The sequence below is a fragment of the Humulus lupulus genome, chromosome 8 (assembly GCF_963169125.1).
Source record: "Humulus lupulus chromosome 8, drHumLupu1.1, whole genome shotgun sequence".
Classification (NCBI taxonomy): domain Eukaryota; kingdom Viridiplantae; phylum Streptophyta; class Magnoliopsida; order Rosales; family Cannabaceae; genus Humulus; species Humulus lupulus.
The window spans coordinates 108,613,401-108,685,489 of NC_084800.1; the positions used below are offsets into that span (position 1 = coordinate 108,613,401).

A 72,089-nucleotide genomic window follows, 5' to 3' on the forward strand; every position below is an offset into this window, starting at 1 on the left:
AATTATTTAAATTCAACTAAATTAAAAAGATGACAAAAATATTTATTTAATTAAAAATTAGTTTTAATTAAATAAATTAATTAGAAAATTTAATTCTAATTAATAAGTTGGACAAAACAAAGTTCCTAAAGATTAGCAAGAAAGCCTAAAGGAGAGGGGGAGCATTATTGGAGAGTCTTGAAAGCTACATAGGCTTAGATTGCAATTTTATTTCTAATTTTTTTTCAAAGGGTTGTAAATCTTAGAAATACCCATTAGTACTCGGTTCATCATTTATTGTTTATTTATTTATTGTATTTATTTAAATAAATGTTCATTGATGTTTGATTGATAACATGATCATGCATTAGTCAATTACATGTCATTCATAAAACCACACACAGTTTCTCATTAATCTTGCATCTTTTAGAAACATGATTATCTAGGATTGTCCCATATGTTTATATGAATTGTTTTTGGTGAAATCAATTGCATGTAAACTACTAAGTATTAAATTAGTTAAAACTTGGTAACTCACACTATAATAAATGCAATAGTTTTTTATAAGCATTTAAGATAACAAACTTTATGTGAAAAGCATTTTAGTAAAGTTAGATGAATGTAATTGGTAATTATTTAGATCACATTAATTATAGAAACAGACTCTTTTATAATTATATTTTTGGTAATTAATTACATTCATAGGGTTATTAATAAACTAGTAATTAATTTGGAATTAATTGATTAGTTTAATAAAACAATTTTAATCTTAAATAGTAAGTGGGAGAAGGTGAACATCTCAATGTGATATATGGTCTCCATTATTAGTACAACAGCGTGAGATATGAATAGGACCTCAAGGCGGCTTTGTTTCCGTCCCCCTAAGGAAGGTTTCTAGACATATCAATACCAAGGTTGGCTTCTTACGAAGATAGGAGGAAGTGATGTATTTTAGGCTTGACTGACCCTAAGGCAACACTCTCTAAGATAAGTTATGAAATCCGAAATAATGAGTTACACTTACAAAGATGTAATTAAGCTTTTATGGTGGATAATGAAATCTTGACCAAACCAGCGGTACTTTATTTAAAAGAGAAAATAAAGAGTTGTTTTAAGTTTTAAGTTATAAAGATAAGATTGTCCTATAAGCTATCTGAATTTAACTTGACCGACCCTAAGGAGGCACTTTATTTGTTGGGTAGTTTTATCGTGGAAAAGTAAATCTTAATTTATGTGTTTTAATTGTTGCATTCATGCATCATGTTTACTTTCCAAAACATTGATTTTTTTTTTCAAATGATAATATTATTGTGTTTTATTTTCAGTCAAAAAATGTTGCCACCCAATTATTTTTCTATAACATGCCCGGTAATGCATAAAAAGATTGATGATCATATAAAGAAAGTAAAAATGACTGAAAAGGATAAAGATGGATGGGAAAATTAAACTTTGTTCATTTTTCTGGCCAAAAATCTTAAACATATCTATAATGATAAGTGACCTTCTCCTGTACCATCATGGGATGCAAGCAAAGAGGAACATGAGAAATATGCTGATTGGATGAGATCAAATCACATGACAAGATTTTACTATCTTAGTACCATGGAAGAGAAGCTAAGGAAAAAGTTTGAACACATTGAATATGCTCGTGATTTGTTGGATGCTGCCTTTGGGGATTTACAAACAAGACCACAATCACGAAAAGGTAGATATGATTTACCTTTACCTTTACCTTAGGCTTAATAGTGGATTATGATACATAAAGTTCTAAATCTTTGATTTAGAAACCACTAATCATATTTTTTGTTATTTGTTCGTCTTTACAGACACTTGAGCGATCAATAGGAACTTGCAGATGGAGACAAAAAGTTGAAGAGGTTAAGGAGAAAAGTGTCTAGTTCAAGAAAGCGTTAAAGAAAGTCCATTTATTTAAAATTATATAGTTTTATTAAAAGAAAAGTTTATTGTTGTTTGAACAATGTTTAGTTCATTTTTTAATTAATTTGGAATTTCATTGCATGTAATGACTTTAGAATATTTTATTTATAATTTGATTATTCTTAAATTTTTTTCTTTAGACATGCAATTGAATATTTGGACTTTATTGCTTTCATTAAAATGAACGAACGCTCAATAATTCAGAATTATTTAAAGTAGCAAAACCGCAAGGTAACAAAAGACAAAAAGTTTCAAACGAGGATGACACATATCTTTGACATCTTAGACTTGGTCATATAGGTCTAAATAGGATCAACCAGTTACCAAAAGATGGACCTTTGAGAGAACTAAGAGTAGGAACTCTTCCAGTTTGTGAATCTTGTCTAGAAGGTAAAATGACCAAACATCATTTCTCACCGAAAGGAAATAGAGCTTAAGAACTTTTGGAGCTTGTACACAACGATCTCTGTGGTCCAATAAATGTACAAGAAAGAGGTGGGTATGAGTATTTCAACACTTTTATTAGCGATTACTCCAGATATGGTCATACTTACCTAATGCTTAGGAAATATGAAACCTTCGGTAAGTATCAAGAATTCAAAGCTGAGGCTGAGAAGTAGTTAGGTAAGACTCTAAAGACACTTCGATTTGATCGAGGTGGAGAATATTTGGATTTAGAATTCAAAGATTTCTTGCTGGAGCATGGTATTTTATCCCAACTCACAGCACCAGGAACGCCACAGCAAAATGGTGTTTCTGAAAGAAGAAACAGGACCTTCTTGGACATGGTTAGATCTATGTTAAGCTACTCTTTACTTTCTCTCTCATGTTGGGGATATGCACTTCAAACGACGATGTACATTTTGAATGTAGTCCCATCTAAGACCATTAGCAAAACGCCACTGGAACTATGGAATGGAAACAAACCTAGTTTGTACCATTTCCGCATTTGGGGTTGTCCTGCTCATGTTCTTAGACATAAATTAGGGAAACTTGAATCAAGGTCAGAAGTGTGCATTTTTGTTGGCTACGCTCCAGAAACAAGAGGTGGTTATTTCTATAGTCCCAATGATCAAAAGGTATTTGTTTCCACAAATGCAACCTTCCTTGAACATGACTATATGAATAACTAAAAATCTCGTAGCAAGGTAGTATTGGAGGAACTCACAGCTGATAATATTCCATCACAATCATCTTCATCATTAAATGATAAATGAAAAATCGAGGAAACCATGATTCCTGGAAAAGAAACCCCAGGGCAACATCATAGTGGGAGGATTGTGAGACAACCTGTTCTCTACGAACATGAGGCACATGTCCTTATTTCTGAGACAGACAAGGAAGATCCATTAACCTTTAAAGAGGCAACAGATGATCATGAAAAGGAGAAATGGCAAGAAGCCATGAACTAAGAAATGGAATCGATTTATTCCAATTCTGCCTGGGAACTTGTGGATCCACCTGAATATGTTAGACCCATAGGGTTTAAGTGGATATACAAAAAGAAAAGAGGTATAAATGAGAAATTATAGACTTTCAAAGCGAGGCTTGTAGCCAAAGGTTACACTAAGAGAGAAGGTGTTGATTATGAAGAAACATTTTCTCCTGTAGCCATGCTCAAATCCATTCGTATCCTCTTATCCATAGCGGCTGCCAATGAATATGAGATATGGGAAATGGACGTCAGGACAACATTTCTGAATTACTATCTTATTGAAAGTATCTATATGGTACAACCAGAAGGGTTCATAAAGAAAGGGGAAGATCAAAAGGTGTGCAAGTTGCTGAAATCCATTTATGGATTAAAGCAAGCATCTAGATCTTTGAATATCACTTTTGATGAAACAATTAAAATGTATGGCTTCTAACAGAATGTCGATGAAGCATGTGTGTATAAATACATCAAAGGAAAAGTGGTGGTTTTCTTAGTTCTTTACGTTGATGACATTTTGCTAATTGGGAATAATGTAGAGACATTGTCAAACATAAAGAAATGGTTAGCTGAAAAGTTCCAAATGAAAGATTTGGGCGGCGAGTTATGTTTTGGGAATACAAATGCTAAGGGATAGGAAGAATAAGCTCTTGGCACTTTCTCGGGCTAATTATATAGATAAGGTGCTTGAAAGATTCTCTATGGAGAATTCCAAGAAATGCCAATCACCGACCAGACATGGAATTGCTATCTCAAAGGAACAATGTCCCAAGACACCTCAGGAGGAAGAAGATATGAGAAAGTATCCCTATGCTTCAGTAGTTTGGAGTATGATGTATGCTATGTTGTGTACTAGGCCCGACATATGTTATGCAGTTGGGATTGTATGTCGTTATCAATCAAATCCTATTTTGGAATACTAGATTGCAGTAAAGCACATTCTCAAGTATCTTAGGAGAACGAGAGACTATATGCTAGTATATTGAGGGGGTGAGCTAAACCCTACTGGATACGCTGATTCTGATTTCCATCAGACAAAGATAGTCGAAAATCGACATATGGGTCAGTGTTCACTATTGGTGGAGGAGTTGTGGTCTGGAGAAGCATTAAGCAATCAAGCATAGCTGATTCAACGTTGGAAGTCAAATACATAGCGGCTTGTGAAGCAGCTAAGGAAGCGGTTTGGTTGAGGAAGTTCTACACTAATTTGGAGGTTGTTCCAGATATGGATAAGCCACTAATCCTGTACTGTGACAACAATGGAGCAGTAGCTAATTCCAAAGAACCTAGAAGCCACAAGAGAAGGAAACATATAGAAAGGAAATACCATCTAGAAAGAGAGAATGCACACCGAGATGATGTGACTGTTATGAAGATAGCGTCAGAGCAGAACTTGGCTGACCCATTAACCAAGACACTTCCTGCAAAGTCGTTCATGGGTCACGTGCGCAATATGAGATTAAGGGAAATGCCTCACTTGCTTTGAGGGTAAGTGAGAGATTGTTAGGATTAATGCCCTAAAAGCATGTAAAGACATTTTATTTGTTTTAAATAAAAGTACAATTTTATTATATTTGAATGTTATAATTATTGTTTGAATTAATTATATAATCATATCAAGAAAATTCTCTATTCATTCATGAGAATACAATCATGTATTAATACGAGAGAATTAATATCATATATAATGAATAAAATAGTCAGTAACATATTAAAGTAATGAATCTTTAATGAATGGTTATTAGTACGGTTTGCTAAGCATACGAGATGCAAACAATCTAGATTCAGATTACTGAAGTGGATAGACATCTTAGTAAATATGTTGTATATAATAGATATTACATATGACAGGACCGATGAGAATTAATTATCTTTATAAACTTGTCGTTTGACGTAAGAATTTAATTCTTGTCATAATATATGATCATTTGTAGATTAGTCTAAATCCTGAGTATTCATGAACTCCTATTTATGTTTATTGGATCTTTTGATTCACTCGTTAAGGTCTCTTAGAATAATGATGCTAATGACTTTTGTTTTTTAGATTCAATATCATGGATGGATGGGAACATGAATTACAATATTTGAATTCATGCTTTCCTAACGAATTGAATATTAGTCCCCTTAAGGGTTGATTCTGGAACTGAATAGTTATTGAGCTCAAATCTATAATTAGATTATAGATTAATTATTCGCTAGTGAATTAATGGTACTTAAGGATCAAGTGGTAATTAGAAGGGTAAAATAGTAATTTTGACCAAATCTAATTAACGAACCAATAATGGAGGACAAAACTACATATATTGATTATATCAATAGACTACTAGAAGAAACTCTAGAAATATAATTCTATAAATACTTAAAGTGCAATTCCATATTTATAGTGGAGTAATCATGGAATTAATAAATAAGATTATTAGATTAAAGAGTTTAATTAATAATCTGGTTTATTGAAATTTCGTATTATAGGTCTATGATCCCCAGATCACCTCTGTCCTACACTGTCAAGGGTAAGGATGTCAAAAGAAAGATTTTTAAGAGAAAGAACTCAATTGCAAAGGAATTAATTTTTCAGGGCAAGGAAATAATTATTTGATAATTATGGGTAATTGATTAATTGTGAATTAATAAATTATTTAACTATATAGTTTTTATTTTGAAAAACTATAGGTTAAAATTAATATTAATCTTGTTTAGATTAATATAAAGAGAGAAAATAATAAACATCTTAGTTATAATATGATATTTATTTATTTAATTTAAAACTGATATTTTAAGATAAAGTTATTTTTAAATTAACTGTTATTTATGTTGGAATAAATATCTTGTCTTAAAAGTTGATTAAATAAACAAATGAGAAAATTAGGGCAACTATAATAGGGTTAGGCGACACACACTATACAATATAGTGTGTGGCGCCTAGCATCAGAGATTTTATCCATGAGATTTGAATTTTGAATTTCAAATAAATTTGTTTGATCAATTATTTAATTATTGTTTTTAAATATGATTTAAATAGATAATTAAATAAAAATATCTAATCAGTTTTAATTTGAATTATATTTTAATTAAATAAAGATTATTTAATTAGATTAAAAGATCTTTATAAATCTGATATATGTGATATTCAAATAAAGGATGGATAATCAAACTCTCTCTCTAAAGTGATAGTTTTCTCTAAACCTGAAAACTATTCTAAATATTTTCTCTGTCAAAACTCTCTAGATCTCATGTGTTGAGTATGTTATCCAGATTTCCGGATAGCGTTTAGATTGATGGCCTCAGGGAAGCAGAATTATCGATGTCTTTCACGATAGGTGACCAGAGCTCGCGGATATACAGAAAGGCTTCACCTCTCCCGCTTGGTGTCCGGATTACTCTTCCAAGCAAACACAATACGGAAACTCGTCAACTCTCCCGGACTCCCGAAGGGGTATCCTTCGGGGAAGCTCCTTCCAGGAGCTTCTCTTCGAGTGGTCTCCGCGGAAGCAGTTCCGTGCCTCGCACGGAACAAAGCCAAACGGTCGAGTCCTGGAGGAGGCATATTTGGAATGATATCCGCCTGACACAGGATCCCGCCTGACACGCCCGTCAGGTCAAAGCCGCACACATCCCAGCACGCCTAAGGGTACCTTTTCGCCTACTGTTCCGCTGACAACTTGGAAAAGACGGCTGACTTTGTGTGTTCCCCATACTTTCACGTAAATATACCCACATAGAGTCTTGTAGCCATGCTACTACAGTAATTGTATCCCTATTTATGGCTGGTGTAATTAAGACTCATGTACGTAGAGAAAAACCCTAATCCAAAACCCTAGCTATGAAGACCCCTTCATTTTACAAGAAGAGGGACGAACAAATCAGATAGCAAAAACTCTACTAAAATCTCTCTAGCTTCATCTTCTTCAAGAGAACCCGAGAGAAATATTGTGAGTGTGTGAAGTTCTTATGCACCAGCCATCTTACTGTAACCTTTTCCAAGTATAATAACATCGACTCGTGGACTAGGGCTTGTTAACGCCTGAACCACGTAAAAACACTGTTTGTTTAGTTACATTTCAGTATTTCTACAGTTCTTATCTTTTTATTATTCTGTTAGTTATTCGTTTCCGAAAAACTCGGTAAACATTTTGGTGCTTTCATTGAGAGTTGTAGGAAGTTGTTAGTCAGCTCTTTTTCTGTGTACGTTTTTTGTATTCACTTCGTGCTAAAGAGATGGTGACTACGAGAAAATCCGCTGTTGACAAAAATGCTACGGTCAACCCCGATACCGTGATGGAAGATGTGGTGCAAAGCGAACCCTTAGACTACCAAGGTGAAGACCCGACATCCCGCCAGGATCAGGTCAGTACCGAAGATACAACATACTTAGAAGACGAAGAAGAGTATGTCCAAGACGGTTATTACAAGGACGGCTGCTACTATGAGAAGGACCCAGAACTGGTCCAAGTAGCCGAAGAACTGGTGGCCACTAAGGCCAAGCTTGCTGAGCAGGAGCGCGTCTCCGAAAGAATGCAACGCATGATGGAACGCCTCCAAAGTAAGTTCGGAGATCTAGGCGACTCGGACGAGGATGCCTCTGTTCTAGGTGGTGCTGATGCCCCCATGCCGGATCCAGCCGCTGATGGACCATCCAAAGCCGCCCCTAACAAGGGCAAAGAAAAAGTTGGAGAGCCTGTGCGCGCTGACGCCCCTGCACCTCCTAAAGGCGTGAATCACCAGGCCGACTGCCCCCCCCGCGCGCAGAAGGTCTCTGGCGCTCCTAAGCCCAGACGTCCTTCAGCCCCAAGGGGGCACTCTGTGCCTAAAGGGCCTGGTGCTAAGGCACCCAGGCCTAGGGGAAGGAACAACCGCCCCAGTGATTCCGTCAATCAGGACGGTCGGGCTGCGAACTCGCACTCCGAAGATAGCTGGTCCACGGTGGACCTAAGAAGAAGGTTGGAGGCCAAGTATGAAAAGGCCAAAGGGGAAAAGGCCCGGCCTCGCGGAGATGACCTCCGAAATCATATTAATGACAAGCTCCGGGGACGTGACCTCCCGGAAAGTGATACGAAGAGGCTCGAGGAACAGATTGCTGCCTTGACCAAGCTGGTCCGGAAGCAAAGTGGGGCCCTGTCAGATTCTGAGGAGGAAGACCCGGAACCATGTAGTAGGAGGATCGCGGAAACGTCCCTCCCGGATAACTTCAAAATGCCTCACATAGAATTATATGATGGGAGGACAGACCCGCGTACCCACCTAGCTAAATACAATAAAATGATGCAAGTGGCGCGTGTCAGTGAGGACGCCAAATGCATGTGCTTCTCACTCACCCTTACCAAGTCCGCGGAGGACTGGTGGAAAAGATTAGCTCCCGGATCAATCCACAGTTGGAAGGAGCTACAGTCCGTGTTTAGGAGGCAGTTTATTGCTGCCCGCGACCACGACATGGAGGTTGGTTCCTTAACCAACATCAAGCAGCAACCCACTGAGAACCTCAAAGCTTTCATTCAGAGAATGATGGAAGCTGCTGCAAAAACCAAGGTCAGTGATGACATGAAGCTGATCGCCCTTCAATCGGGCCTTACTGTCGGCTCCCTGCTATGGGGGGAAATGCAAAGGAGACGGGCAGAAACACTGTCCGAATTCATGTCAAAAGCTCAGGGAATCATCAACCTTGAGGATGCCTACCAGCAGGCCTTTGGAGTTCCCCCGGCTCCAACCCCTTCCGTGACTGCGCCGAGCTTTGCTTCGCAAGCTCCCGCACCAGCCCTCACGTTTCCAGGAGCCCGATTCACTCCAAGTGTGTATGGGCCTTCCGCGTCTGCTCAGACGCCGAGTCAAACCCATTTCTCTGGGTACGGAGCAGTACAAACCGGATGTAGTATCGCTCCTGGCATGCCGCAGCCGCAAGCGGAAGCCCCAGAACGAAATTTGAGCCAATCGCGGAGCAAACGAAGCGGAAGAAACTCCAACCGGGGAGACCATTCAAAGAAACCCCGAAAGGACTATGAGCCCAAGTTCACGGAATATACCAGTTTGATAGACTCGCGAGAGAATGTCTATCGGGCGACTTGTAATATGGTCAACTACAGGAAGCCCCCGAAAGTGTCTCACGGAGGAAGGCGTCCGCGAGACTCCAATAAGAGGTGTGAGTTTCACGGAGACGTGGGGCACACCACGAATGAGTGCCTTCAGCTGAAGGATGAGATCGAGTCCCTGGCAAGAGCGGGACACCTCGGTCAGTGGGTGAGGATACCCATTATCTATCCCGGACAGGGGGTAGTTCACGGAGCTGCATATTCCCCGGGACAGAGGGGGGCCGCTAGCGCTCCTGGAGCCGGTCACCCCCAAGCTCCCGGGTCTCAGTTCCCAGCACTTCCTGCTCCACCCGCTCCGGCGCCCATTGCCTTGTTGGCTCCAGGACCAGGCAACCCATATCCGCCCGGCCTTGCTCCGCCACCCGTTGACGGACACGTCGCCACCATTTCCGGAGGACCACACCTTGCCGGAAGTACCCGCAACTCCCAGAAGAGGTACTTGAAGGAGTTAGAGCACGCCGAGGAGATGTGCGCTTTGGTCCAATCACCTGCTCAACGTCCCCGAATGATGGATCTTCCCATCACCTTCACGGAGGACGATGCTCGACATGTGCACTTCCCCCACAACGATCCCCTCGTAGTGGAAGCCCAGATTGCCAATAAGAAGGTCTCACGGATCTTGATCGATAACGGAAGCTCCGTGAACATCCTCTTCAAAGCGGCCTTCCACGCGATCGGATTGACCGAGACGGACCTGGCCCCATGCCCCATCCAGCTTCAAGGTTTCAATGGGGACGCACTCATGCCATTAGGCAAAATTCAACTTCCAGTCACCCTCAGAGGAGAAAGCGACGCTTGTGCCTTCAAGCATAGCACATTCGTGGTGGTCGACTGCCCCACGGCGTATAATGCCATCTTAGGCCGACCAGTCCTGATCGATTGTGGGGCCATAACCTCGATACGCCACTTATGTTTGAAGTTTCCATGCGACGATGGGCGTATTGGCACCCTCCGAGGAGACCAAAGAAGTGCACGGAGCTGTTATAACGTCTCCGTCCGAGCCGTCTACACGGTCCGAGAGACGTTTGCTGCCATTCCTTTGGCGGAAGTATTGCCAGAAACTAGGGATGCTCAGGAGGCATACTTTGACGAACTCGACCCAAGAGTGGGAATCGAGAAAGCAATAGAGCCGATGGAGGAAGTCGAAGAGGTGATCCTCAATCCGGGAGAACCCACCAAGGTCATTCAGGTGGGGAAAAACCTGCCGTCGGCCGTTCGAGATAAGATCGTGGCCACTGTGAAGGATAATCAGGATATCCTGGCATGGTGCCACGCTGATATGACGGGGATTAATCCCAATGTTGCGTGCCACGCACTCAACATAGACCCAGCTGCAACTCCAATTCGCCAAAAGAGGAGGCCGCTGGACCCAGTGAGAGCCGAAGCCGTCAAAGCTGAAGTGGACAAATTGATGTCCATAGGCTTTCTCCAGGAGTCGCACTATCCCGTGTGGTTGGCCAACCCAGTTCTGGTCCCGAAACCCGATGGGTCCTGGAGAATGTGCATTGACTTCACGGACCTAAACAGGGCCTGCCCGAAAGATTGTTTCCCTCTCCCGCGAATCGATCAGATGGTGGACGCTACTTCCGGGTACGAACTCTTATCCTTCATGGATGCGTACTCCGGATACAACCAGATCAAGATGCATGTCGCGGACCAGGAACACACCAGCTTCCTCACGGATAAGGGTGTCTACTGTTACGTGGTCATGCCTTTCGGTTTGAAGAATGCTGGGGCGACTTACCAGCGTCTGGTAAACAGAATGTTCAAGGACCAACTGGGGAGGAACATGGAGGTGTACGTGGACGACATGTTGGTAAAGTCCAAGACCTCCGGGGACCACAGTAACGACCTTGAGGAAGCTTTCGCCGTGATCCGAAAGTACGGGATGAAACTAAATCCAAAGAAATGTACTTTCGGGGTCTCGTCTGGGAAGTTCCTCGGTTTTATTGTCAGCTCCCGCGGCGTGGAAGCCAACCCTGAAAAAATAAAGGCGTTCATAGATATGCCTTCCCCCCGGAAGCATAAGGATGTCCAGAGCGTTACCGGAAGGATAGCTGCTCTCAGTCGCTTCGTATCCAAGGCCACCGACAAGTGTATCCCCTTCTTCAATGTTCTGCGAGGGAACAAGAAGTTCGAGTGGACCCCCGAATGCGAAGCGGCCTTCCAACACCTCAAAGAACATTTAACCCGAGCCCCCATTCTGTCCAAGCCGGTCGAAGGAGAGGCGTTGTTCTTATACCTAGCTGTGACTGAGCACGCAGTAAGTGCCGCTCTCGTCCGGGAAGATGGCCGTATCCAGCTCCCTGTGTATTACGTAAGCAAGAGGTTATTGGACGCCGAGTCCAGATATTCGATGATCGAGAAACTCTCCCTCTGCTTGCTGATCGCTTCACGGAAGCTGAGGCCATATTTCCAGGCGCACACCATCAAAGTACTCACCAACCACCCTCTCCGACAAGTCCTGCAGAAGCCCGAGTCTTCTGGCAGATTGCTTAAGTGGGCCATGGAACTAAGCCAGTTCGACGTCCACTACCAACCGCGTGTTTCCATAAAAGGTCAAGCTCTCGCGGACTTTATTGTGGAGTGCTCGGGAATGAATGACCTCCCAGAAGATCCTGTCCCGGAACTTCCCACCTGGAAGGTCTACGTAGACGGAGCCTCAAATGAAAAAGGAGCTGGAGCGGGGGTTATCCTAATATCTCCCCAAGGGCATCAGCTCCAGAGCGCCATCCGTTTCGCATTCCCAGCATCCAACAACGAGGCAGAACACGAAGCCATGTTAGCTGGGTTACGACTGGCCAGAGAAGTCGGAGCCCAAAAAATCGAAGTGTACAGCGACTCCCTACTTGTGGTAAACCAAATATCCGGGGAATACCAGACGAAAGGCGAAAGGATGGCTGCCTACGTGTCTCTCTCCCGCGACCTACTGCAGCATTTCAAAGGCTACCAAATCCGCCAGGTCCCCCGGGACCAGAACTCACTCGCGGACACGCTGGCCAAGCTTGCAACGGACCCGGAGATTGAACAGTATGGCTTAGTCCCCATCGGGCACTTAGAAGCCCCCAGTACTGAGACACGAAGGATAAACGCCATCATCGACCATTCCCACTCCTGGATAGGACCCATCCTCAGATTTCTCACCACCGGAGAGCTCCCCACTGATAAAGCTGACGCAAGGAAGCTCCAATATCAAGCTCCCCGATACGTGGTTATGGATGGAAAGCTTTACCGCAGGGGGTTGTCCATACCCTTCCTTAGGTGTGTTGCCGGAACCGAAGTCAGCACCATCATCCATGAGATTCACGGAGGCTTCTGTGGCGATCATACCTCCGGGCTGAGCCTCTCCAAAAAGATCCTTCGACAAGGATACTTCTGGCCCACCATGAAGAAGGATTGTGTGGATTATGTCAGGAAATGTGAGCAGTGCCAGAGGTACGCCAAGGTTCCGCGAGCGCCGCCTACAGAAATTACCCTAATGACCAGCCCCTGCCCGTTCGCCGTTTGGGGCATTGACCTAGTAGGTTCCCTCCCAACTGGAAAAGGTGGAGTGAAGTACGCCATAGTCGCGGTAGACTACTTCACCAAATGGGCTGAAGCTGAACCTATGAACACGGTCACATCAAAAAAAGCACTGGATTTTGTCATCAGGAATATAGTGTGTCGTTTTGGGCTTCCACGGAAAATTGTGTCCGACAACGGAAGGCAGTTTGACAGTGAACACTTCACGAACTTCTGTGCTTCGCATGGAATTATCAAAAGCTTTTCCGCAGTCGCCAGACCCCAGGCTAATGGGCAAGTGGAAGCTGTAAACAAAATATTAAAGACCACGTTGAAGAAAAAACTCCAAGCCTGCAAGGCTCACTGCCCGGAAGAACTTCCGCGAGTACTTTGGGCCTATCGCACAACAGAGAGAACTTCGACGGGGCACACGCCTTATTCCATGACCTTCGGTTGCGAGGCCGTCATCCCAGTAGAAGCTATGATCCCCTCTCACAGGCAAGACACCTACGATCCTACCCGGAACCATGCCCTCCTCCAGGAGTCCTTGGACATGATCGAGGAGCTCCGGGAGCAGTCGCAGGTCCAACTAACAATGTACCAAGGCAAGATAGCCCGACACTTTAACATGAGAGTCCAGAGCCGTACATTCGAAGTTGGAGATCTTGTCCTACGGAGAGTATTTCCTGCTACGCAGGACCCGGGAGTAGGAGTCCTCGGACCCAACTGGGAAGGCCCCTACGAAGTCCAAGAAAAAGTGGGCCATGGGACGTATCACTTAAAGAGACTCGACGGATCTAAAGTCCCGCGCGCCTGGAACGCGGAGCACCTCCGCCGTTACTACCAGTAGGCCCCGGACCATCCAGTCGGAAGTCCTTGGTGAAAATAACAAAAGTGAAAAATGTGGAAATAATCCTCCCTGTTGTAAAACTCACGCCTAGCAGGCTAATTCAATGAAACACGGAGAGATTCACTCCGCTTTTACTGCACTTTTTATCCCTGTGTTCAAAGCTGCGTTTTAACAAGTGACCACGCGGTCCGGAGACGTCCGGACCCCACGCTCACTTGGGGGGTATACATGGCTAAGGCATAACCATACGCCCCTTGAACAAAACGTACACAGAACACCACTTATGTGCTAGCATTGTGTTTGAAATTTTTAAATTGTTTGAAATGTTTAAATTGTTGAGCTTAGGTTTATTTGTTGCCATGAACATGCTTGCATTACGTGTCATATGTGCTTATGTGAAAATTGCCATGGAAATGCCTGCCATTATGTATCATAAGTATTATCTCCTGTGTAGCCCAGCGATGGACGGGACTGGGGGTTGAGGCACGTTCATAGAGCTACGCCAAAACACCCCCAACTCCCTGACAAGTCCTTTGCAGAATTCGCCGCGAGCGCTGTAGAGCTTTGCTTCGCAAAGCTCCAGCTCCGGATCCCGCAAGGCGAAAGATGGCAAGATCCGCGAGCGCTGTAGAGCTTTGCTTCGCAAGCTCCAGCTCTGGGTCCCGCAAGGAGAAAGATGGCAAGATCCGCGAGCGCTGTAGAGCTTTGCTTCGCAAGCTCCAGCTCCGGATCCCGCAAGGCGAAAGATGGCAAGATCCGCGAGCGCTGTAGAGCTTTGCTTCGCAAGCTCCAGCTCTGGGTCCCGCAAGGAGAAAGATGGCAAGATCCGCGAGCGCTGTAGAGCTTTGCTTCGCAAGCTCCAGCTCCGGATCCCGCAAGGCGAAAGATGGCAAGATCCGCGAGCGCTGTAGAGCTTTGCTTCGCAAGCTCCAGCTCCGGGTCCCGCAAGGCGAAAGTTGGCAAGATCCGCGAGCGCTGTAGAGCGTTGCTTCGCAAGCTCCAGCTCCGGGTCCAGCGAGGCGAAAGATGGCAAGATCCGCGACCGTTGTAAGCCTTGCTTCGCAGGCTCCAACTCCGGATCTCACAAAATAATGCATGGCAAGCTCCATGGCCATTGCAAGTTTCAGCTCCAGAAGCAGACATGCTTGATCCCCCCACTCACAGCCGGCTTTGCTTCGCAAAGCCCCTGCTCCAGGATCACACCTGGTGGGCGTGGCGATTTCCCCAACAGCAATAAGCCTTGCCTCGCAGGGCTCCATGCCAGGTCCCTGAAGTCAGCCACAATGAGGTTCGCAACAACAGTTAGTTTTGCTTCGCAAAGATCTAACCTTAAGTCTAGCGACGCTCACCAAAAGAACTCCCGTTCCAAACAATGGAACGACTCACCTTAGCAATCCCAGCGAACAGTATAACTACAAGTCCCGGGATTGGCTATTTGCCTCAGGAAAGATAAAGTACGGTGAAAGGAGCCTGGCCGTTGGAACCAGAAAACCTTCGTAACCTAGAAACTACGTGGGGAAAGACATCATCCGTTAAAGCTTCAACTGGGAAGTGCATAAGTTTTGGCCGTTGGAACCAAAACCCCATACGCCCCTACAACAGTTTCTACCGTATAAATGTCTACCCTAAGCGCAAAGATAAATAAAGAACTCGGCAGAAAAAGAAAGGAGAATGCTATGATTATGGCAAAATTGTCCGCAATGAAAAACTCAAAATGAAAAACAATTAAAGATAAAACCCCTTCAAGCATTGGGGGTAACTACAGCGTCCACGACCGCAGCTTCGGGGGCATCTGTTTCAGCTGAGGCTGACGGAGTCGGCTCATTGGAAGGAGGAATTTGGTCATGAGAAGGTTCAGAGGTCCCCGCCTCTCCGGGATCTCCCGCCTCAGGAGCTTCAGCACGATCGTCAATGTTATAAGTTTGGACGTACGCCTCTGGGCCCTGATCCCACACGAGTAGCTTCTCCCTCATGGCTTCGGCATCATCTCCCAGATAGCCTAACACCTCCGGGTTCACTTTCCAGAGTTGATGCATGAGGACCACATGCGATATATTAATAGTCCTGTTCAGTATCACCTCAGCATCCTCCTTCTCCTTCAACCGCTCCGCCTCGGAGGTTGCCAGCTGTGCTTCCGCGGCAGTAAGTTGGGCCCTCAATTTTTCCATTTCGGCCTTGGAGGCATCCCGCTCCCCCTTAAGAGAATCAATCGCCTTGCGCTGCTCCCTATTTTGGTTCAGCACGGATTGCTTCTCGGTCACATGCCCCCTGGCAGTGAATTGCAAAGCCCCGATCTCTTTATCCTTCTCGGCGAGCCCCAACTGAAGCATAGACACGAGATCCCTGCTCCTCTTATGGAGTTGCTCCTCGTCGTGCAGCTTACTCTGAAGAGTGGAATATTCCTCTTGCCGCTTAAGGAGGAGATCGTTCTTTGATTGCAAGCGGGCTTCCAGGGTATCTTTCTCCACCTTGGCTTGGGACAGCTCTTCCCGGAGCTTGGAGTTTTCGGTCTTAATCCCATCCGACCGCTGTCTAAACTCATTCTCTGCCTTGGCCCGGTACTCTTGATATTTGGCAAGATATTTCTTCTCCGCCTCTTCTTCAGCCGTGCGCCGGGCCTGATCAATCTTCTCCGAAGCCCCCAAGGCCTGTTGGGTCAGTTTCTGTTTCTCCGCTTCCAAGGCCTGGCGAGCCAGTTGGCTCTCCTCCAGCTGAACCAGAGCTGCACCAACCTCCCGGAACGAGCGTTCCGCGATCATAGAGGCCTGCAAGGAAAGACAACAGAATGAGCTAAAGCAGGACCAAAAGACAGATGGTCCCAAAAAAAAAAAAAAAAAAAAATAATAACAACTGACGGCTTACCCCGGACAGTTGCTGCTTCACAGCGTGTGTCAGCAACAGCGGATCCTTGCTGCTGCTGATGGCCCATTTCTCAGAATTGAGCTCGCATAAGCTCAGGGCCATGTCCTCCATCATCTCAGCTCCGAACGGCGCCAATGCACGTCCGAGCCTAGGCACCAGCCTCTTCTCCAAGGCTGGACCATCCAGAACCGCTCCGGCCGGGTGAGGAGATCTCACCCCCTCGGCCAGCTCAGCCCTCTTCACGGCAGACAAGTTATCTGCCCTTCCCTGAGTAACGGCCTTCTCCGCCTCTAGCCGCCTCTTCAAAAAACTATCGGCCCGTCTTACACCCTCCAGGAGGGCAGTGGGAAAACTGGTCGGCTTCCGCGGAAAGTGGAACTTCAGGCCAGGCAGGGGAAGATTGGTTGTCTGAGAAGACGGAGACCCCGGAAGGGTGGACCCCCGTTGGGCTGGAGGAGGAGGCAGCCGGGGTATTAAGGCCCCGGTCTGTTGCTTTTGCTGCTGCGGTAGCAGAAGTAATTGCCCTTGTTGCTGCTGCTGGTTTGGATGTTGCTGTTGCTGCTACTGTGGCGTTGGTGATTGTCTCTCTTGTTCCTGTTGCTGCTGTTGTTGTAGTTGTGATTGCTGTCGTTGCTGTTGTTGTTGCCTTCGACCGGGAGAAGAGTGTCTAAGGCGTTTGTTCTTAGCACCCTCAGCATCTCCTCCGGGACGCTTGCTCACCCCAGTTGTCCTCACGGGGAACACAAGCCCTTCCCCGTCGCTACTGCTACTCGAGACCATCATAGTCTCGGAAGGCCCTTCAGCAGGGGACTTCTCTACCCTCGGAGACGCTTGCGCCTCGCCACTTGTCTTCTTGGGGGAGGCAGCCTTACCTCCCCTACCAGCCTTGGTCTTCCGTCCTTTCCCCGTGGGCGGGTCTTGGCTGGTGGCAGCCTTCTTAATAAGCAAAGTAACCCTCCCCAACATCTTGGCTTCGGGATACTCTGCAAGAAACGTACAAATCAAGGTTAACGAACCAACAAGAAATGAGAAAGAAGATAAGCGGAAGACAAGACAATCAGCAACATAAAAGTACAAGCAAGCCCGCCAGCAGGGAACAAGAAACAAGAAAAAGAAAAGTTTGAAAGGGACGACCATGCACGAGAAACGTGGATGGCCTTCCCCGAGCAAAACAAAACATCGCTTCCTGCCCCAGGAAGCTCCCGTACTCCTTGAAGTCCGGGAAGAACATGCTGAGAGAAGAAGGGTCAACCATGATGACACCTTCTGGCAGACTACCATCACTCAGACACCAGAGGAGCTCATCTACCCTATCACAGTACCTGTCGAAAGGTATCCTACGCGGATCTAGCCTAAGGAAACGAGGATCAAACCCCATCTGAGAGGTTTGGGAAACTTCAGACAGGCTGGGGGTGTGGATCAATCGAAAACTAGTCTTACCTCTCCCGGAGGAACTAGCCCCCGGAGCCCCTTCGTTAGGGTAAGCCGCGGCGTGGCGAGCCTCGATCTCCTCTCCCTCCGGCTGGGGGTCGGGGAACCTCTCCGCCCAACTAGGAGATAGAGTATTTTCGTCCCGAGCGGCTTGGGTGATCACCTTAGACAGCTCCAGGGCAATCTGCTCCCGGATGTCAGCCGACACCTGAGTCTGCCCCCTACCACTTACTGGCTCGATATTTTGGAAGGAGGCGAGTAACCCATACTCCCTCAACGATTCGGAGGTCACAAGTCCCTCCACTCTCAACTCTTCCTCGGAAAGCCCTTCGTAGAACTTGGACCTCCTTATCATCTCCGCGCAGCGAGGTGTCCGCGGAACGACTTCTGCAAAAATCAAATACAAGCGTTAGAGATCCTCCCAAAAGGCAAATCAAACACAAAGAAACAAAGTTGAAAAGGAAAAGAGGAAACACTTACCAGGGATTTTGAAATCCAAAGATAGAGCTGGCACCCTCTTCAGCGGGAAGCCAGTCGTCAGGAACCAGTATTCCCGGAGGTCTGGAACCCTCGCGGTATGACAAGTGGGGCACATCACATCCGGGTGCCTTTCTAGCCTGTAAAACCCCACCTTGTCTGAGTGACCCCTCATAGGCTGAGACTTCAACCCATAAAAGTACAGCACCTCCTCCGGGGTAGGAGCTTCCAGTCTCCGGGACTTGCAAAAGATGAACCACCCCGCTAAGAGCTTGTAGCTGGGAGGAATTAACTGGAAGGGGGCAATCCCCGCCTTCACATAGAAATTGGCGAAGTAACTCCTTAGGGGCAAGTGCGCTCCGCACACTATGTGTGCCCAACTCCAGGCACCAAAGCCCTCGTGGCTCTGGCTAGCTGACTCGCCCAGCACCGACAGACGGTGCCACATCAGACCTGGGATGTTCTTCAGGCCTGCCTCAGAGGAATACAGCTCCAGCATGCCATAATTCCTGAAAAGGTTCGGTTTTTGGTCCATCTCCCAGATGGAACTATTGGAGGTTGGTGGGCTAGCCGCGACCGTTTTCGCCTTTCCTTTCCCCTTTCCACCAGCGACAGGAGAGCCCTTCTCTTGGGCAGAATCAGCCTCCCCCGCAGCAAGGAGTTGTTCCTTCGAGATGTTCGTCACTGGACAAAAGAAAAGAAAGAAGAAAACACTCTAAGCAGTCAGCACCCTTGTCATACCCTAGTGGTATCAAAGGCGTCGGGGAGACCCTCCTCGAAAACTGCTTGGAGAGGCTCCCACCGAGCTTACCGAGGGATTGGCACCATGCCACCCGAAGGACAGCAAGGAACCAGACTCAGACCCCGAGCCTAAGCCCACCAAAAGAAGTGTTTTTCCAGAGAAAGACACCCTAAAGGCGTTCATGCTTATGCCCTAAAACAGCAAAACAAGGGACGACTTTCCAAACGCAAATCGCCAAAACATGCAGAAAAGGCTACTTATCGACTCACAATCAATCACATGCCTACCAAAGCCCTATTCACAAATGCACATAAGCAATAATGGCAGAAACCTCTACTCTAACAACTACCAACAACCTAAGGTTTGGGAGGAAAGAGCAAAGTAGAAATACTTACTGATATTCGGGTAGTTGGAGGTTGAAGGAGTAACTGGATCACTGCACAGCACGATCGCGAGAAGTAAAAGCTGCAAAGACGAACGGCGATTCAAACCAGGAACTTCGGGGAATAAACCCACTGCCAAATCAAAAAGAAAAGTTTCCAGATACTTACTAAAAGAAATGGCAAGTTCGGGGGAACGTAAGCTGGGAAGCCTGAGAGTTCGAAGGTTTGGAAATCTGAAAATCCTAAAGATGGAGAATCTGAAAGCGTAAAGAGGAAGAAAGGTCCTTTCCCTCGTTTTTATAGCAGGGAAGAGGCCGTTTCGAATTCCTCAAGTGGACGGTCCCGATCTTCCCATTCCGTGTGCATCAGATCCAACGGCTGGAGAGGAAGCGACGATCCTATTTATGACTCCTCGGATGGGAATAAAGTATTTATTTCCCATCATTACACCACCTCGGGCCCGGAGTACCATTAAAAACCGTCAAATCATTAGTTAGATGACTGACGCACGCATACTCAACCAGTCGCCTCACGCACACGTCTTGGTCGCAGAACCATTCCCAGAATGACATGTGGTCCTTGCCGCACTTGAGTACTTGATCTCAAACAGAAGAAATTCTCTTTCTTTTCCATACTAACACTCAGGCGGGAAAAAGGAACCCTTCCGGGAACACAGAAGGTGCCCCCTCGCCTAATCTAAGAAACCGATTGTACAAGCTCCCGGATCCCTCAAAGCTCCGTGACCTTGGGGGGTAAATGTTATCCAGATTTCCGGATAGCGTTTAGATTGATGGCCTCAGGGAAGCAGAATTATCGATGTCTTTCACGATAGGTGACCAGAGCTCGCGGATATACAGAAAGGCTTCACCTCTCCCGCTTGGTGTCCGGATTACTCTTCCAAGCAAACACAATACGGAAACTCGTCAACTCTCCCGGACTCCCGAAGGGGTATCCTTCGGGGAAGCTCCTTCCAGGAGCTTCTCTTCGAGTGGTCTCCGCGGAAGCAGTTCCGTGCCTCGCACGGAACAAAGCCAAACGGTCGAGTCCTGGAGGAGGCATATTTGGAATGATATCCGCCTGACACAGGATCCCGCCTGACACGCCCGTCAGGTCAAAGCCGCACACATCCCAGCACGCCTAAGGGTACCTTTTCGCCTACTGTTCCGCTGACAACTTGGAAAAGACGGCTGACTTTGTGTGTTCCCCATACTTTCACGTAAATATACCCACATAGAGTCTTGTAGCCATGCTACTACAGTAATTGTATCCCTATTTATGGCTGGTGTAATTAAGACTCATGTACGTAGAGAAAAACCCTAATCCAAAACCCTAGCTATAAAGACCCCTTCATTTTACAAGAAGAGGGACGAACAAATCAGATAGCAAAAACTCTACTAAAATCTCTCTAGCTTCATCTTCTTCAAGAGAACCCGAGAGAAATATTGTGAGTGTGTGAAGTTCTTATGCACCAGCCATCTTACTGTAACCTTTTCCAAGTATAATAACATCGACTCGTGGACTAGGGCTTGTTAACGCCTGAACCACGTAAAAACACTGTTTGTTTAGTTACATTTCAGTATTTCTACAGTTCTTATCTTTTTATTATTCTGTTAGTTATTCGTTTCCGAAAAACTCGGTAAACAGAGTACATCTAGGAAGTCACATAAATCAATCTTTTGAGCCCTACGTGCCCACACACATCCTTGCGTGTTTGAGAATTGGTCTGGAAGAGGTAATCCCTGATCTATTTGTATGTGATTTAATATTTATATATGTATATGATTCTAGCTGGTATTAATATTTATTAAAATGAGTCTATATATTCTGCTGTGTACATTTGATGTGGTCATTTAATACCAACAACAACACATAGGTCTAGGTCAGCGATCTCTTGGGACATGGCTTCCACAGCATTGGCCTCATTGCCTTTCTTTTTCGACAGTTTAAAATCTGACGATTTATGTCTCGTCTTCTTGCAGTTAAAGCACTTCCCGACCTTGGCTTGGGCTTAGGCTTGGAGCCTTTGTCGTGCTCTACCATATTAGCCTGCATCATTGGGATTTGAGGATTACTTCTCAACACTTTTGTTATCCTCTTCAATGCGAAGTCTGCGAATGAGATCTTCAACACTCATTTCCTTTCGCTTTAGATAATTTTTGAAGTCTAGCCATGCAGGGGGTAGCTTCTCTATAATAGCAACTACTTGGAAAGATGAACTGAAGACCATCCTTTCAGCTTGTATTCCATGGATAATCAACTGAAGATCTTGCACTTGGCTTATCACATTTTTGGAATCCACCATCTTGAAGTTCAAGAATTGGCCAACCAAGAATTTCTTGGCTCCAGCATCTTCGACTTTGTACTTGTGGTCCAAAGAATCCCACAATTCTTTAGCCGTTTTCATCACACTGTACACACTATACAGTGAATCAGACAAGCAATTCAGAATATAATTCCTACAAATGAATTCAGTGTGTTTTCATGCCTCAACTGTATGTTGAGTTTGCACATCTACTTCGTCCTCTCCAATAGTGGGAGAATCCTTTTTCAAGAATCTCGCAAGACTCAATATTGTTAAGCAGAATAACATTTTCTGCTTCCATGTCTTAAAATTCACACTAGTGAATTTTTCAAGTTTCTCATTATTGCTCACAGGAACTGTTGGAACCAAAACTTGCACAGGCTGGTCCCTTGAGGACTGATTCTTTGTGGTCAAAGCCAAAGTTCGGGGAGATCCACCAATACTTTTAGTAGGAATAACATCCATGTATTCAACCATATCTGAACGGTGAAAAATTGCACTTTTAGTAATTATGTTTTAAGATCTTAAGTTCAAATATTGAAAATTTAATAATCAATAATTATTTAGGAATGTCTAGAGTATATACGCATTTAGTAGTAAACATGATTTTAAAAGGAAAGATCAAGCCAACTAGGAAAGTTATAAAATTATTTAAATATGTATATACCTTATCACATGTTACTAAGAAATAAGGTGAAGTTAATATATATATAACCAAATATATAAACAGTAATTTTTAAACGCAAATCCCAAGTGAATGGTAGGCATAAGTAATATACTACCTATAAATATATATATTTTCTTTATGCAAATGAGTATGTTACTTTTTATATATATATATGATAAATTTTTTTTTATAGTAGCTTCACTTTAAGCTCTACTGGTAGGGTTTTCAGTATTTCTCGATCCGTTAACAGTTTTTTGTGCGACTTTTTTTTATGACCGTGTATATTGTAGCTATTTAGAGCATCCTGCAAATTTTCAGAAAATTCTGAATAGTTTACAGTACCAAAAATTAGGTTCAAACATGTTGTTTTCCACGCGCATAAAAAAAATTAGTCACGCGTGCAACAACATGTTTGAACCTAGTTTTTGGTACTGTAAGCTATTTGGAATTTTCTGAAAATTTACAGGATGCTCTAAATAGCTACAATATACACGGTTATAAAAAAAAATCACGCCAAAAACTGTTCACGGGTTGTAAACATTGAGAGCCCTATCGGTAAGGCTTAAAGTGAAGCCCCTATTAAAAAATTCCCATATATATATATATATAAAAGGCAACAACAAAAAAATTATATACTAGATATACTATAAAAAATGATGCAAATATGTTGAAGAAAAATACATACATATATGTGCTTCCAAATATATTATTCTCATTTATTAACATGCATAAAATAAAGAAATAAATTAATAAAATACATATAATTCTCATTTATACATTGCATATACAAATATATGTTAATAAATGAGGCAATTGAAAATGTGTATATGGCAATATCAGCAATTACCTAAAGTGTTTTTCTGAAAATTAATAAGATCTAATCACACTTATTATGGTAATATCAGTTGTTGCTAAAAGTAATTTTCTGATAATCAATCAGAATTAATCACACAATATTTTAATATCTCAATTTTGGCCAAAGTGATTTGCCAAAACCAATAAGAATAAATCACACAATATTCAGATAATCTCATCTTTAATCAAAGTGATTTGCTGAATTATTATCATTTTAGGCATCGATTTCTCATTCACTCAATTTTCTCCAACAATATTTATATATACTATAATACTATAATTTATTCTATTATATATTTTTAAAAATAATTAAAAATAAGTTTTTATTAAAATTATAGAACATATTTATAACTATAAAACTAAAAAAATGTGCATTAAATATTACCTTTACCCGGCATATATTACGTTAAAGAATAAGAAAAAAAAAGAAAAGAGAAATCGGTCTTTGGGTTGGTTAATATAGTTTCCAATAGAGAGACAATTTCGTCTAATCTGACTCAAATAGACCCAAGCATGAAATGAACAATTTTGTTCGATCCATGTGTACATTCCACCAAATTCATTATTATAACATTCCCATCTCAATGAAAACTTCCACAAATCCACCATAATTAGAAAAACTAATTACCTTGTGTTACACATTAATTGAAGTTCAACAAAGAACAATTACTAAAGAATTTCGTCAACCTCGTGATCATTGTTTTCTTCTTCAATATACTTCTTTTTTTTTTCCCTAAACGAAGCACATGGATTTTTATAATTATTTTATAGTTTTTTTTTCTTCTAATAAAAATTAAAAAAAAAAGAAATAGAAATTTCGGCTGTACGAGAGATTTTGTGGTCCTGTTGTTGTGAGAAAAAACGTTGATTGGGTTATAAGATTGACAAGTAACAAATGTCAGGCTCTTTAAAAATTTGGTGAACTACTCCTTTAGCAGTCAAAAAGTTAATGCAGCATCCAAGCTTTTAATGAGAGACTTTCATTAATCTCTATCAACATCTCTCTTTTCTTTTTTATGGAGAGGCTTATCAATATCATGAGCTATATATATAAATAAGCTTGTTTAGTTTAGTGGGTGGTGGGTCCTACCTTTTCCTAACTGGGTTCCTCTATCTTTACATTTTACTTTTTTCCATAATATGCTCTCTGTCTCTTCTCTCTCTCTCTATCACTCTTTTCTTGACTAAATAATTGATGTTAATAACTTGCATGGCTCATCCCATATATGATTCTAAGTTGTGGTTTTTTTTACACCATTAATATTTATCCTAATTATATAACCTTTAAACCAATCAAATCCATTTGTGTGACAATTCGAAAGTAAAACAGTACTTGCAAAGGCATGCAATTAAATCCAACAACGGCTTGCCATTTATCAAAGCTAATTAAGTTATATATAACCCTATCTTATCTTAATTAAACAAATTTATATGGTTTCTTTCATTACGATTATTATAATGTATTATTGTACTCTTTGAAGCATGCCAACAATAAAGTACTAGCTCCCAGCAAATTATAACACAATAAAAATAATAAAGTGGGTTAATTTAGCTTTGGGATTAGTGGGAGAAATAATGATTAATGTGGAGAGTTATTACTAGTACCCACCTATGAAACGTAGGAAGGTTCTATATAATTTAGGGATTTTGTAGGCAGCGATTCTTTGTGTGTGTATATATATATATTTATTTATTTATTTTTCTTATTCTTGAGATATATATTAATGGATCTTTATTTTACATGCTTATTATCTCTCTTTATATATTCTATAAAACTGAAGTTAGAGAATAAATTCAACATAATAAGATTCTGATATTAAAAAGGAACATGTTTAACATTTTAGTTTCATATTATTTATTTCTCTATTATATTTACCTTTGTTATATAACCCTAATCATATAACGAAGAAAATTAGTGTTGGTGATTAATCCAATGCACACTTTTATATATTTGTATACACACGTAATCAAACAAGAGAGTCCTACCACATATATAAATGATGATTAGGAAGAATTTCCAGGGCACCCCCACAAGAGAAGAATATTGCTTGAAAATACCATTTAAAAAGGAAATGGTTGGATTTTATTTACTTTTTTCAAAACAGAAAAAGCTTACCTTGGGATTTTTATGAGAATAAAAAAATATTGCCCGTCCTTTGTATTATTATTATTAATTAATTAATTGATTTTTTTTCACCTTTTTTTCCCTAGAATCTCTTTTCAATGAATAAGCATCCTAGGACAAAGTTTTCTCCATAGTCCCCACAATTTCACAATTTTTTTTCTATTTCCCTTTCCATGTGTATATAACTATTATATTTTATATTATTTAATATCTATATTGATAACGAAGACCAACCTAGATACATCTCTCATGCAACGAAAACTATATTATATATACATGTAAGTAACGGAATTGTATGGATTTCATATTCATATAGTACTATATAATAAATGCACCCCATAATGTACAAATATACAAAGTATTACAATGTAAATTATGAAAGTAGGACCAAAAACTATAAATGCTAAGTAGGTAATCATATATATCATTTCAATCCTTGATATGCTTGATCAAAAGTGCCTCTTATTATAAAGGCCCACCAAAAAAAAAAAAAAAGCTCATTAATGATAAGAGTGCAATGAATATATTATGAATATATAATCAATCATTGACAAGATGTTGGGGAAGTTAAATAAGCTAGAAGCTGTTGACGATATTATGAATTTATACATATATAGTCATGTACTATTTACATTTTGTCCTTAAGCATCAACAAACTTTTTTTAAAACGTAGACTTCAAAATTAAAAAAATGATATTAAATGTACCTAATATTTTAAGACTTTTTTTTAGTTATCTTCATGTACCTAAGGGATATGATTAATCTCTAGCTACCAGCATGACAATTAGTAATCACTGCTCTACATTTGTATATCATTTTCGTATGGGTCCTATACAGGAGTGTGAGCTATAATTTGAGTATTTGGTCCACCATTATTTGTTTAAATAATTACGTAGAGTCATGTGCATACAATAATAATAATAATAATAATAATAATAATAATAATATGCGATAGACTAGGAATAATATTGTTTGGTTTACGTATTTTACATATATTTGTTTTTTTAAATATTTATATAAGAGCACTCCATTGAAAGAGTTACAACAACTAATATGTATAAAATATAAATAAAAATCCTAAAAACAACATCCATTAGCTGCTGTATTGCTATTGTATTTCACAATTTTTTTTTACATAAATCTACAGTGTTAGGCCATATCTAGGGAGAACTATTTATGAGCAAAATAATATTTTATTAATTTTTATATTATTCTTCAAGTATATGAGTCACTACATCAAAAAATGGCATTTGCGTCATTTTCTAACTGCCACAATTGAGTTTTTACGTCAGTTTTATATGTGACATGTAATCTCATGACACAAACTAGGCTAACGTTTACGTCAGTGGGGCACTGTCACAAATTGGCATTTGTGGCAGTGCCCCACTGATGCAAATGCCAGGCGTTTGCGTTAGTGAGACAATGTCACAAATATTGCATTTGCGTCAGTGGGACATTGCCACAAATGGCAGATTTGTGACAATTCCCTACTGACATAAATGTTAGCATGGTTTGCGTCAGTGGGACACTGTCACAAAAACGAGTAATTTTTGCGTCAGTTGGGAACTGTCACATAAAGTATTAACCAGGGAAATTGCAAATGTTTATGCCAATTTCCCTGACCTATTTTGATAAAAAAAATAGCAGTATAAACAAAAAAACAACAGTATAAATTTTTTAAACATTTATCTAAAGTTAACATTTATGATCAAATCTACAAAAGTAATTTTGATTTCAAGTTAATCTATGTATATAGGTACTCATGTGTTTTAAATTTCTAAGTATTAAACCGACTTAAACTAAAATTTATTCACCAACTTGCTCATTTGCTAACTGAGATACGCCATAATTGATTTAGTCCACTCATCCCGTATCTCGTTGATTTCGTGAGCCGAATATAGTGTCGTGTTCGTAAACTAATTAGAAAATATTTAAAATAATAAGTTAGAAATCATCCAAATAAAATTATAAACGATGGTTTAAATTAAAATTTAAAGGTAAAACAATACCTCATTTTTCAAGTAGGTCTTTTGTTTGTGAAATCAACTCTCTAGCAAACTTCATAATGTAAAAGCCACACTCGATTGACCCAGTTTGGTTTCGACACTATTACAACATAGTTATCCAAATTTATGTATTATATTTAGCAAGTTATTATAATAAAAATATGTCAAAAACGTTATCCAAATTCAATCAAACATGCATAATTATCATATTACTAAATCTTAAAAAAATTGGGTAGCACTTATCCTATTTCTATCATATTTCCCAAAATTTAAACAAACATATATTCATCACATAAACATAACAAACCAATTAATCAATCAAACATGCATAATTACAGCCTTATATCACCGCAACACACAATTCCAGAACCCATCTCTACTATTTTATAATTCATACATTCCACTAAGTTCAATATATCTTAATTATACATTAATGTTTAAAATATTACCTCTAATATAAAGTCCTCAAAAGCGATCTCATCAATAAAGTTGTCAACAAAATATCTACTCAAATATAACAATAAACAAAAAAATAATAAAAAAGTTGACAAAATATATTAAAGTTATATTGTAACTAAATAAACAATAAAGTGCTTAAAGAAAATAACTAATTTGTTATATGTACTCATTTAAATAAACCCGAAATAAAATATATATTTTTTAAAAAAGTTATCAAATCACATAAAGAAAACTCGATGATAAATATCCTAACTAAATCAATAATAAAATATAACTTAAAGAAAACAAACAATTTAATATATACATATTTAAACAATTAAACCCAAAATTTTAAAAGTTAACAAAATATAAACAAAATTTTACTCAAAATATTCAAACTAAATAATTAATAAATTGAACTTACACAAAATGTATACATTAATATATATACTCATTTAAATGAATAAATCCGAAATTAAATTAAAATTTGAAAAAGTTAACAAAAAATAACAAAATTATAATAAAAAAATTCTAAAATATTAAAACGCAAAGTTTAAACCTAAACAAAATTACATAATCATTAATATAAAACTTTCCAAAATTAAAAAATCTTAAAAATAGTCAATTTATAATAAAAAAAAATATCACGAAAATTAAATTTAAATAATAAAAATTAATAAAATTATACTTACTTGTGGTAATTGAGCAATGTGAGTTCTTGAAGTAGAAAACCCAAAAAAACTAATAAAGTTTATGGGTTTTCAAATAATAATCTTAAAAAATTCAAAATCTATACAAATAATTAAAAAAAAACTATGTATAAGATTCATAAACATATATATATCATTTTTACATTAAAATTGAAAAAAAAGATAAAAACATACCAAAATGAGGGAAAACGCAAATGGGCGCCTATGATTTTCTTCAGTTTTTTTTTTCTTGCGAAACTTAGGTTTGGTATGGCTGCTCTCGGGGACGAAATGAGCCTTAATTCATTTAACGAGCCTTTTGCATCAATGACCCACTGATGGTAATGACCCGTTTGCGTTAGTGGGGCACTAGCGCAAACAGGCCGTTACCGTCAGTGGCCCACTGACGCAAACGGTCCCGTTCAACACCGTCAGTGTACGTACTGACGCAAATGCCCTCGCATTTGTGGCAGTGCCCAATTGTCACAAATGCTAATTCTTGGTCAACAATGCCAGTCAACTGCATTGACTGATGCGTTTGTCTGACACAATTGCCATTTTTTGTAGCAGTGGATATATATATAAATATATATATATATATGTCCTAAATTGAAGTTATTAATGTGGAGAATGAATTGGTGAGAATTGTTCTCTCCACAAAAAATTGTTGTTATCTAGTATGTATGGATTTTTTTTTCTCTTAGTTTTCATGAAATTTAGAAAAATTACAAAAAAAAAAAAAAAACTTCCTTGAAATAATATACATATATATATATACACGCATATAAATTTAAAACATAATATAATTTTATATGGTATTATATGTAGGTAGATATTATAAATATTAAAAAAATATAATATTTAAATGGTATAAAGAAAAGAAATGGAAAAGCTAAGTGATATAATGTAAAAATTAGATGTACAATAAATAAAGTAATATTTTAGTGATGTATTTAAAAGAGAATAGAGTAACCATTAGAATTGCTCTAAGTCACCTAATGCTGATGGAGCCCAAAAATCATATTGGTCATTAGTTGGAGGGTCCCATACTCAATTAAGTGGTAACTAAAGATTGAGAATGCTTGTTCAAACTTTAGGGTGTCTTTTAAATAAAATCGTCAAATGAACATATCTTGCTACAATTATGAAAATTTATTGTTAATTATACTGAAGAGTGGCACATATTATTCTTTTCTACAACGTTATATTTAAGTTTGGTCATAATTATGTGAAATAAACCTTGCCATTAGTTTTCTTTTTCCTTATTCTTCTTGGGTTAATTATACTGAAGACTGGCACATATTATTCTTTTCTACAACGTTATATTTAAGTTTGGTCATAATTATGTGAAATAAAACTTGCCATTAGTTTTCTTTTTCCTTATTCTTCTTGGGTTAATTTTACTCTTTGTATTTCAACATGACAATTAAGAAATACCATTATACTACTTTTAATAATGTATAAAATAATTAGTCAATTGGCTCTCTCACTTTTGCTAATAGTATGGTTTTGCCATTTTATTTTTGTCTTCAAATGGCCCTAAATGACAAAATTAGTATTCTTTTACCCCTAATTAGTTTCCTTATTATGAATTTGTTCAAAAACTTTTATATATTATCAATTATTGCCTAAATTAATAAAGTTGTTTCATTTTTATCCTTAAATTTAATTTTTCTTATAAATTTAATTTTTAATTTTTGATTTATTGCATTCAAGTATTATTTAAAAAATTATTATTATTTAGTTTCTTACCCCTAACACATATTATCAGAAAATATCATATATTTAGCTTATGTTACAATATATGAATGAATAAAATTAATTTAAAATATGAAACATATTAAGCTAATTATAAATTTATTAACCATTATAAAAGTAAATAATTTACTTTAAAAATTAAAATAATCGTTAACCAAATAAATAATATAAAATTTATAAATTCCTTAAGCTTTTCCAATTTTTTTAATTCTATTTTTCATGAGTTATTTACTCATAATTATATACATTTTGTTTTGGACAAAAAACATATTTTAACAAGCATTAATTTAATTTTATTAATAAAAAATAATACAAAACTAGTATATAAATTTGTAAATTCTTTTAATTTTTTCCAAAATCTTATTATTATTATTATTTTACTTAATTTCTATAAATTATAGGTACAAGAGGAATATTTTTTTAATATATATAACAATTAAATAAAAATAAAATCAATTGTATGGTGAAATTCATAATAAAAACAAACTGAAAGATAAAAATGAAATAATTTTATTAATTTAGGTAATAATTGATGATAGATAAAACATTGGGAGTATCTAATGAGGCAGTAAAAGAAGATTAGTTTTATCATTAAGGGATTTTTTTGAAGACAATATCAAAAGCGAGAGCAAAAATATACTGGTGATAAAAATGAAGGGCAAATTGACTAATTATTTTAATGTATACTTATCTGCTCAAACTTCATAATAGAATATTAATAGATGTAGAGAATTCAAAATAAACAAAGAAATGGATAACAATAAGAGATTTTTCTCATTAATCTGGATTTTTTTATAAATAGTTTTACATAAATATGGGTTAATTTCTAGAAAAATAAAGAAAATCTGGAAAAGAAAAAGAAAGAACTCAAAACTGGGAAAACAAATGGCTGAGGGTGTGAATGGTAGGGGATTTGGAAATGATTTTATGATTTTGAAAACTTAAAATTTGTGGGACCTACCAAAATATTTGATTGGTAGATTGTTTTTGAAAACTATATCCTAATCAGAATTCTAATTTTGTGTTGTAATTTAGAAAACAACAATTTTGCGTTTTCTCTGTTTTGTGATTTTTTCTCCAAAAACTTAAAATCAAAATCAGGATTTGTTTGTTCTCTCTACTCCTATCCTTTGTATCATTGCTTGTATTTATTTTATTTTTTTTGCCAATTTTTATGACTTGAGTATGTTCCCACTAGTAATAAGGTGTTTATGGAACATTTTATGACATTTATGCACAATTAAAAAATAAATTGTGCTAGTATTTTTATAGATGACAATGCAATATTGTTATAAATTTAATCAATAATTATTATTAAATTTTAATTTATCAATATAATTAAATTTTACTTAATTAAATCTATTGATAAATCAAAATTTAATATTATACAATCTATGTATATAAAATATATAAAATTAAAATAATATTCAAATTCAGTTGTTCCAATCACATATTCAGTTTATGTTATATTTTCAAATTTAATACCAATCACAGATTTATTTTTTTAAAACTCAAAAACAGTTTATTGACATTAAACCAATCATATTTTCAGAAACATGATTTTAGTCATTAAATTCAGATTTTCATTTTAGAATCTCACTTTTCAAAAATACAGTTTTCTAATCGCGAACCAATCAGACCCTGATATCTCAGCTGCCGTAAGCCCCGACTAAAGACCCTGGCTGAACGCCGTGACCAGCTCGTCGAAGTTTTGCGTCGTTGTGGATTTTGAGCCACGATTCAGGAACGGTGACTGCTCCAATTTCTTCATTTTGTTAAAAGCTTCTGGCAAGTTTTTCTACTTTATCATCTCTCTGATTTTGTAGTCGCCATCGACAAGATCTCCATCTTCTCAAAGAAAGAGAGAGCCAAGTAATATTGAGGAGAAATAAGTGTGTCCACAACACAAAAGAAGTCGAAGACCGAGATAAGGATATAAAACCTGACCTTGGTGCCATAAATGGTGTCTTGACTGACCCTAAAACTCAGAGTTAAATAATTTCTATCATACATATTTGCTTGATTAACTCATTTGTAGAAATAGGAAGTAAGAAACCCGTGTGTTATATTGATGCAGATTTTGTTCTATAGTCTTGTTTTTTTCTTTCTCAAATTGAGATCTTATATGGAAATGTGACTTACCATTATGGGTTATGTTTGTTTTTTATATCTTTGTTTCAGTACAATTTCTTCTTCCAAGAGAAGAAAAAAGTATAAGTTCAGATTGGTATGAGAGGAAGGCAGCTTTGAAGGGGTTTAGAAAATTTCAGGGTGAAACATGATTTCATTATCTTTCTAAGATTTTGGCTACTTAAAATAGAGTTTCGGCTGACCTTCATTCATTGGGATATCATAATATAGGGGCAACTATAGTGGTGGCATGCATATTGCCCTCTCACTGGTAGAAGCGCGTCTTTGTTTTTATCAGGTGGAAAAATTATAATTTAATTTTTTTATATGATAGTGTACATTATAGTTATTTAAGACTTTTTACCAATTTTTTGGAAAATTTCGAATAATTTATGATATCGAAAACAAGATTCAAAATAATTTGTTTCACATGCGTATAAAACCCGCTTCAAAACAAGCTGTTTCTTATTTTCAACACTGTAAATTATTTAGAATTTCCAAAAAAATTGTGGAGATTCTAAATAACTACACTATACACCGTCATATAAAAAAAATTGGATTGTAATCTATCCATGTATCAAAAACACAAAAAAAAATTATTTTTAAGCTTGTTTTATACACACGTAAAATAACTTATTTTGAAGTTTTTTTGGCCCAGTAAATTATTCGAAATTTCCTGAAAATTGGTGGGATGCCTACTATAACTACAATGTACACCATCGTATAAAAAATTTGGGTTATAATTTCTTCATGTGCTAAAATAAAAAACGCCCTTACCGATAGGAACAAAATCCATGCCCCTACCAATTTTTTTTACTATATATATGATAGATAGTTAGCAATTTAAGAGAAATGAGTATAAAGATTGTAACGCCTCACGTCACTATGACTGCTTCCTGGAATGACAACTGGCCCTACTAACCAACACGAGTCTTTCCAGCGTGCTTTGTCCTCACTTGCATGCTTCCTGGGAAAACTTCCTAGGAGGTCACCCATCTTGAGATTACTCCAGGTCAAGCATGCTTAACTTTGGGGTTATCAAGTGATGGGCTACCAAAAAGAAGATCATCCTGGGAAGTTTTCCCAGGAAGCGTGCGAGTGAGGACAAAGCATGTTGGAAAGACTCTTGTTGGTTTGTAGGGCCAGTCGACATTCCAGGAAGCAGCCATAGTGACGTGGGGCGTTACAAATAGTATCAGAGCCTTGACCCAGCCGGAAGTGTGGCCGACGGGGACGTCGGGCCCGTAAGGGGGGTGATTGTGACAGTCAGAATCCCGTGATCCGTAAGGGGAAAAACTGGGTAAAGCTGTGCAATCCCACATTGCCTGGGGAAGGTCAAGTGTGATGATTCTAAGACTGTGTAGGTATGGGACTACACAGTTGAAGAATGCTTAAATGGATTGATGGGTACTACCTATATCAACAAGATGCATCTTCTTTTCGGTAGCATGAGAATGAGAATGTACAATTGTTAGGATTGATGGCTTAAATGGAGGGCTTAAATGGATTGAATGAGAATGTACAATTGTTAGGATTGAGCATGAGTGTGCAAACTCTATTGAAGCACCAATTCTGTTATAACATAATCTGTTATTTTGTTATTAGTTGTCTTGGTCTGTTATGTAACTATTTCGGTTGTAACAAACTCTCAGCTTCTATATATTGATATGAGTCTCATCTTTATCAGTTGAGCTCTACATTTTTCACTCATTTTACATCTCTCTCTACCTTGGTTGTTTCTTTCTTCCATTGTTTCTCTAGTTTAGTTCTTGAGTTATGTGAACTCTTACATGGTATCAGATTCTCCTGCCATGGCATCCGACGAATCTAACAACTCAGTCGCCAATCAAAATGCTCCACAAGTTCCTACTCCTACTGCTCCGGTTGCAGCTCCACCTTTGGCAGCCGATCTTGTTGGCCTTCCCAACAATATTCTTCTTACGCTTAATCTCCGACTAGATCGCACAAACTACTCCTACTGGAGAGCTCTGGTTCTTGCTGAAACAAGTGCCTACAATTTTGATGGTTATATTCTTGGCACAACTCCATCTCCACCAGTCACTCTTGTAGGTAATACTCCTAATCCCGCTTATTTCCAGTGGCTTTGCTTTGATCAATTCCTCATGATTTGGATGATGAATTATGTGATTGAGGTGATGCTTGGACATGTGATCAATTGCTGCACTTCTGTTGAGATCTGGAATGTTTTTGCTCGTCTATTTGTCACCAAATCCAAGGCTAGGCTTCTATAGATCAAAGGACTTCTTCAGTCGACAAGGAAAGGCTCATCTTCCATTGATGGATATATTTTGAAAATGAAATAGTATGCTGATGCTCTAGCTGAAGTTGGTGAGTCGATTTCCGATGACAGTCTCTGTCTCTATATTCTTGGAGGCCTTGGTCCCGAATTCGAAGCTACGGTGGTTAATCTCACAAATCATTATGAGCCTCTCAACATTCAGGATGTGCAATTCAGTCTACATAGTCAGAAAATGCGTCTCCAACAACTCACCAATTCTACTCTAGACAATGTTTAGGCCAATTTTGCAAGCGTGTCTCTCTGAGAAAATAATCGAGGTTATGGCCGTGGTAATCGTGGATTCAATCGCGGTGGCCGATCTTCTAATGCTGGAAGGACTTTTGGCCGTGGAGGCCAGTTGATCTGTCAACTGTGTGGTCGCCCTGGGCATGCTGTTCAGAAATGCTATCATCGGTCTAATGTTAACTACACTGACACTTTCACTCCCACAGATGCTTCTTCCTCTACTCAATTTGAGCCTCCTCAAGCTTACATCACTGAATCACACATTCGAGACACTTCTTTGAATGCCTAGTACTTGGATAGTGAAGCAACGAATCACATGGCCAATTATTCTCAGTAGCTGTCTCACAAGGTCGATTACAAAGGCAAAGCTAAGGTTGTTGTAGGTAATGGTCACTCTGTCCCTATCTTGCATATTGGTTCTAATTCAGTTACCACTTTTGATTCCAGCCAATCATTAGTTTTGAAAGACATTCTTCATGTCCCAAATCTCACTAAGAATCTACTCAGTATCTCTCAATTCACCATAGATAACAATGTTATCTTGGAATTTGACTCTTCTTGTTGTCTTATAAAGGATAAGACCATGAGGCGAGTACTTCGGGGTTCCCTCAGTGATGGTCTCTACAAGCTTCAAGTCTCACCATCTGTTTCCAATGTTATTTTAGGTTCTCAACCACAGTCAAAAACTAAGGTCTCATGTAATAATGTAGCTTTAAACTGTACAACCACAAGTAATCCTGTACGAGACAAGTCTCAAGTTGCTTCTGTCTGGCATTGTAGACTTGGTCACCCTTCCAAGTCTGTCATAGCCAAGATTTTGTCTGTAGTTTCACCTTCTGTTAAGTGTAATGCTGTTGATTTTTGTGATGCTTGCCAAATAGGAAAGTTGCATCAATTCAGCTTTTAAAGCTCAAGTAATAACACTACTCACCCATTTGAGTTAGTTCACTCAGATGTTTGGGGTCCCTCATTTCATACATCCATGGATGGTTACAAGTACTATGTTCATTTTGTTGATGATTTTACAAAATTTGTGTGGCTTTTTCCTATGCAAGCAAAATCTGAGGTTTCACTTATTTTTAAGCAATTCAATGCTTTTGTCAAAAGAATGTTTCAGTCCAAAATAAAGAGTATACAAACTGACTTAGGAAGTTAGTATAAACCATTGTATACACTGTTTAAAAATTGGGGCATTGAAAGGAGAAATTATTGTCCTCATACACATCAACAACAAGGTCGTGTGGAAAGAAAACACCATCATATTGTTGATATTGGCCTCACTTTTCTTGCTCAGGCCAATATGCCTCTCATATTCTAGTGGAAAGCTTTTACTTCAGTTTCATATCTCATTAACAGATTACCTACACTAGTTCTTGATTTTGCTTCACCTTATGAGATGTTATTTCACCATGCTCCTGACTATAACATGCTAAAGATTTTTGGTTGTTCCTGTTTTCCATTACTCCGACCATATCAACGTCATAAAGTCACTTTTCGGTCTTCAAAGTGTGTTTTCATTGGTCACAGCATGAATCAAAAGGGATATCGATGTTTGCATCCTAGTGGTCGGGTCTATGTTGCTAGGAGTGTCACGTTTAATGAGTCTGAGTTTCTATATACAACTCTTTTTCCTCAACAGTCTCCTTCTACTACTAGTCCCACCCAATTTGTTGATGCCAATGTATACAAAATTCCACATCCTCCATCCTTTTCTGTACATCAAAGTACTTCTCTTCCCACTATTATTTCTTCAGCGTCGCATACTACTTCTCATTCTCAGTCATCACCTGTTTCTTCCTCACCAAATTTGTCATCTATTAATCATAACTCAGCAGAATCTTCCCATTCCTTCCCTGGGTCTGTTCCTGTTGTCACACCTATTCCCATTGAGAAGTTAGATGCACATTTACCTATTCCACCTACTGTTCATAATACTCATTCCATGGTAACCAGGTCCAAAGTAGGGATTTTCAAACCAAAAGCCCACCTTACTCAAATCTCATCTGAATTAGAACCAATAAATGTTAAGCATGCTCTTGCTAATCCGAACTGGAGAAAGTTATGCAGAGTGAATTTCAGGCTTTACAAAACAATAATACTTAGAGTTTGGTTCCCTATACACCTGATATGACTATTGTGACAAATAGGTGGATATTTTGTGTTAAGCATAATGCAGATGAGACCATTAGTTGATACAAAGCTTGACTTGTAGCTAGAGGTTTTCAACAGATTGCAGGATTGGACTTCTTTGAGACATACAGTCCAGTTGTCAAGCCTTGCACTATAAGAGTAATTTTTACACTTGCAACTACATTTGGTTGGGAAATACAGCAGGTTGATGTGAATAATGCCTTCTTAAATGGAGAGCTACATGAGACAGTTTACATGCATCAACCACAAGGATTTGTTAGCTCCGAATTTCCCAATCATGTATGCAAACTTAATAAGGCTTTGTATGGTCTTAAACAAGCCCCAAGAGCTTGGTTTGAGAAGCTTAAACACTCATTGTTACTGTGGGGATTTACCAACTCCAAATCAGATTCAAGTTTGTTCTTTTCTCGTAGGAGTGGCAAGTTGTTACTTATTTTGGTCTATGTTGATTGTTGATGCGGTTTTTCGCCAACAGTGAATTACGTAATTAGCTGGAATAAACTAGTGCTTAAGGAAAAATCGTAATAAGAATAATGACTCTTAAGGATGCTTAGAATGATATAGTAAGAGCACTCGTTCCTTTTTTACGTGGTTCGGAGGCTAAAATCCCCCTAGTCCACGAGTCGACATTATTACTGTATATCTCTCTATATTTTGACAGAGCATTTGCATTACTCAGAGAAAAACCCACCCCTTTCCTATCCCAGGTCTTGGTATTTATAGAAGAACCATCCCAGGATAGGTGTAGGGGTCATCACGTGAATATCCATCATTATTTGTGACCTGTCTTGCACAAATAATTAATATTACAATATATATTAAGGTATTGTTTAATCATTAGGTAAAATTGATCATGGGTCGTCTGGCATAATTGGACATGTGATACTTGATCATGCACATTTATGTTACGTGTTCGAGAATTCAGGGGTAACGGACATGTAATATCTGACCACGCGAGTTCCTAAATAACGTATCCAGGTTTATAAAGACTCCTGGATATGGCAGATTGTCAAAGTACCACGACCTAAACACAATGCCAGCTCGTGCCCAGGACGTTGTGTTTTATACCCGTCTCCAACTCGTACCTTAATGCTTTGTATTCCTCAGCTCGTGTTATTACCTGGGGAATCGCACTGCCTTCGCGGAGGAAATATCAACTTGTGGGTCCTTTAGTACTGTTCTTAGCTAGCCAGCTATACTCGAGCTGCATAAAAGACTCGGGCTAAATATCAGGGCGTACATTTGCCCCCTAAGTCCTTGCCCGTGTCTTATGATGTCACCCTCTGACTGACACGGTGAGGACTTTAAACTTCTGTTGCGATTATCCATGTTTGTTCAATACTCGAGTACTGGACACGTGGAATGCTGCGATTGGCGTCTGTTTGGGTTTCGAGGATTACATTAAATGGCCTGGCCACCTTTTTACCGTCGTTTAATCTTTCGAAACATGACCCTCGTATCTCGCATTAGTTTGATTGGACGGTCCATGTTTCTCCATGCCTATTACGTATAAATAGGGCTGGCAATATTCAGTGTTCACCACCTTTCATTCAAAATTTTTCCTTATTTCTCTCTTCTGAGCTTCAAAAAACCCTCATCCTTTTCTCATAAAATCCTAGAAATCTGCCACCAAAACCTTTGGAAACCCAGTCACCAAGGATCTCTCCAGGACTTTCCTTCTACATTGCTCATTCCTTTCGTCGAAGAATACACTGTAAGTTTTCTGTTTTACTGGAACTTTTCTTTTACTGGCTTTTGTGTGTTTCTCTTCTTTCTTTATCATGCTAATCTGAACTTCACTGTTATTAGCATTAGCCTGTTCCCAAACATTTTTGGTACATAGGTTTCGGTTTAGGTTTATTGAGTAGGTCCTAAAACATATCTAGGATTGTGATGTTCATAAACTGGGTAAATCTTTGGGTGATTCCTGGGTAATTTTTTAGAAAATACCCATTCGGCATGTAGAAGATGAAAGGTTTTTGGTGTTAGGAAAAATAATATTGCCTCAATGGAAAAGGTAAGATAATGTTACAACTCTATGCAAAATATTACAATGGACAAGATTGATTGAATAAAGTGTTACAACTCTATAACTGAAAATACAAATAAAACAAAGGAAATGAAGAAGATGATGAAGAAGAAGAGAATAGTAAAGTACAACTCAAAACAAAATTTACAAGTAAAATAAAGTGTTTGGACCAAATGAAGAGATTACAACTCTTAAACAAAATATACAAGTAAATAAAACAAGAGAATAAGAAGAAGAACAATAGAATAAAAGGAAGAACATAAACCACAAACAAACTCTCACTTACACAACCTAAGTGAAGAGGATTGGGGATCACCAACTTGAACAAGGTTTAAAACCTTTGTCCAAAAGCTTATTTCCCCCTAACTCAAGCACTAAGGGATCTCTCTCAGATTTTGGAAATGCTTTCTGGAATAATCAAGCCTCAAGGTGTTTCTAGCCAAGTGCTCTAGTGGATAGAAAATGGTGTGTCTTACAAGTGAGCATTAGGCTCCTATTTATAGAGTTTAGAGACACCCTTTGAATTTCAAATTCCACCAACCCCCATGGTTGTTACCAATGATTAATTGGGTGTTTTATGGAATTAAAATAGAGAATTGGGAGTTACTAAGCTGTTGGAATCGTTCAAAGTTTGATAAAAAACTGAAATTATAGAAGCTGTCAAGCATTAGGGCCGCGGCGCTAGTTCCAGGCGCCGCGGCCCTCAGTCAATTTCAGCAACACATTTTTCAGTTTTTTCCAAAACGTTCCAATTTATTCCCACTTGATTTTGTAACTTCCATACACAATATGGGAGTTAAAATCACATCTCTATCAGCCATTTCTCATATGGCTTTAAGAAATTCATCTCAATATTGTGTAACAACAAATCTACACAATAATGGGTGATATTTAGGAGTTACAAATTTGTGATGAATTTGTAACACCAAATATGTTACATGTTTGGATATTTCACATATATCCAAATAATGTAACTCTCTATTATATGTTACAATATGTGACACTCTATGTCACATTTATTTAATCTAAAACATTATATTATAAAATAATATAATATTACATTATATTATAAAATAATATAACATTTGGGGCTCGACATTAGGTTGCTTAGGGGCTAAGCTTCTTGTACAATTTTGCTCTAAATCGCTTCCCAAGGAGGGTAGTGGCATGATTTTCTGACACACGGATCCCTAAACATCAGGGGTTTGCTAGGTAACCTAGGCGCGTAGCATATGTAACTTGTGGCACTACATCGTGGGCTGAGACTGCATCAGCTCGTGTGTTAGAATCCCCAGCCCTTCTTTGTTATTTCTTGCCTGTATAACAATCCTAGGTCGCCCAATAAGAGTTCCATCATTCTTGTTCGATAGGCAAGCTAATGGAACCCAAGAAAAGCGCGCCCAAGAAGAACGCAGCTGGCTCATCATCTCAATGAGCCAACAAAGGAAAAGAGGCTGCCTCTGAATCTCCCATTCCCTAGTTCGGCCCCGTGGTGGAGGAGGAGGTCGTAGTCGGACCTGATGCCTTCTTCGAGGTGGAGAGCATAGCCTCCAAGATCACGACCCAAGGTACGGTCAACAAGATCCAGCTGTCCCACAATATCGAGGTCGGGACCGGCGTCCTTATCGCCCGACCTCCCTTCGAAGGGGAGAGGAGCTGTGCACCACTCTAGGATGATTTTGCAGCCCGGAGTGATAAGCACCTAAAGGCCGGGGCCTTCCTTCCCCTTGACCAGTATTTTGCTGACTTCCTCAACTATGTGCAGTTGGCACCATTCCAGCTCCCCCCGAACTTGTATCGGCTGTTGGTGGGGCTGAAGTGCCTTTTCCTGAAGCATGAGTGGGGGGTCCCCACCCCTGCGGACATCCTTTAGTTCTTCTGCCTCAAGGCCAGCTCGGATCAACGGGGATGAGGCGACAGATTCTACTATCTGACCCGATTCCTGAACTCACCTGCAGTCATCGAGCTGCCCAGCCACCCCAATGACTTCAAAGACCAGTTCTTTATGTCGAATGGGTTTCGCAACTGCGAACACCGATATTTCAACCGTCCTCGTAAGTCTTCTTTCCTTTCTCAGCTCGCTTAATTATTCTTTTGTATTTAGTCTTCTCGCGTGTATACTGACTATAGTATCTTCGTGCAACCATTTTTGCGATGACGGATAAATCAGTGACCCTTGGTGGTCAATACGACACTTTGGCGGGGCTCCCATCTAGAGAGAAGGATTACCGCCAGCTCGTGTTTGATGACATGATGTTGGCGTGTAAGTTGATTGCTGAAGGCCAGACTTTGGCCTTGAGGAGGACTCGGGCTAACCACCTGGTCGTCCGCGAGCTAGCGCCCATCCCCGAAGGGGGTGGTGAGGCCGATGACGATGAAGAGAGAGAAGAGGCCGAGGTGCTGCTCGTGCAAAAGAGGCAAGCTCTTGAGGCCGCTCGGGACCCAGATGTGGAACGAGCTTCGTCGGGGGCAGCAGCCGGCCCTTCCGGCCAAGGTAACCCGTACCCCTTTAGGGACTTAGATAGGGCTGTTGCTGACCTTAGGTTAGTTAGGTTTAACCCAAACCAGCTCGTGCACCGCCACCCCAATGACCCCGACTGCAACATAACCCTGCTTCAGTGTGTGGATCACTTAGTGGTTCACCACGACATGGGCCATCCTAGGGGAACTATAGTTGTAGATAATACCCTCTCCTTTAGGTCGTCCATTTTCGAAGAGTGTGGGACCAACCTTAGGTCGTGGCCTTCCCTTCTCCAAGGTTTCGTTGCCCCTGGGCTTAGGCAATATGTGGAAGAATCCAGCCCCGAGGTAGAACCTGAGCCCGAGCCTTCCTTGATCCAAGAAGTTATAGACTTAGTGTAATGCCCCGGATTCCCTAATATGGTTAATGGCTGGATTAGTAGGCCGGGAGGGCCATAACTGTTTAATTATGCCATTAAATGTGTTTATGCATGTTTGTGAGAATTATATTATGATATGATGTTAGATGCATGCACGTGAGTCCACGTTTGTTTACAGGGGTATTTTGGTAATTTGGCCCGTTGAGGGTATAATTGTATATTTGTATGTGTGTTAATGATATATTGTGAGACCAAATTATAATGTGGATTGTTTCGAGTATTTCGACATGAGACGATCTTTAAACATGATTTATCGGTTTGGTCATAACAGGTTTGAGCTCGGGGCTCGGGGCGAGTCTCGGGGTGTTATTAATGATTATGGCGTTATCGGGGATTTTAGGGTAACGGGATATGAATTATTGGTGTTTGAGGATTTTGAGATTAGCGGGAATTGGGAAGCGTTAATTATAATTAACGGGTTAAGCTAAAAGTACCAATTTTGCCCTTGTGATGGTTTTCAAAGGTTTAAGATGACACAAGGGTATTTTGGTCTTTTTGGGAGGATATATGTGACTTAAGTGACTTAGAAGGCTGTAGAATAAATAGGGTAAGAACAGAGGCTCTGTCTTCTCTTCCCGTACACACCACTTCCTCCATTGCTTTCCTTGGTGTTTTGAGTTCAAGGAGGGATATCAAGCTAAGGAACTTCAAGGTTGAGTTAGTAGACTTGGTTCTGCTTGTGTGGGAGTTCAAAACAGGTTTTAAGGTAAGTTTTGATCATTGAACTCAAGTTATGCTCTATTTTCCTTTTAGCTTTTAAGTCATGAGTTTTGATGTGGAAAGTGTGAATCAAAGGGGGTTTTAGTGTTAGTTTGATTGGGGTTTGATGTGAGTAAGCTAAGGGTGTTGTTTGGGGGTTCAATTATATGTTTGGAAGAGGTTTTAAGATGGTTTGAGGGACTGGTTTGAGAGGGAGAACGCAGGGTTAAAATCTGGTTTGTGTGTGGCCGACTTAGCTGAACTGGGCTGGGCGCCGCTGCCCTTGGTGTCTGTCAGGAGGGAGCCCTTCTGTCTGAAGGGCGCGCCGCGGCGCATCAGGGGAGGGCCGCGGCCCTTAGGGCCAAATTTTGCTAAAATTTGGTTTTTAGCTCGGGGATTCAAACCAGAGGCCCCGGGGTTGGATCTAGTACCCGGTTGGGTAGTGTTTAAGGTCTCGGGGGCTGGGTTTTGGTCTGGGAACCCTCGGTTATCATTTTTATTGATAAATTCTATAATTTGGTTATGACCAGGTGACCGTCAAGGATTTTAAAGGTTGATCGTTCTCAGGGGTCGTTCATATTATAATCCTCACTCGAACCAGAGGTAAGAAAACAGTGTATGAATGCAGTTGCACCCTGTACAGGTATATGACATGCATGGTTGGATATTTGAGGCATGTTGGTTGATATATGTGGACATGGATTGCATGTTAAATGCTAGTGAATGCTGATTACCTTCTTGAGACACTGACTAGTCAGGGACCGACTCTAAAGTCGATGATCACGCATTGAATGGCCCTATGGCATTAATGCGGGACCGACCCTAAGGTCGAAGAACTTATAAGCGCTTTCCTGGTCTACGACCAGATGACTATAGCCAAGGTATATGACCCCGGTGACCGTTTGTCACATGGCTAAGGGACGTTGTCCATAGTTTCGACTCTAGAGTCGTGAGGAAGGTTATGTTGGTGACCAATCATCATGCACCTGTCCTGAACAAGCTTATGAAAGAATCACCTATCAGTTAAGCCCTGGTGACCCTATCATCACATGGCTAGAGGGAGTGATGCTCATTACTGTGACTTTTGGCTATTGTCACCTATTTGTTGGACTCATAGTCCTGAATGGTTATTATGATCGTTGTTGATATTATATCATGCTTTATTGTGTTTTCTTGCTGGGCCTTGGCTCATGGGTGCTATGTGGTGCAGGTAAAGGAAAGGAAAAGCTTGGCCAGCCTTGAGTGGAGAGCTTGGGCGAGGTGATGTACATACAGGGCCGCTTGACGGCCACGGTCAAGGAGTTCTCAGAGGGACTAGGGGTTTACCCTATTTTTGCCGCTTAGGCCGGCGGGGATTGTAAATTTGGAACTGTAGCAACTCTTTTGTATTACGAACTACTTGTAAACATTTTAAAAGGCTCATGAGCAGTTTATTTACTTAATGAAATGTACCCTTTCCTTTTTATTGGTTTTTCACCTTAACCTGTTAATGGTACCTAGATCACATTTTTAACCAAAGGACTCGGGTAGCGAGTCAAATTTCTAGTTCACTGTTCACCGTAATTGTTCTGGGGTAACCAAGGTGTTACACTTAGGCTCCCCTTCTCCTATAGTGGTTCCAAGGTCGGAGGTCGTGGCAGTAGACTCCTCCTCTAGCTCGGAGGGTAGGACTTTTTGTTATATCCTAAACATGCATACATACTTTGTGGACTGATGGATTTGTACATACACTTATGTACTTCCCTTTCTTTTTCAGGCGAGGAGATGGCACAACAAAGGATTCCTGACATCTGCGCGATGTTCCAGAAAGGGAAATCCAGCTCGGGGCCGACGGTAAAGAAGCCTCGGTACTCATCCAAGAAGGTGCCACCTGCGGTCGGAACGACCTCCAAATCCCCAGCTAAGGGGAAGGACCATAGCTCAATAGCTCCAGCTGCTGCTGCTCAATACAAAAGAGGTCCGCCTCCACCTCCTCCCCAGTTTCCTTCCGGTCCTGCTCGGGACCAGACTACACCGGTTGAACCTCCAGCTCCGGTCATCCCTGCCACCAACGTACGCATCCCAGTCAATGCTCAGGACTTGGAGCAAATTCCAGACACATTTCTGGGGACCATTTATGAGACAGCGAACCAGACGGTGGAGATCTTTTATAAGGCGGCGATTGAGGAGAGGAGCCCGAAGAACATCATGGAGTTAGCTCTGGGAATGAACCTCACAATAAGCCCATTTTTCTTATTTGAATACGCTCTTTCGATTATATTCTAGTATGCATCTAACTTGTTTTCTTGCTCCTTGCAGGCGGTATTGGCTCAACATCGTAGCATAGCTTGGGCCAGAGCTAGGAATGAAGAACTCAAGGTCGAGCTTCAGACTGCTCAGGCCGCCCTGTCTACTACCCAAGTTTCCCTCGCAACTGCTCAACAAGGTGAACTAAGCGCCAAAACTGCCCTGACGGCGGCACAAGACAGCGAGCAAGCTGCAAAAGCTACCTTGATGGCGGCCCAAGAGGGCGAGCAGGCAGTGAAAGCTTCCCTAGCTACCCTACAGGCCGAGCTCATGGAGGCCAAGGCCAAGCAGTTGGAGGCGGAGGTAGCTACTAAGGAGGAGAAGGCGACCTCAATATCCTCCATGGAGAGCATGCTCTACCATTGCTGGGCCTACAACCAAGAAGGAAACTTCTCCTTTTACCCTCTGGCGTGTGGGATCTCTATCTTGAGAAGTTCAAGGCCCGGGCACAACAAGAGCAGTCCAAGATTGGGGAAGCCTCCACCAGGCGGGCAAGAGATCGAGGAGGTGACATCCTCTGAGCACCCAGGAGGGGCTTAATTTTCTTTTTTACTTTGTTTACTTTTAAACCCCCCCCCCCCCCCTCCCCCTTTTTGTAAACATATGCCGCTTTTGGCTCGGTACGAGGTTATTTTCCTTGAAACAATTTATTTTTAATTCCAGCATCTACCTTTTACCTATTCCCTGATTTTCTGATGCTTCATGACTTATATGTTTAAAACCTTAAGAAATGACCCTTAGGTCGAGATAGATACTTTAATTTTGGTCATAACCAAAAATGGATTTATATCCTACCTGTTAAGTATCAGGCCCTGGACCCAGTTGTATCCAGGGTTTTTAATTAAAAACTTAGTTTGCGTTAGTTTTATCGACACCTTGCATTTTTTAGAAAAAATAGGTTAATCCATTTTACTGACTTCTAAGTTTCAGAGCCTGGTCGTATCTAGTATATTTAATTAAAACTTAGTTCGTGTTAGTTTTATTGACACCTCGCGTTTTTTAGAAAAAACACTAGTTAATCAATTTTACCAACTTCTAAGTTTCGGAACCTGGTCGTATCCAGGATATTTAATTAAAACTTAGTTCGTGTTAGTTTTATTGACACCTCGCGTTTTTTTTTGACACCTCGTGTTTTTTTAGAAAAAACACTGGTTAATCAATTTTACTAACTTCCAAGCTTTGTACCTGGTTATTTCCAGGATATTTTTGTACCTGGTTATGTCCATGATTTTTAATGATTTAGAACTCGGTTTGTGCTAGATTTATCAACAGCTCCTGAGTTCCAATTCTTCTCGGGTTGTACGGCCCCCCAAGTAATCAGAAAGTGATCTTTCTTGGTTGCTTTAGATGAACGCTATCACACGAGCTAATACGCAAATGAAACTATACAAGAAACAAGATACAATGATTCTTTTATTTATTAATAAAATGACTTTTATAATCAAGCCTTACATCATTGATAATACTTCTTTAGGTGCATAGCAGTCCAGGTTCGCGGGACTATTTCTCCATTAAGCCGAGCCAATTTGAAGGTTCCCTCATGTATCACTTCCACTATTTGATTGGGCCCCTCCCAGCTCGGACCCAAAGCACCGTCTTTGGGGTCCTTGCCTGCCAAAAAGACCTTTCGGAGTACCAAATCGCCTAAACCAAAAACACGCCTCTTGACCTTTGAATTAAAATAATGGGTGATTTTTTGCTGGTAATGCGCGAGCCGTAGCTGCGAATCCTCTCGTTTTTCTTCAATTAGGTCAAGGAACGCGCTGAGCAACTCATCATTTCGCTCCTGGCTGAAAGTCTGGAGTCTGTGCGTGGCTACCCTTGTTTCGACGGGAAGGACGACCTCACTCCCGAAAGTCAAGGAAAAATGGGTATGCCCCGTAGAAGTTCGGTGGGAGGTCCGGTATGCCCACAACACCTGAGGTAGCTGCTCGGGCCAGACTCCCTTGGCCTCGTCTAATCTTTTCTTTAGGCTCGCCTTGAGCGTCTTGTTCACGGCCTTGACCTGTCCATTGGCTTATGGGTAGGCCACTGAAGAGAAACTTTAAAAAATGCCATGTTTCTCACAGAAGTTGGTGAAGAGATCGCTGTCGAACTGAGTTCCATTATCCGATACAATCTTCTTTGGCAGCCCGAAACGACAAACAATATTCTTGACCACAAAGTCAAGGACTCTTTTCGAGGTGATGGTTGCCAGGGGCTTCGCCTCTGCCCATTTTGTGAAATAATCGATGGCCACCACCGCATAGAGAACTCCTCCTTTTCTCGTGGGCAGAGCTCCAATTAAATCGATTCCCCATACCACGAAAGGCCATGGGGATGAGATCATTTTTAGCTCGACTGGTGGAGCTTGGGTAATTGTGGAAAACCGCTGGCACCTGTCACACCTTTGGACATAGGAGGTGGAATCCTTTGATAAAGTGGGTCAATAATATCCCTGCCTTAATATTTTTAAGGCTAGGTTTTGCCCCCCAACATGATCACCACAGAAACCTTCATGCACCTCCTGCAAAATAGTTTTGGCCTCCCCGGGCAGAACACATCGCAGAAGAGGCAAGGAATGGCCACGTCGGTACAGCGTCCCGTCCACGATTGCATACCTTGGAGCTTGATAAAGTATCCTATTCACGTCTTTTCGTTCATCAGAAAACTTCCCTATCGTAAGATACTCTATTATGGGAGTCATCCAGGTCGGCCTGATACCAATCATCTCGACCTCCATCGTACTTTTTGCCACGCTTGGATTTTCCAAGAATTCCACTAGTACTATGCTCAGAGTCTCCGCCTCCTTGGAGGTAGCAAGTCTAGCCAAAGCGTCGACATTGGCGTTCTGCTCGCGAGGAATCTGCTCGACTAGGAATCTGTCTTCTTTACTTTGGACAGGTAAGCCGCCATCTTGGTCCTCCGCGCTTGATATTCCCCAGACACCTGGTTTACCACGAGCTGGGAATTGCTGTAGCATTGGATGGCTCTGGCCTTCAACTCCTTCGCCACTCTAAGCCCGGCCAATAAGGCTTCGTACTCGGCTTCGTTGTTGGATGCCACAAACTCGAACCGCAGTGCGGAGTGGAAACGATGCCCTTCTGGGAACATCAAGATGATCCCATCTCCGGATCTGTTCTCGTTAGATGAGCCGTCCACGAAGATTCTCCATAATTCCCGAACCAGTTCTCTCAAGGGCTACTCCTGGAATCCAGTGCATTCAGCTATGAAATCAGCTAGGGCTTGGATTTTTATTGTAGTTCGGGGTACGTACAGTATCTCGAACTGGCTGAGCTCGACCGCCCATTTCAATAGATGTCCCAATGTCTCAGGTTTCTGCAGCACCTGCCTTAAAGGATAATCGGTCATGACGTGGATTGAATAGGATTGGAAATATGGCCTAAGCTTCCTGGAGGCCGTAATAAGGCAGAACACCATCTTTTCCATTAGAGGATACCGAGATTCTGCTCCGAGAAGTCTTTTGCTTATATAATATACTGGCTTTTGAACTCGGTCCTCCTCCCGGACTAGCACGACGCTGGCCGCACTTTCCGTCACAACTAAATAAAGAAAAAGGGGCTCTCCTGCTGTTGGTTTAGATAATACTGGTGGCTCGACCAAATGTGTCTTCAGGTCGAGGAAAGCCTGCTCGCATTCCTCAGTCCATTCAAACTTTTTGTTCCCCCGGAGCAGGTTGTAGAATAGCAAACACTTGTCGGTGGATTTAGAAATAAACTGATTGAGGGCTGCCACTCTTCCTGTCAGACTCTGGACATCTTTATGCGTCCTGGGCGAAGGCATTTCTAGCAACGATATGATTTTGTCGAGGTTCGCCTCTATCCCTCTGGTGTTGACTATGAATCCCAAAATTTTTCCCAACGCTACTCTGAAAGTACATTTCTGGGGGTTTAACCTCATACTATACTTCCTTAGAATCCCAAAACATTCCTTCAGATCGGAGACATGGTTATCGACAATTTTTGACTTGACCAGCATATCATCAACATACACTTCCATGTTTTTCCCGATCTGATCAGCAAACATTCTGTTGACCAATCTCTGGTAGGTCGCTCCAGCGTTCTTCAACCCGAAAGGCATGACTTTATAACAGTACACGTTGGTTGGAGTCATGAAGCTAGCATGCTCCTGGTCCACGAAGTTCATAGCAATCTGGTTATATCCAGAGTATGCATCCATGAAGGACATGAGCTCATGCCTCGCGGTAGCATCCACCAGTTGGTCAATCCTTGGCAAGGGGAAACAATCCTTGGGACAGGCTTGTTTAGATCGGAGAAATCGATGCAGGTCCGCCATTCCCATTTGGCTTTGGGACCATGACAGGATTGGCGACCCAGGTCGGGTATTTAGCCTCGCGAATAAAACCGCACTTCAAAAGCCGAGCTACTTCTTCTTCTAGGGCCTCAGCCCGGGTCGTACCCAGATGCCTCTGTTTCTGGGATTTCGTAGGCATGCTTTTGTCCAAGTTTAGTGTATGCATGATGACACTTGGGCTGATTCCTATCATGTCTTCATGGGACCAAGCAAAAACATCTAGATTTTCTTGTAAAAATGTTACCAGCTCCGCCTTTCTTTCGGCATCAAGATTTTTCCCGAGCTTAACGACCCTTAAAGCATCTTTGGGATCGACGTTTACTTCTTTGAGTTCTTCAGTAGCCTGGAGCTCGGACCTATCTTCACCTATTCAAGGATCAATAGCCTCACTCAGGGTGGTTCCCCTGCAACTGACTTGCTGGTGTTCTTCCATCCCAGGATCAGCTCCGATTTCCTGGGATTCCTCACCTCGATCCTGCACGGCCATTATTTGCTGCCTGGGTTGTGATTTTCCCTTCATGGAAATGCTATAGCATTCCCTGGCAGCGACGCCTCAGACAGTACATATTCCCGTGGATGAAGGGAATTTGATCACAAGGTGGCGGACAGAAGTTATGGCTTCAAATGCCATCAGCGTGGGCCTACCCAAGATTTCATTGTACACGGTCGGACAATCTACGACCACAAACTCGAGCAGCTTGGAAACATTTCGTGGTCCCTCACCCATGGTTATCACCAACTCGATTGTTCCGATAGCTGTCAAACCTTTGCTGGAATACCCATGCAGCATCATGGAGGTTGCCTTTAGCTAGGTCACAGACAATCCCATTTTCTCCAGTGTGGACTTGAATAGCAGGTTCACAGAACTCCCGTTATCAACCAGTGTCTGCCTAACTCTCCGATTGGCGAGCTGGACGGTTATGACTAGAGGGTCGTTACGCGGGAACTGGACATGACTAGTGTCTTCTTCAGTAAAACTAATTGGTTGTTTCTCCAATCGTTGTTGTTTAGAAAAACGCTACTCTGGGACAAACTCAACTCCATTGTGAGACTTCAGCTCATTGACATACCTCTTCTGGGCATTTTTGCTCGTGCCTGCCAGATGAGGGCCTCCAGAGATGGTGGTTATCTCTCCTCCTATTATCGGAGGAGGGGTTTCCTGATTCACCTGGGCTCCGGTCTGATTTGCGGGGGCTTTCGAAGCTGATTGAATGTTTTGCCCGGCTAGCTGATTAGGAGTGATTCGGTTCCGGGCATACTGAGCCAGGGGCCCGACCCTGATGAACGTCTCGATCTCATCCTTCAAATGCCTGTAGTCATTGGTGTTGTGACCAATGTCATTGTAGAATCGACAAAATTTTAAAGGGTCTCTCTTCGCCCTTTGATTTTTTAGAGGCTCCGTCTTCTTCTACGGAAGGCGGGCATAATTTGCCAAGAAGATGTGCTCTCTGGTATCCGTGAGGTCGGTGTAAGTCACGTAGATTGGTTTGAACTTCTCCACGGGCTTATTTTTCTTTGAACCATTCTGGCCGCCTTCGCCACTTCCCTTCCTCTTGCTTCCTCCCCATTGGTTATTCTCGGTAACTGTTTGAGCCGTAGCTGCAACGTCCGTTATCGCTCCAACGGGCTGGGTAGGGACTTGGCTGGTTCCTGCGATTGAAGCTCGCGCCTTTTCCAGGTTGATCCACCTTTGAGCCCTGTTCAGGAACTCATCCACTGTGTTGACGCCCTTTCTCTGGATCTCTTTCCACAGGTCGTCTCCGACAAGGATTCCTGTTCTCATCGCCATAAGCCTGGAGCTTTCATCCGCGTCTCTAGCTCGCACAGGGATGTTAGCGAACCTACTCAAGTAAGCTTTTAGAGGCTCTCTGGGCTGCTACTTTACGCTTGCAAGGGAGTCTACCTTTATCCGAGCTGCTTGGGAAGCCCGGAATGCTCTCTTGAAGTTAGCGGAGAAGCTCTTCCACGAGCTGATAGAATGCTTTTTGTATTGCTTGAACCATTGCCTAGCCAGTCTGACCAGAGTCGAAGGGAATACTAAGCACCTTAACTTGGGTCTGATGTTATGGACCATCATTAGGGTATTGAACATCGCCAAGTGGTCGGACAGATTTCCATCTCCGTCGAATTTTGATAAATGGGGCATCCTGAAACTCGACGGGTATGGTGTTGCTGCGATGTTGGGGGCGAAAAGTTCGAGCTCGTCCCCTGAATCATACTTGTCTTTTTCCTTCTCTGATAGGAGTCTTTTCATCAGTTCCTCCATCTGGGCCAACCTGTCGAAGGTTAGGTCCTTGGCTGTTCAACAGCTCCCATTCGACTGTACGCGTTTGACGGGTTATTGTCCCTCCAAGTTCGAGCTTGGTTTGGTGGGGTATTCCTGTTATCGTGCACTTCGGAAGGACTTCCCTCGTGGTGAGTGCCGCTGACTCTATCGCGAGCTGAATTGGTTCTTTGTGAGTTTAGGCGATCTCACAGATCGGTATGTGGATCAACTCAAGGGTTCCGAGCCGAACTTAGCTGATTCCTCACATCTGCACTGGTCCTCTCACTTCGACGGCCCTCCGTCCAATAGCTTCCGTTAGAAAAGCTCAGAGCTTATGGCCGAGGATGAGGATCTAGGATATTCCCGCGTGCTCGTGGGACATGAGCAGGGGCAGCGGGATGAGGATTCCTCCTGCTGTTCCCGTAGGTAGGAACATCTCGACCTGAACGAGGTGGGGACGGATGCCTTATCAGTGACAGAGGATGTTTGATTGGTGAGGTGATTCTCGTCCCATCAGACTGGACCAAGTTAGCTCGGGGTCGCTCTGCTCCACCATTTTTGGTTCTCTATGCCTGGCGATCTGATCGCGGTACAGGGAAGTCGGTTGTGGCCTGCCGTCTTTGCGAGTTTGCCTTTGACCCTCTACTTGGGTTTCCATGGGCACTTCTGGGTGCATTTGACGGTGGTGCTGAACTCGGAGTCAAGGCCCTGACCGCCCGGCTGGCCCGTTGACGATCCTTGGGAAAGTTGTCAAATGGGGGTTCTTGGTGATTGTGCGGCACGGGCGTAGAACTTAGAGTTGAGGTTCTAACCGATTGACTTGGCCTGGGTCGACTATCTTGGAAAGACTTACGAGTCCCGCCTTGCCTCTTTTCGACGTTATCGTCAGTTGCAAGAGGGGGTAGCCGAGCCAAGACCTCCTCGATTTGCTTGTTTGCCTTGGCTAGATGGCTTCTCAACTGTATGTTCTCCAACTCCACTGCAGTCAAGTAATCCGAATTCGGATTTGGCGGTAGAGGCGCTGAACTTCCCGTGTCGCCGTGGCTCATCGGTTGCTTTCCCGACTGCTGCTGAATCTCCGGGTTTTGTTCGTCAGAAACAGCAGTATGGTGAGCCTCCTGCCCACCATGTTGATCCGTTTCGTTACCGTGCCTTGAACGAGTGACCACCATGATGAACTTTATTATGAATCTTTTTCAATGGCACTAATTTGCAGCTCTCAATGAAAGCACCAAACTGTTGACGCGGTTTTTTGCCAACAATGAATTACGTAATTAGTTGGAATAAACTAGTGCTTAAGGATAAACTGTAATAAGAATAATGAATCTTAAGGATGCTTAGAATGATATAGTAAGAGCACTCGTTCCTTTTTTACGTGGTTCGGAGGCTAAAATCCCCCTAGTCCACGAGTCGATATTATTACTGTATATCTCTCTATATTTTGACAGAGTATTTGCATTACCCAGAGAAAAACCCACCCCTTTCCTATCCCAGGTCTTGGTATTTATAGAAGAACTATCTCAGGATAGGTGTAGGGGCATCACGTGAATATCCATCATTATTTGTGACCTGTCTTGCACAAATAACTAATATTACAATATAAATATTAAGGTATGGTCTAATCATTAGGTAAAATTGATCATGGGTCGTCTGGCATAATTGGACATGTGATGCTTGATTATGCACGTTTATGTTACGTGTCCGAGAATTCAGGGGTAACAGACATGTAATGTCTGACCACGCACGTTCCTAAATAATGTATCCAGGTTTATAAAGACTCCTGGATATGGCATATTGTCAGAGTACCACAACTTGAACATAACGCCAGCTTGTGCCCAGGACGCTGTGTTTTATATCCATCTCTAGCTCGTACCTTAATGCTTTGTATTCCTCAGCTCCTGTTATTACCTGGGGAGTTGCACTGCCTCCGCGGAGGAAATATTAACTTGTGGGTCCTTTAGTATTGTTCTTAGCTAGCCAGTTATACTCGAGCTGCATAAAATACCCGGGCTGAATATCAGGGCGTACATTGATGATATCCTCATCACTGGTGATGATTCGATGCAAGTTCACAAGCTCATACAGGATTTGAATAAGCAATTTGCTTTGAAAGTTCTTGGTCCTGTCCACTTCTTTCTCGGATTTGAAGTATACAGAGATGCTTCATGTATCTACTTAAATAAGAGAAAGTACATTCAGGATATACTTCACAAAACAAACACGTCTGAGGCCAAACCTCAACCCACTCCTATGTGTCCGAGCACAAAACTTAGTCTACAAACTGTCACTCTCTTAGATGACCCTTTCATATACAGAAGTGTTGTTGGGGCTCTTCAGTATCTCATTTTGACTAGGCCTGATATAGCCTTCTCTATAAATCGTTTGAGTCAGTTTCTCAAAGCTCCTACCACAACACATTGGTCTGCCGGCAAGAGAGTCCTTCGGTATCTGGTTGGTACTCCCACTCTTGGACTACATTTCAAACCAGCTCTGTTTTGGATCTTCACGGATACACTGATGCTGATTGGGCTGGCTACATTGATGATCGCAAATCAACATCAGGTTATTGTGTGTTCTTTGGTGGTAATTTGATCAGCTGGTGCTCCAAGAAACAACAAGTCATTTCCCGTTCCAGCACGAAAGCTGAGTATAGATCTCTTGCCTTAGCTACTGCTGAGTTGATTTGGCTTTAGTCTCTACTTAGTGAAGTTGGTCTAAAGTTACATAGCTGTCCAGTTCTTTGGTGTGATAATATGGGAGCTGATTCTGTGGCCTCAAACCCTGTTTTCCACGCTCTGCCGAAATATATCGAAATCGACTTGCATTTTGTCAGAGATCGTGTTCTTGCCAAGCAACTTGAAGTTAGATACATTGATTCTGCTTATCAGATAGCCGATTTGCTCACTAAGCCTTTGCATATTTCCCAGTTCCATTCTTTTTGTGCCAAGTTAACACTTAAATCATCTCCGTGTAACTTGAGGGGATGTTAGGATTGAGCATGAGTGTGCACACTCTACTGAAGCACCAATTCTGTTATAACATAATCTGTTATTTTGTTATTAGTTGTCTTGGTTTGTTATGTAACTATTTCGGTTGTATCAAACTCTCAGCTTCTATATATTGATATGAGGCTCATCTTTAGCAGTTGAGCTCTACATTTTTCACCCACTTTACATCTCTCTCTACCTTGGTTGTTTCTTTCTTCCATTGTTTCTCTGGTTTAGTTCTTGAGTTTTGTGAGCTCTTACAAGAATTATATTTCAAAATTAGGATTTGATTATCTAGATAGCAAGCATGTCACAATTTGCTAGTTTGGTTGCAAAATATTATTATGCCAGGATTCCTGAACCAAATGAAGTCAGGTGCCATTCACATATATGATGGCAAGACTTCCCTTTGCGTACTCTGATCTATACATTACTCCAACAAACAGTTCATCAAGAAGAAATATAAGCCAAATGTGAGGAAGTAACATGGTCTCGTAAATCATATGTTTTATTTCTCTGTTTTAGTATCAGCTTAAAAATTGAATAAAATGACAAAAATACTTGAAAAAATAAATAAATCAGACCCTAAACACTATACTAATAATTAAAATAAGAAAATAATTTAAACAAATATAAAATATATGAAAATGTTTATTCACATATTTAGCTTTATTTAGAAAAAGTCATAGTTTAAACAAATTCTAAAAAATATTTCAAAAAATCCATATTTATGAAAACAAATAAAAAAAAGCCATACTCCCCATAATTTCCACTAAGGATAAAACCTATCTATTTTTATTTTTTATTTTTTTATAAAAGGTTAAATAGTTAATACCACATCTAATTTTCTTCCACAGTATTTTGATCAGAAGACGAAGAAAGTATCTATCTATCACATTTTGGTATAAAACCAACAATTATCAATGCCTTACAAATATTTTGTTGGGAATGAGTGCGATGTAACGTAGGAATTATACTATTTTATTACTTTCTTGTTTCTTTAGGGCTAACTTATACCCTTGTAATTTAATTAATATCAAAATGCTCCCATCTATTTTACAAATCAGTTTGAAATCATATTTTGATTGTATTTATTTTAATTAATAAAAAACCTTAAAATTTAAAACATTAATAGTTTTGTATCTTTTTCTTTTCTTCATAAGTTTTTTTTTATTTCATTCAGATAATAATAATTAGACACTCCAAAATAGTTGATTTTCTAAAAAGTTGTTTCTAAATTTTTAAATATAATTATTATTTCAATTAATTAAAAGCTTAAGTGGAAAAAATAATTTGAAATTTTAGGTTTTTTATTAAATAAAATTATTATTATTTTTATTTTTAAATTTGAATAGTAATTTTAACAAAACTATTATTTATTTTCTTTTAATATATTAGATATATTATGTAATTAAAATAAATATATTTTTGTAATATTGAAAATTCCGTGTTTGATTTTATACTAATTTCTTATAGTATTTTGATATTAATCAAACCAGAAGGGTGTAAGTTGATATTGAAGCAAATAATAGAGTGTTAGAATAGTATAATCCCAATAATGTATTAATGAATTTATGTTTGTGCTATTTGTATTTGTATGTATGTACATGTAATCTAAGTGGTTTTGCAATTTATTGTTGGAGGGTTATTTATTTATTTAGGGAAAAAAACAAAGACACAAATGGCCATTTTGGCAACGTTTTCAGTAAAATTAAAAGCTATTTTTTGGAAAAAAAAATTTATATCAAAATTGTTTGGCGAACAAACAAATAAAAGCTTACTAAAGAATTAATATGACAGCTAAAGTTAGAATCAAAACTTGGTACAGCTTAATTATATAAATGGTTTAAAATAAAAATATTTAAATATTAAATATTTCTTGAAAAGATTTTATGTTTTATATTCATTAGTTATTTTAGAACGTTCCTTATTTCAGTAATTTTATATTTACAAATCACTTTAATTATAAAATTAATCAAATATTACAATATTATTTTTACAATTCATAATACTTTTAAATTGTAAATAAAATTATAATTTACCAAATACACAACAGTTTGTTTTATGCATCAAATATTTTTTCCTATAACACAGCTAAAACTAATCGTTGAACGTACAAGTCTATCAAATAAGCTCAAAGAATATATACATCATTAGATAAAATTGAGAAAGCGAAGGAATACTGTCAATTAAACATAAATATTTAACACTAAACTTTAATAATACCACCAAAGTTTTAGATTTTAACAATACAACCGAAGTTTAAAATATATATAAAAATTGATATGTTTATAAAGATATGATGTAATTGAATCACAATTACAAAATCTCAAACTGAAAATTGCACCATACAATTTGGAAAAAATACATTCTACACTACACCACAAACACAAAGACTTTAAAACTGTGTGGTATGGTACTGTGTGAGCAATTTATGTGGGTTGTCGGTTTTTTTGAACACTCCAAGTGAGAAGTTATTACATTGAACAACAGTTTGATGTAATAATATTTTCATGTTGCGAAAAAACATCATGATAAAGACATTTTGTGGTGGTAGTGTACTAATTAAATTCACTTGTTTACAGTGAATGATTTTGTATAAATTTTATAATCTGGAAACATATTTATATGGGGTTTATTTTTATTATGTATGAATATATTTACAAGAAAACATTTTGTTATAAATATATTTCTCACATTTATTACATCATGCTTACCATTTCATTAAAACAAGGTGCTTAAATACCATACAAAAATAGAAACACAGTAGTATTAGCTGGATTTTTTTTTCTTTCTAATTTCTTTCGAAAGGGCTTATTAAGGTTGTAACTAGGAAAGGAAAGGTTAAATCGAAATGATAACGATGCCAGTAATACATTACATATCTAAAATAGAATCTATGTAGTATCTTTCATCACATCATAATATATAATGCTCCACTATTAACAGTTGTTTTTTGTATATATAGTTAGTGCCCCAAAACCAACATCTTAAGTCTCATGTGCAAATATCACTTCACTTAAGGATATATCCATGATATGATATAGGATTTTCATTTTTGATTGCCTTCAATTCAATATTGGCATTAATTGTCTGCTAATAAGGAGAGTTATAGGGCCAAGCAATGTGTGTGTACGTAGATATATATACACAATAACAATATATAGTGGAAAAATCCACGGCGTTCGTAAGCCTGAGTCTTTTCAAAGGACACATTCCACTACCTAGTACCAACCCATTTTCTATCATAGAATTATGGTCTTGAATTTTGGAGTTTTGTCTGCCATCAAGTGGGTTTTCTTTCCTTTTTATTATTTTCTTCTTCTCCATCGATTTCCAAATGGAACCCCCTCACTCACTCACTCTTTCTCTCTTTGTCTTTTCCTCATCAGTTTAATCTATGTGATCTTTTGCATTTATTTTTGGACGGGATGATATATATATATCTATATATATATATATAAACTCATGTCTTCAATTTATAACATGTTTAGAAATGTTACTATACTTTTTTAAAATTGTCTTTCCATTAGGACAATAAAAAAATAGTCTATCAATAAAAAAAGATTCAGCTTTCTTTGCAGTTATTTTTTTCATGTGGAATACTAAAGTAAAGGAAATGAATTTTTTTAATAGAATTGAAATAGCATAACATTGCTAGGGATTAGCTAGAAATTTCTTTAGTGGAAAGAAAGAAATCTTGTACTAACCATGCTACAACTTTAAGAAACCAGGGGACAATATTTACCAAATGAGTCAATGAAGGATCAAATGCGAGGTTGGATATTTTTCAGTTTTGCATTTTTGGATCCAACTTTCAATTTGTGTCGGGTCATAAATAAGCTACACACCATTATGAAGAAAAGAATATTCCAATAATCTTGTTATGTATAGTGTGAGCTAAAAATAAAATAAACTCAATGCTCCATAGGACACTAGTATTTTAACTTTTGTTCATCTATTAGTTTTGATTTGCACCCAACCTTCTCTGTTGATATAGTAATGTAATTAATTATTTGCACAACCCGTATCTCACACTTTTTTGTTTTCTAAGGAGTCTACAAGCAATACTTAACTGAACAAGAGATGAATATAAAATATATTTCAAACTTAACTAATAGAAATCAATTTCATAATGGCTATAACAAGAAAATCATTATAGATTCTCCTCTTGTCCTCATGCTACTGTCAAAATCAATTATGGATGGCTAATCCGAGAAGTCTAATTTTTGTTTTCTTTCGCTTTCATATGAATTCAACAAAACATGAGAACCCAAATTGCCAAACTTAACTTTTTTGGTGAATAAAGGACAGAAGATTATGTTCGGTAAGAATGATAGAATGTTTGGTAAGAATGATAGAGACCATGAAGAGAGATGAATTACTCGCGAAGGATAGAGAAGAAAATCAATGGATAGGAGACTGAGAATTATTTATGTGGATTGGCCAATTAAGAAAAAGAGAGGATAATTTTTTTTTAAAATTTTATATTAAAAAACTAATTAAGGGATGGAGTGAGATTTAATAATGAAAATACTATATTTTCTATTGTATAAAAAAATATTCTTAATTTATTTTGTTATTGCACCATGCATACATATTGAAAACAGAAAACTAATAAAAACTAATAAAAGAAATGCTCAATAGAGAAAGAATGCTCAGCTCAACATTTTTGAGACTGGCTAACTTTGTATTTATATAGTGTCAATTACAAAAAAATATTCTAGATACGTACAACTCATTCAAATCATTTACAATTGGTAATTCCAAGAATATTCTAATGATACAAAAAATAGGGAGTTTGTTATGATTTGGGGACCACAGAATCACATAGAAATCATTTGCTGACAAGGCACTGAAACCGTTGGAGAGGATAAGCAATGGTGACTCATTTTCATTTTCTAACAGCCCTTCTCAAGCTGGAAGGGGTTTCAACCACACCAAGCTTGTCAACCAAAAAATGAAATCGATGATGAGTGAGGCTCTTTGTTAGTCAGTTTGCGGTTTGATCATGTGAGGGTATGTACCAGATATCAAGGCTCTTGTTTAACACTTTATCTCTTACAAAATGGACATCTAATTCGATGTGCTTGGTCTTGGCATGATAAACGAGATTTGCTGCAAGAGCACTTGATCCCATGTTATCACACCAAGTCACAGGAGTTTGAGAAAGAGGAAACCCGAATTCATTTAGCAGGCCTTGGATCCATGAAATTTTTGCAGCCACATGTGCCAAGGCTCTGTATTCGGATTCTGTGCTTGAGTGAGATATGACTGCTTGTTTCTTTGATGACCAAGACACCAGAGTATCTCCTAAGTATACACAATATCCTGCAATGCTTCTTCTATCATCGGGACAACATGCCCAATCCGCATCTGAGTAACCAGTTAAGAGAAGTTTTTCTGAGTACTTGATGTGTAATCCGTGATGGCTGAGCTTGTTTATGGCAAATGACAAGTCAGGCCGAGTATGTGTCAGGTACTGTAGGCCCCCAATTATACTTCGGTAGGCAGTTGGATTATCAAGTGGCTCTCCATTTGACTTTGATAAGGTTTTACCAACTGTCATAGGGGTTGAGCATGGCTTGAGGTGTTGCATACCTGTCTTGAGCAGCATCTCCTTTATATATTTAGCTTGATTAAGATAGATTCCAGTCTCATCTCTGTGAACCTCAATTCCCAAGAAGAAATTAAGAGATCCAAGGTCTTTTAGAGCAAAGTTATCATTTAATTTAGTGATAAACATCTTCAGTTCAGCATCATTGTTTCCTGTGACAATAATGTCATCCACGTAGATAAGCACCAGGATTATCACTTGAGATGTTTTGTAGAAGAATAGTGAGGAGTCTGCCTTGGAATTTCCACCTCAAAAGAGTACCTTTCAAGCTGTCAAACCAAGCCCTGGGGGCCTGTTTCAGGCCATATAAAGACTTAGACAGTTTGCACACAAAATCGGCTTTGTCTTGATCAATAAACCCTTGTGGTTGCTCCATGAACACATCCTCTTCAAGTTTGCCATTCAAAAAGGCATTATTAATGTCAAGTTGTCTAATATCCCATGATTTTGCAACTGTAATGGCTAAGACAATTCGAATGGTAGATGCCTTCACAACTGGACTAAATGTTTCCCCAAAATCAATTCCTGGCCTTTGGTGGAACCCCTTTGCCACTAGTCTGGCTTTAAGTCTTTGAATTGTACCATCAGAATTTCTTTTGACCCTGTAGACCCACTTGTTACCAACCACATTCATTCCTTGAGTTCTACGCACAAGAGTCCAAGTTTTGTTTTTCCTAAGGGCAGTCATTTCTTCACTCATTGCATTATTCCAACTAGGGTGTTGGAGAGCTTATTCTATTGTGGCTGGTTCTTCATTTCCCTCAAGCCAAGCCGACCGTCCAATGTAAGTTTTTGGCTTAAAAATTCCTGCCTTTGCCTGTGTAATCATGGTATGTGTTGGAGCCAAATGAGCTATTTTATCAATGTCAGGTGGTGATGAAACCATCTCGTTTGTTGAATCTGTATTGGTGTTTGGGACATATTGAATAATAGGTGATTCTAGATTTAAGGAAGAGGATGAAGATGGTTTTCTTACTTGGCTTTCACTACAAGAGGTGGGCAAAGAGCTGGATGCATCTCCAAGAGAGTCTTCTGCTGGTCTTGTATCAGTTTGAGCAAGCTCTGAAGTATCTGGTGTAACCGCAGCTGAATTGAAGGAAGCTGACCAAGAGGGAGCATGAACATGAACCTGTTGTTCTGGTTGGTGTGTATTTAAGAAGCCATCTTTGAATGGAAATTCATTTTCATTAAAAATTACATTTCTAGAAATGTATAATCTTCCAGTGGTGCTCAAACATTTGTACCCTCTGTGTGCATCACTATAACCAAGATTCACACACTTAATTGAGTGAAATTGAAATTTGTGGGTTTGGTAAGGTCTAATGCAAGGGTAGCAGGCTGTTCCAAAAACCTTAAGAAATTTGTAATCAGTTTTTTTGGAGTAGACAACTTGGAAAGGGGATTGGTCATTGAGAATGGGTGTTGGCAATCTATTGATGAGGTATACAACTCCTTGGAAAGTATCCCACCAATATTTGAGTGGCATGTGTGCTTGAGCTAAGAGTGTCAACCCCATTTCTACAATATGCTTGTGTTTTCTCTCAGCTCTTCCATTTTGAGCTGAGGTGTGTGGGCATGAATGTTGGAAATTAATTCCATTTTCCGTGACAATTTGAGTGAAAGCTTGGAATTCCCCTCCCCAATAAGTTTTTAAAGCTTTAATTCTTCTTTCAAACTGATTCTCAACTAGTGCCTTAAATTGAATGAAGGCTGAAACAACTTCAGATTTATGCTTGAGTGGATAGATCCAAGTAAATCTGCTATGATCATCTACAAAATGTATATAGAATTGAAAATTTGTATTGGATAAAACTGGTGCGGGTCCCCAAAGGTCTGTGTGTATCAAATCTAAGGGAAACTTTGTTCTATCATTGTTAACAGTAAAAGGGAGAGCATGAGATTTTCCAAATTGGCATGCTTCACAGAAGCTATGATTTTCATTAATAGCAGATTTAACATTAGCATTGTTTAAAACAACATTTAAAACACGATTGGATGGGTGGCCAAGTCTCTTGTGCCACTTATCCTTAATTGAAACAGACTTGACAGTGGAAAATAAGGCAAAATTCGTAACAGGTGGTATTCTCTTTTCTGGAGAAGCTCTTGTAGATGGTAGACTTGAACTTCTTTGCAGCTCCTCAAACTGATACAGACTCTCTTTAAGCTTCCCTTGGAGGAGCACCTTCTTTGTTACCATGTACTTTACAACAAAAGAAGAGGGAAAGAATTCCATAGAAACATTATTATCACAAGTGAGTTTAGATATGTTGATCAAGTTTTTGGTGATTTCTGGAACATGGAGAATATCTTTGAGCAATAACGGATTTAAGGTATAGGAAGGCAAACAGAGAGAGCCAATATGATTAATATGAAGTTTAGAACCATTACCCACTGTGAGAGTTTCCTTACCATTGTATTCATTCTTTTGTGTCATCTGGTTTGCATCAGCAGTGATGTGATTGTTTGCTCCACTATCAGCATACCAAGCTGTATCATCCACCATTTCCGGAGTGGCTATGAAAGCAGCAGCCCCTTGACCACCTTTGTTGGAGCTGTTAGTCCCATTTGGATCTATTCCCATGTAGACTTCATCATAGCGATTATAGCAATAAGCTGCTGAGTGTCCATAACGACCACAAATTCAGCATGTTGGTTTTGAATTGTTACCATGCCTGCCACCACCTCGACCTCGAGATCTACTGAATCCATTTGAACCTCTTCCTCCTCTGAACTATCCTGAGCTTCCTCCATGATTTCCACCACCATAAGGACTGGTTTGATTGCCTCTTCCTCCTGAAAAACCAGTAGGCTTTGTTATAGCCATATTAGCACTGATAGTCATAGGATTTGATGAGGCATTCTTGTTGGTTCCAGACAAAGTGCTAAGTCGTTCCACCTTACTGTCATAGCTTAGCAGAATGTCCTGCAATTCTCGCCAGGATGTAGAGGTTCTAGCCTCAATTTGCACAATAATAGGTAAGTATTCAATATCAAGACCAGACAAAACATTTGACACCAATTGTTTTTCTGGATATGGGTCACCGACAAGAGCCAATACATCAGCCCATTGACTTTTTTGACGAAGGTAATCTGCCATAGACATACCACCTCTTCTAGCTGTCTGAATCTTCGTGCGATATTCGTCCATCTTGACACGAGAATGCGCACCAAACAAGGTTTCCAGAGCTTGCCACAAACTTGAAGATGAGTCACATCCCATGACTTCTGTGGCTATGCTTTCGGTCATAGAACCATACAACCAACCAAGGAGCAGCTGATCATGAACAATCCAGGTCTTAAATTCTGGATTAACAACCACACTATTTCCTTCTGAAGCTGCATCAGGAGGGAGGAACTCAGACGGTTTGACCTTGGTTCCGCTAAGATACCCATCTAAGCGATGGCCATGAACAATGGTAGATACCATTGTTTTCCAGAGAGTATAGTTATTACGATCTAACTTCAGTGCAAAAGGCTGAGTGAGAGTACTTGCAACTTGCGGTCCAGGAACTGTCATGGCCGGAGCTGAGGATTGAGCAATAACACTGGAAACAGTCTGTGCACCTGACTCATCACCACAGGAAGGAGTTTGATCGGCCATGGAGCACAAAATACACCACCGGAAGAACCTGGCTCTGATACCAAGATTGAAAACAGAAAACTAATAAAAACTGATAAAAGAAATGCTCAATAGAGAAAGAATGCTCAGCTCAACATTTTTTAGACTGGCTAACTTTGTATTTATATAGTGTCAATTACAAAAGAATATTCTAGATACGTACAGCTCATTCAAATAATTTACAATTGGTAATTCCAAGAATATTCTAATGATACAAAAAACAGAGAGTTTGTTGTGATTTGGGGACCACAGAATCACACAGCAATCATTTGCTGACAAGGCACTGAAACCGTTGGAGAGGATAAGCAATGGTGACTCATTTTCATTTTCTAACACATACATGTATAACTATTTTTAGTACAATATATGGTAATAATTTTGTTTAATATTGGAGAGAGAAATTCATACTTGAGACTTCCTCTTTGTGAGAAGATATGTTATAGGCTATGCCTATAATTAGAAAAAAATTAGTAATGACTTTTCTTATGTTAAAATTTTAAAATATTACCTTCTTTCGTGTAATAAAATGATAAAATTAAATTTTAATGATAGTATTTTTATTTTGAAGAAGTTATATATGTTTTTTTTTTAAAAAAATAACTAGATATGTATAATAAGATACCAAGAAGAAAAGAAATCCCAAAGTGTATTTCCTTCCTTTCTACCAGACATGATAAAAAAAATCTTTTAATTAATAAAATATTTTTTAATATTTGATTAAGAATAAATATATTCCGAAGGGTTTTCTCTTATGTTGTGTAAAAATGAAGAAGGGAGAGTAAGATTGATAAAGAGCTCATAAATGGTGGAGAATATGATGAATAAAAATGATAATAGCTCTCATTTATGTTGTTGGGTATTAAAATTGAAGTTGAAATGATGAGAAAGAAATTAATAGTTAAAATTATCATATTACTCTTTTAACATATAGATTTATTAATTTTTAAATGATAATGATGACATTTATAGATTTAGAGGGAGACCTTTTCACTTCCTCTCTCCCTCTTACCATCTCCCTTTATCTCTATCTTCACCTTTCTCCATCCACCCTTATTTCCTCCATACCAGACATAGTGTTAAGCTATGTTTGGTAGGAAAGAGAGAAAAAGTACAAATGATGGAATGTTTATGAAGGATAGAGAATATTACCGATGGAAATGATAACAACCCTCTTTTATGTTCTTTGGTATTAAGACTATATTTGGTATGAATGAGGGAGAACATGATGGATGGAGAGTAAGATGGATGGAGATGGTAGTTGGTCTCCTTTATGTTATTTGGTATTAGGAGTGGAGTGGGAATGGTGGAGAATAAATTAATTATTAAAATTACCAATTATATATTTTTAACATAAATATTTATTATATTTAAAAATGACAAATGTGACATTTTACGTATTTTTTTAATCTTTTTTTTAGATTCCTAAAAAAATAGAGGGATTGATTTTTTAAGGTTTGGAGGGAGACTCCATCTCATCCTCGATCTCCCTTCCTATTTTTCTCTTGCCAAACAAATGATTCAATCTCTCCTTCGAATACTCTCCCTCCACCCCTCTCCCCCCATCTTTCTTCCCTACCAAATAAAAAGTAAAAGTAGAATTGGAATGATAGAGAGAAAATTACTATTTCATTAGTTTTAAAATATATATTTATTATTTTTTAAAAGATGTATTTTCCAAGATAATTATAACAATTAATTTACTTTGTTTTGTCTTTTTGTTTTATCCTTCCTAAAGTAGAAGGATTGAATTGTGCAAATATGGAGGGAGAAGGACTTTCGTTCTCTCCTTCTGTTCTCTTTCTTACCAAAAAAAAAATAGATTAGTGCTCTCCTTCCAAATTTCCAATGCTTTCTTTTCATTCCTCTCCATCCACATACACCCAAATATCAAATATTATGTAATTTTTCCTACAAAACAAATAATTTTTTCAATCCTCCCACCAAAAAAACTGTAAGAGAGAAGAAAGTAAGTACTACTTGACAATAATCATATATAATAGCAAAACGACTAAATTTTCAAAAGAAACTTGATGAGTTTATGTCACATCATCAAAGGAGCAGAATATTTTTGACCTTTAATAGGATAGGGAAGGGATATTCCATCACAATTATATGTGAAATATAAAAGTTGGCCTTCAAGAGGAGACTAGATACCAAGCGTGGATCTAACCCTAACAACAGGCCTAGCTAGACCATGATGAATGGGACTGAATGCCACACATTCATGCCTCCAGCTAGAGCTGTAAATACGGGTCGGACTTTTGAGCATGGCACGAAACCGGCACGAGCACGAGCACGACACAAAAAAATATGGGTCTGGGCCAGGCACGACACGAATTAAAAATTGGCACGGCACGGCACGACATGGGCCTGAGCACGGTACGGCACGACAACCCCGAAGGCACGACACGAAAGCAAATATGGGAGAAGGTTGTTGAACTGTTATGGCGATTTGGATGATAGTCTTTTTTTTAACATTATGATATGATATGAGTAATGATAAGATTAATTATGATATGACTAATGATATCGTAGTTCTTTGTTACACCCTTTGAAAGGGGCACACTGGTGCACCTTTCTCCAATTTTTGACCCGGGAAGGATTTTTGGAGTAATTTTTTTTATGATCGTGTATATTGTAGTTATTTAAAGTATCTTACAAATTTTATGGAAATTCCGAATAATTTTAAATGCTGAAAACTGTTAATAATATAAGTTTTATTATTATGTAAGGGTAGTTTAGTCTTTAGCCCCTCATTATTTTGGCTATATATTTTGTTGCTCTTGTACTCTTATTTTCATCTTTTTGATATAATGAAAACCTAGCCTCCCTTTTGATTCTCTCTCAAATCTCCTTTGTCTATTTGCAAAATTATCATGGTATCGGAGCTAGGTTTCTTGAGTACCCTTGATTTGGTTGTGCTAGGATTACGGTCTCGGTGATCGAACTTGGTTCTATCTTTGACTTTGATTTTGAGGTTTTCGCACCGATTTTGGGGATTTTGCACCAATCTTGGGGATTTCGCACTTTGTTCTGTCTATTTGGATTTCTCACTTTATTCTGTCTATTTGGATTTCGATTGTTCTTTATGGCTGTCACAAAAGATGATTCGCTTCAGTCCATCAATGTGCAATTGAATGGGTAGAATTATTCGTATTGGCATTATGTCATGAAATTTTTTCTGAAAGGGAAACGTATGTGGTGTTATGTTTCTGGAACTTCCACAAAACCAAAGAACGATAAGGATGAGAGATTTGGAGAACAGTTGGATCTTTGGGATGCCAACAATTCGAAAATCATCACTTGGGTCAACAACTCGGTTCAACAATCAATCGGTATCCAGTTGGCGAAATATGAGACAGCGAAGGAAGTTTGGGAGCACTTGGAAAGGCTGTATACACAGTCTAATTTCGCAAAGCAGTATCAGTTGGAGATTGACATTCGGGCCCTTCAACATAAGAGCATGAACGTTTAGGAATTTTATTCTGCTATGACTAATCTGTGGGATTATCTTGCTTTGACTGAATCAACGGAGTTACGGGCATTTGCCCCTTACATTGCTCGGAGAGATACACAGCGTCTGGTTCAGTTTTTGATGGTTCTTCGAGAAGAGTTGAAGGTCTTCGTGGAACAATCCTGCATCGCAGTCCTCTTCCGTCGGTTGATTCAGTGGTTAATGAGTTGTTAGCAGAAGAGATGCGCTTGAAGTCTCGAGCTGATAAAGGGGGGCAGAAAAGGGGATTCTTCCTTCTCCGAACCCCTCTGTCTTTGTAGTTCCTCATTGGCCAGCCTCCAAAAAACAACACAAGACTCAGGCCAAGGTTGGCTACTACAAATGTTGTTTTTGCAAGCAAAAGGGATATTGGAAGGCTCAATGTCCAAAACTGTTGAACAGGGTGCAATCACTGAACCAGCCTCCTCACTGGAAATTTGGCAACCAAGCTCACCGACCTCTTCACTCTATGTCTTCGAACATGGCAACTATTGTTCCACCTGCAGATTTTGGAAGCACTCCTAGTACCTCGATTGCTACACTCACAGAGCAGTTTTAGAAGTTCATTGCCTCGAGCCACGCGCCATGTCAGCCCCCTCACACATAGGTTTGCCTTCTACTAGCACACCAGGTATATCTTCCTCTATATGGGTCCTTGATTCTGGAGCTTCACATCATATGTCACCTAATTCCAATTCTTTCTTGTCCATTAAATCAGCACTCTCTGTATCTGTCATGACCACTGATGGCACTCCCATGCCATTAGCAGGGATTGGCTTAATTTGCACTCCAAAAATGTTATTCTCTGATGTATATCATATTCCAAATCTTACTTTGAATCTTGTCTCTGTTGGTCAATTATGTGACTCTAGTTTCTCAGTTATTTTCTCCAATTCTTATTGTTATGTGCAGGATCCTCATTCCAAGAAGCTGATTGGGACAGGCCATAGGCAGGGGGCTTTACATTTTAGATGAGCTGAAAGTTCCTAATGTTGCAGCTTCTAGTGTCAATTTGTCTTCATTTTATTTAAGTTCATCTTTGTCTAGTTTTTATTTATGGCATTCTCGTCTTGGACATGTCTCTGGTTCACGTTTAAAGTACTTAGCTTCCACAAGAGCATTAAGAAAGTTACAAACCCATGATATTTTCAGATTGTTGTGGTTGCAAATTGGCAAAATTTTCTAGTTTACCTTTTTATAAAAGTGTTTCTGTTTCTCTTGCACCTTTTGATTTGATTCACTCTGATGTTTGGGGGCCATCACCCGTTCTAACAAAAGGTGGATCACGTTTGTTAGGTTCATTTTAGGTTTGTTTTAGAGATCGTTTTAGGTTGTGTTTTTAGTTAGTTAGGATTGTTTAGTGCATATTTATGCTTGTTTTCTTCTTGTTTCAGGTTTTAATGGTGAAGTAGATAATATGGAGTGAAATGAGAAGAAACATGTTAAATATGATAAATAATATGGATTTCGTGTTGATTGTGGAGTTTCAAGACATTATGTGTGGAAAATACTACATTGAAGATGCTCAACACATGTTGTTTATGCTCTATAATGCAAGTCTCAGACTTCAAGCCGCATTTTACCATGATTTATTCACTTTATGGAAATACTTCTAGAAATAGAAGTTGTATATATTTCTCTTATCTTTCCATAACTTTTTTAATCATTCAATTCAGAGTTATATCGAAGGAGTTATGATCAAAATAAGATGAGATGACGTTGCAGGCTGTTCGAAACGAGTTTCGTTCTATTCTGACTTTAGTGCTACAGCGCCATAATAAGAGCGCTACAGCGCTCCAGAAGTAGCGCTACAACGCTGGTTACATATTTTTCAGATTTTAAACCACTTTTTGAAGGGAAATTTGGTCTATTCACTTGGGAACATTGGAGGGCTATTTAAGGGACATTATTCTGCAATTTTGAGAGGGACTGGGGATTGACCAAAACCCTAGATTAACCAAGGTGGCTAGAGAAGAAACAACAAGAAAACTTAGAGTTCTTTTTCTTTTTCTTTATCTTTTGATTCCATGTTTATGTTTGATTTAGTCATGTTCATGAACTAAATTTCTGTTTAGGTTTTCTAATTGACTCTCTTGAAACTCTATTATGATTTAATGCATTTATTTATTTCCTCTTCATTATGAAATCTATTCAATTTGTGTTTATTGTGTATGTATTTGAATGTGCATCTTTTACATATGATTTACGAATTTGAATCAAAATCTGAAAAGTGAGATTTGAATATGCTAAAATTGAATAGACATAGACTTCAATTTAGAACGAGAGTATCAAATTGGTTTATGTGATTGAGGGTTGTATTCACTGCTTCCTATTGTTTGAATTTACCATAGAACTATAGGGAATTCACACTAGGTCAAGTTTTCTATTTCTTAACTCGAATAGTTAACACTTTTGCAAACCTATCATTTCAGTGAAGAAGAGTTTCAGTAGTAATTGCATTAAAGATTAATAGAGTGGATAATAGAGAAGATTAGGATTCCTATTTGTTTTACAGTGAATTCAATCCAAGGTTTTGCTATTATTTGTTATTTGTTTAATTTTTAATTATTGCTTCTGAATATTATAGTTTCTTTTGTGGTGTCTAAAAGAATCAAGAATTTTAATTGATCAAATAGAAAGAGAAATTAATTGACTGGTAATTGAGAATTCAGTCATTGAGGACGATACTTGATTTTTACCATATTATTACAAATTGCGACTGTGCGCACTTGTATAGCTTAAAAATTTCGCAACAATGTTACTATGTCTTTTTTTATCGATGATTATACTCGTTTTTGTTGGGTCTATCCTATAAAACGTCGTTCTGATTTCCTCAGGATTTATCATATGTTTCGTGATTTTGTTAAAACTCAACATAATGTTGTTATCAAATGTTTTCGATGTGATCTGGGTGGTGAATATACCTCCAATTGTTTATCTGAATTGCTTGCTTTAGATGGTACCTTACATCAAACCTCTTGTACCGATACACCAGAGCAAAATGGGGTTGCTGAAAGAAAACACAGACACATTGTTGAAACTGCTCGTTCTCTCTTATTGTCTGCTTATGTTCCTAGTGAGTTCTGGGGGGAAGCCATCCTGACTGCAACTCATTCAATCAATAGAATTCCGTCATCTGTCACTTCAGGTCTGTCTCCCTTTGAAAAACTTTATGGTCACGTTCCTGATTATTCTTCATTGAGAGTCTTTGGTTCCACTTGTTTTGTTCTTCGTCCTCATGTTGAACGTAGTAAGCTTACTTCTCGTTCCGCTCTTTGTGTATTTCTTGGTTATGGGGAAGGTCAAAAAGGATATCGATGTTATGATCCTGTTAGTCAAAAACTCTATGTTTCTCGTCATGTTGTGTTTCTTGAGCATATACCTTTCTACTCTATTCCTTCAGACACCCCCAATCTACACAAATTTGATCTCACTCGTATTGATCCATTTGATTCTTGTACTGTTGATACTTTTAACTCTGCAGATGTTGGTTCTTAGCTTGTCGAAGTCCCTTCTGTCCCTACTACTACCCAAGATGCTTATGAGATTATGGATCCTGCTCCTCCTCCTCCTCGCTACCCTCAAAGAATTTGTAAGTCCACATAGTTACCTGATTTTCTTTACTCCACTTATTCTGATTCATTCTCTTCTTTTTTTACTTCTATTCACCAACTCTTTGAGTATAAAGAGGCTATTCTAGACCCTCTTTGGCAGCAAGCAATGGCTGAAGAACTCTCTGCGTTGAACAAGACAGGTACTTGGGATATTGTTCCTCTTCCTGTGGGGAAGCATGCTATTGGTTCCCGTTGGGTTTACAAGATCAAGACTAAGTCTGATGGGTCAGTAGAGTGGTACAAAGCTCGTTTGGTTGCTAAAAGCTTTGCTCAGGAGTATGAGATGGATTATGAGGAAACTTTCGCTCCAGTTTCCAAACATACCACTATTCGTACTATCATTGATGTGGCTTCTGCTCGACAGTGGTCCATTTCTCAAATGGATTTTAAAAACGACTTCTTGAATGGGACTCTTCAAGAATAAGTTTACATGGTTCCTCTACCAGGTGTTCCACATAATTCAGGAGAAGTTTGCAGATTGAAGAAGGCTCTTTATGGGCTTAAACAAGCTCCCCGAGCCTGGTTTGAAAAATTCTCCATCGTGATTACTTCTCTTGGCTTCCATCCCAGTGCAGATAATTCAGCTATCTTTGTTAGGTGTACTTCTTCTGGCCGCACTTTACTCTTTTTATATGTTGATGATATGATTATCACCGAGGATGATGTGAATGGGATGTTGGATTAGCATATACAGGATCTTTATTTATTTTCATGTATATCTAATATTAAACAAATTAATACGAGATAGCCTAAAACATGTTTTTAAAATTGAATTCAAAGAGAAACAAAGAATAGAATACTTACAGGATACGCCTCGGAATTAAATAGTCCTTCCTTCAGTTTCTCTAACACTTGTATCCTCTCTGTCGCAGAGTTTTATCAAGAAACTGAACCGATCTTCTATTTTCTTCACAATCTTCCAAT

The 72,089-nt window shown here is 39.5% G+C and overlaps 1 protein-coding gene across 1 annotated transcript; it reads right to left on the minus strand.

The window, feature by feature from the left end:
- Nucleotides 1-21,743: 21,743 nt before the first annotated feature.
- LOC133795929 (uncharacterized) lies at nt 21,744-22,454 on the minus strand. The gene is made up of 2 exons (XM_062233408.1): nt 22,264-22,454; nt 21,744-22,092 (listed from the first exon to the last, which is right to left on the minus strand). The coding sequence occupies exons 1-2, from the start codon at nt 22,452-22,454 to the stop codon at nt 21,744-21,746; spliced, it is 540 nt and encodes a 179-aa protein (XP_062089392.1).
- Nucleotides 22,455-72,089: the final 49,635 nt, after the last annotated feature.

What these genes read in the sequence shown, in the direction of transcription:
- LOC133795929 (XM_062233408.1), bottom strand. Translation starts at nt 22,454, where the DNA reads ATGGTTGAATACATGGATGTTATTCCTACTAAAAGTATTGGTGGATCT. An exon ending in AAGACATGGAAGCAGAAAAT is followed by an intron (nt 22,093 to 22,263) that starts GTTATTCTGCTT and finishes TTCACTGTATAG; the next exon opens with TGTGTACAGTGTGATGAAAA.